A 72,089-nucleotide genomic window follows, 5' to 3' on the forward strand; every position below is an offset into this window, starting at 1 on the left:
AACCAGTGGTCCAGAATTGCGTCACTTTTGCATAAAAAGTCGGCCAAACAATGCGAAGCAAGATGGTGAGCAATAATTAGAACGGTTGGCAAAACTGTCACTAGTAACATAGGGGCTTACACACAGGTATTTACTGTAGATAGATGTGTGACCACAGTCTAAGTCACAGGTGAAGGCCACCAAATTTGTGCCAAGTTAATGGTCAAGGATGAAAATTTGCTACCCACAGTTGAATTTCTCAGTATAAATTCTATCATACATTGGAAAAGACTATTTTTAAACCAGGCGCACGCCCACAGCCGGCTGTGGGCGTGCGCCTGGTTTACTGAAATTGTTTTCGTAAAAGTGTGTGTGTGTACCTATCTATCTACCTATGTTTGTCCGTACGCACCCACATGAGCAAAATCATTTAATAACGGTAAAAGCAGCTTTTACATAAGAAGTAAAAGTGAAATGAAGTCTGTATTAAACTTCTGCACAGGTGAACTTTGCTCTGAGGTGGTTTCTTTTCGGCGGACTGAAATACGGGTGTGGTGACTTTCCTCAGACTACCTTCCCCTTGAGGTTTTCACATTTAGCAACTGAAAAACAACGGTGCAGGCCTCGTATACTGCCAGGAATAGCCTATCGCTTCGAGTTGAAAGGGGGCGTATCCCTTACGTACGCGAAAGAAAATGAAGAGCAGCTTTGAGGCTTTGTCGAGAGAATTCGTGGGAAAAAAATACGTTAGTCACACTATAAAACAGTTTAAAAGATAGTTTTGTGTGTAATATGTTGGTAAAAGCGGTTTATTTAACAAACGCTTCCTTAGCAGTGCATAGCAACGTAATTGAACGAATTACGAATATTTCATGAATTACGAAATACGAGAATTAGCTAATAATATTATTGCACAACCCAAAACTACCCTATTGTAAAGTAGTAATACATAGTTGGTTAATTCATAGTAGTATATACTGCCTATAGTTAATTCCAGATGAGTTAGCTAGCTGCATGGCGCCTGATTTTTAGAAGTAGCACAACATCAACTTGTTATTCAACATTTTGGTGAATGGTAGAGCATGTCCTGTTGTAGTTGGTTTTGGTTACAATAGGGTGTAGGGAGTTAGAGCATTTATAATTTTTGTAATGAGGGAAGTTTCCAGTGAGGTGGAATTTGAGTATGGGCAATTGTGCAAATTAGTGTTTCTGTATATTACACTGTGTTCTTGACAGGTATGAGTGGCTTGATCCCAGCATTAAAAAGGTGAGTACCAATAGTCATTATATGTACAGTATGCTACACAGTACACATCTCATAATTTAAACGCACACACACACACACACACACACACACACACACACACACACACACACACACACTGTATACCACACAAAGCTTTCTGTAAACACATATAATTGTAACCTATCACTTTTTATAGACTGAATGGAACAGAGAGGAAGAAGAGAAATTGCTTCACTTGGCCAAGTTGATGCCATGTATGTGGTGTACCATCGGACCAATTGATGGGAGAACTCCAGCCCAGTGTTTAGAACACTATGAATTCTTATTGTAAGTTAACTGTGTTATCTTGTTTATCCATATAGCAAAATAACTAGCATTAACAAGAATTTTTTTTGATGGTTTAAAAATTCTTGTATGATAATTTGTCAATCAAAAATTTACAAGGTACTGTTTAGTATTTCTCTGGTGTAGTGTATGTCATATTGTAAAGTATTGAGATTGGGAGAATAGGTTGTAAAGTGCTATTATCCTAAGACACAACTGTTAGGTGTCATACCGTCTGAGATCAAGGTTGGGTCATGGTAAATATGTACCCCATCATCTATAATATAAGTTTGGCTGGTATATTTAGTGATATGTACCAACTTAACTGGTCCATCCAAGCTGAATTACCATCCCAATCACTAACTGGCCATAGCTTGATACTATGAGTTAGTGGAAAGGAATAAATGGGAAGGGACATGGAGAGGGGATAAAATTATCCGGTGCTACACTCAGCTAGCTAGGTTGTGATCCTCAGACCCCAATCCTGTAATACTTAAATGTCAGCCTAAGTCCCAAAAGGATCCACGGTGCAATATTGTCATTGGCACCTTTAAGTATACACTTTAAACTTGTACTTTTGTGTATTTAAGGATAAAGCACAGCAGAAGGAAGAGGAGTCAGAGATTGATGATCCAAGGAAACTTCGTCCAGGAGAAATTGATCTCAATCCTGAAATGAAACCAGCCAGACCTGATCCTATTGATATGGATGAAGATGGTGAGATTTTAAGCATACTGTATTACTTGCACTGTCGTGTCAATTGGTTTGATCAGCCAGTTTAAAGTGACCTGTATGTTGCACTTTACAGTCATTATAGTCAGGATATACAGGGATGTGCCCAGGTTTAGAATAGTGGTGGCTACAAGAGATAGGGATGAGTCCAAAAATGTTGTGTGGGGCCTTAACTTGTGTATGGCGGAGGTGAATTTATAGTGATTGTTGAGTGGTAATGGTGGCTATTTCATTCGAGTGGTGGTCGGTACTGACCACTGCCGACCACTGTGGGCACATCCCTGGATATGTTCCCTAAAGGTGAGAGTGTTCACTGAATTGTGGTGGTGGTGTTGCACACTTTGTATTAACAAAATTTTTAAAATTCTTGAAAGCTGGCTGTTGTGCTCTCGTAATGCTAAGCTACTTTGAGGTACGACACGGCATATGTAGATCTGAAAACATAAAGAACGGCTATGTGCAAGACTCATTGGAGCTTTCTTTTTGAGTGGTTTTTTAAGTACAGTGAAACCTGTCTAATCAGGTCACTGCATAAAGAGGTCACCTGTCTAAACTGGCCATTATAAAAATCCCCCCCCCCCCATGTGCTACTGTACGCAAGGAAATTTTGACGCAAGAAAATTTTATGAATTCAGACTTCAGCAGATTCGACGAATAAAATGTTGACGAAAATCAAGAAATTGTATGCAAAACCTGTACTTTTAAGGGCTCTTATAAACATTTGATGAATTTAAATTAGACGAATTAAACCGATTTGTCAAATTTTTTTGACGTCAAAATTTCTTTGCGTACGGTATCTGTGTACAAAGTGACCTGCTTAATGCAGCCACCTCCTTAATAAGGTCAGAAAATTTTGTCCCTATGATGACCGGAATAGACAGGTTTCACTGTAATTTCTTGAACAGTCTGGACAAGCAAGTGCGTGAAAGTGGGATCCCTGGCGTGAGTGAGCCATGCATGCCAAGCCTCTTCCACTGGGGATTTGGATCTTTTGGTGTCACCCAGATGCTGTAAATAAAGCACCCCTACCTGTGTCAGGAATATTGGGAGCTTTGTATCCACTACTTCCATCTCCTATAGCCTCTGAGGTACTTAGTGGTGGCGGAGGTTCCTCTGGACTATACTATAATGGCCTAGTAAAACACTAAAGCTGTACCATTAACACATACCCCCAGTGTTGGAATTGTAATGCACAATGACTGACTCCAAAAATACTAGCTGGTCTTTTAAGCTTCAATACTACCAGCACATAGATAACTACTCTTTAAGAAATGTGATCTTTTCTGTGGCACTGAAATTTGGCCTGCTGCCAGATCGAGGTCAAACCCCAGTTGTTCCACGGTATGCCACTAGTCCACACTTGCTTGCTTGTTTGGCCTTTCCTCATCTTCAATCCCATCATAAAGGTACAGAAGGGCCTGGAGTCCCTGCGTTCGTCATTACTTAACAAAGTTTAGTGAATGCATAGCAGGCTGTAGGCCCTAGGTACCTGCAGGCTGACCTCACCATACTTCTGTCTTAACCTGCCAAGATAGATCATTACTACCCTAATTATTTGGTAATTACAGTCTTATTAGTTCCACAAGTATACGCTATGCATACAGTACACATATTATCCGTACCACTCTCGTACATTGTACTATTATTATGTTAAAGGACAGCGATGATTGGCTGGGCAGAACCCGAATGTGACCTACCTGGAAACAAGGTCCCAGTGGTCTACCTGTATTGGCCACCTCCCTAGGTGGTAGTAGCAAAGGCACTGGGGGAGGGGGACCCATACACATCTGAGTTCATTGTGTATGGTGGTGGTGTGATAGTGGCTCTGGTACATATGGCCTTTTACTGGGCGCCTGAAAGTTGATGTTGGCCTTCCTTATACTGATTCCTGCCGACTGGTCTGCATTTACCATCTTTTTCTGGCTTTCCTTACTTGACATCAAATCATTACGTGCGTACTGTATGCTGTAACTACACTCCAGCTGTTTTCTGACTTGGTTAGGCAGATATGCTTTTAACGTATAGCCAAAGCTTCTTCCAACTATTTTCTATGGAATCTTTGGTGCAATCTTGCTGAGTTGCTGTACAGCCACAGCAAGGTGGTCCTGCATATTTTCATTGAATGCATTTCATGATCCTTATGGCGGAACTCATAGGGCTGGTCACGCTTCACCTTGTGCAACATGCGTCCAGTAGTTTCAACCAGGTTCTCCTTCGTGGTGGCTACTTTCCCCTCTAACAGATACAGGTTTTTGTCGAGGTTCTTGCTAGCCACTTTCTGGACTCTTTCTTTTTTTCTCAGTAGTAGATATCGTGAATATACATACATGTATATAATTATTATTATTATTACTAGGACTGCGTCACATACAACCAAGTACATACACCAACATTGCAACTAGGGCTGAGCAATAGTATCGATAGTGCGATATATCGCGATAGTAAATCACTATCGTTATCGCGATAGTAGGGATATCACTATCGTGATAGTTATGATAAGCTCAGATCTGCATTAAAATTGTATCAACAACCCTTCTATACTGTTTTTACAGTTGGTATTACCAGCTTTCTTACAAATTAGTGGCCTGTAAAAGCTTTACCAAAAGTCCATATTCATTGGCCACCCACACAGTTAATTAACAAATGTCCTGTGCATGCAAAATAACTTTCTATATGACTGCAAATCATAGCTATACAACTAAGACTTTGTTAAGAGCAAAGTGTTTCATAAACTATCGGGATAGTATTCACTATCGTGATATTTAATGAGTAACTATCGTGATAGTAAATTTTTTACTATCGCTCAGCACTAATTGCAACCTACCCATTGGACAAGTATAAATTAACAGTGCCGTAGGCAGCACTCAGAGCAGTGTGTGTGTACCAGTGGAAATGATACACATGCATACATACACAGGCAAGGGAGTTTAACTGGCATCAGAAAACCACAATACTAAAACACAACGTACACAAAAACAAGTTAAGTTAGCTATATTGAAAGTAACTATATATTAGTGCTGAAAGGAATAGCAATATTTACTATTCGAATAGTTGTGAACAAAACAACCAAATATTCGATTATTCTTTGAGCTTATACTTCTATTGAATAAGCACTGAAACCTTTTGTTAGGGAGCAGGGTAAAGCCTAACAGCTATTTCTATCTTTCCTAAAATAGAATTTTTACAGTGTAGATACATCACAATCTTAAGTTTCAAGGCTGGCTTTTCCATCTGAATACAGTGTACAAAGTGCTAACGATTATTCGAATAGTGTGTTAACGAGCCGAATAGTGTCATACCGACCGATTAGTCAAATAACCGAATATTCGTTTCAGCACTACTATATATTGTAGGTGTGACTTGTCTTTGAAGATGACTCAGCAGTGAAGTGAGGCTATGCAGAACAAGGGACATGGTGAAGGCACAATTAGCAATTGATCTCAATCAAGCCAATATGGCACAACAGACTCTGTTGTAACTAGAGGCCACTGGTGATGTGCCAGTATATCAGTGGCATGGCATTGGCACAGTGATCACAGTCTATAATATTATGCATACAGCCATGCACAGCATACAGGAGATAGTTACACATTGTTGTATATGCAGCACTGCATCAGCTTCTTGATTAGTTATTATACAGACTCACAGTAGAGTAGTAGTTAAGCCAAAATAATTCTAGCTGCTAGCAAACCAGATGAAGGATGAAGATGTATAATACAACTATGGTACAAGTTTTACATTACTCATTACCTTGTTGTTCCAGCTGGTTGTTTACCAGTGCATCAGCTGGTATCCCAACTGGTCATCAGCTGGTATCCCAACTGGTCATCAGCTGGTAGTTCACTGCATGACGCCTGGAGCGCATAACCTGCATATAAAATACACAGTTACAAACATTTAAACACACTTTTAATGTTGTTGTTTATGTGTAAGGTGGCCTCTGGCTCTGTTGTAGTCACTCTACAGATATTTACCAATCTTCTCCTTTGAGCAATCTGTAATTAAACAAGGGTGTGGTGCTGGGCGTTATATAGAATAACACATACGGTAAAATCATCAGCATGAACAGGCGTACTTATTATACGGTTGTGTCTTCATTCACAGGCAAATCTATCCCCACATAGTTTATGTCTCTAGGCCTCGTAGTTTTCTCAAACATTATTTATTTATTCATTCATTCATTATTAATGGCATAATTTTAACTGCATTTCGTATTATCTTTAGTACTTGGTTGTATAACTAGGACTGCGTCACATACAACCAAGTACATACACCAACGTGACAGCCCCCTGGTGAGGCTATTAGGTGGTGAAGGTACGATCCCCAAATCAACTCAATATGTCACAGTAGTGACAGATGCAACACAATAGTGGCATCATAACTAAAGGCCACCAGTAGCTAAGTGCCAGTACATCATTGGTATGGTAATGGCACAGTGATGTGTACACAGTATATTTAATTATGTATACAAAATGTACAGGAGAGAACTATACATTATTGCAGTATTGTTACATTATAGACAACATCAACAGATAATAGTGGTGGATCTAGAAATTTTCAGAGAGGGTTTCATTTCAAAGGCTAAAGTATGAAGTTTTTCACCAGTACAGAGTCCTTCCATAACACACATAGCAATTTTATCACTCACACGACGACTCGTCAATAAATTTGGGGCGTGCACTATTTTCAGAGGGGGTTTCAGCTGAAACCATTGCAACCCCCCTGTATCCGCCACTGGATAAAAATTGTTAGCCAATATACAGTACAGTATCAACATCAACTAGAGTTAAATAAGGGTCATCAGTGGCTGTCTGTTAACAGAAACTTCACATTTTATCGTCCTGGGTAGAATACAGAATGAATAGACATCTCATTCCATACCTGGTCAACAACTTAATAACACCACAGCTGGTGGCCACGGCAAATCAGTTGTGAAGATTTAGTCAGTACGGATTTGTATTCCAATAAATTGTGGCAGATGTTAGACTTAGATGTGGCTCCTACTACTACTACAATGTTTGTGTGAATTGGTTGGTTTGAAAAAGTAATTATACAAAAGCTGTCTTAATTACATTACACAAGCTATGAATTAGCTGCTGCTCCCCTTCAGTCCATGAGTCCACGAGTCAATGAATCCAGGCCGCAGAATAGATTAGGCCCTTGAAATGGTCACTATAATGTGGTGGTCTTATTAATGTGGTCATGAAGTACACCTTAGCTATGTGGACTTACTTGACATGGTCACTGTAATGAGGTGGTTTAATTTTTCGTTACAGGGTCAAGAAGTACTACTGTAAAGGGAATCAACAAATAGATTATAATGCAGAGATCCCATTTGAGAAGAAGCCTGTTCCAGGGTTTGTGATACCTCTGAAGAAACTGTTAAAAATGAAGAGCCTAACTTCAAGAAGATGAAATGTTCAGATGTCGATGGTGTAAGAAGAAATGCTGAAGGGGAGGTGAATTTGTATGTGGGGTACAGGTATATTATGTTAGTCACGGGGTACTGATGTGTATTAGTCATGGGGTACTTGTGTTTTAGTCACAGGGTACTGGTGTTTTAGTCATGGGGTGCTAGAATATTATAGTGTACTATGTATGTTAGGGGTGGTCCACAATTTTCTGCTTTTTCGCGAGCGTACAAACTGTACGCTGGGGGGGGGGGGTAAAACTGCATGTACGCTTTTTTTAAATGTCGATCACGTGAGTTGGCGAGAAATCCGAATGTAGTGATAAGGCTCTAGTAGTAAATGTCTACTGCTACATATTCAGTGTCCAATTATAAACGGTGGACTGAAGCAAACTGATGCTGTTAATGCATGGGCCCAAGCCAACACATGATTGGATGAAATTGTGCTTCAGCGAACTCTGGAAAGCAGTAGTGTAGCTAAGGTTAGCTACCAATGAAAAGCTTTTTAAAGGAAAGGAAAGGAAAGATAAAGCTCATTGAATCTACAGGTAAGACGGTTATCAGCGTGATAACACACACTACAGGCTTTATATACTTTTATAACAGCACTTACTTTTCTTTCTCCTTAGTCTTAGCCTAGCAATTAACACTGATAAACAGTTACAACTGAATAGCTTGTACTACACTGCTTGTTGCTTTTGTTTTTTACCTGCAGAAAGTGTTGTTGTGGGTTTAGGAATACTGTTGGGTATGGGAGGCTGGATTATGTGGGTACTAATTTGTTTACACTACATAGTTGTGGTAGTTGTGGGTTGCCTATAGAGAAAACCTGTCTCTGCAAAGTATACCCACAACTCCTGACTCCAGTCCACCTTAGACTATGGTGAATACCCAACAAACTAGTACTACTGTTGCAACTGCCAGTTTTGGGATGGTTTTGTACCGTATGAACACGTTGAAGATAGTCAAGAACTGTTTCTATGATGTGTAGCTATGTACACATTTGCAAATGTGCATCAGGTACTAATGCCTACTGTGTGTAGGAATGTTTCTTCCAGGGTATATATCAGCATCAAAAGCATCAAAATGATAAGATGCCTAAAAGACAAAACAAATACCATACATGAATTTGCAATATTAAAAAAGTATCCATGTGTTTGTTCTGCTTTACAATACATCAATATGTCAACATTTATATAGTACGCTTTAGGCTGGGGGGGGGGGGTTAGAAAAAAGAGTACTCTTTTTGTATGCTCGCTAAAAAGCAGAAAATTGTGGACCACCCCTTAGTTATTGGGTACTAATAGAAACTTGTTTATTGTGCTGTCATCTGTACACTTTAGAAAGAACGTCAAAAAGACAAGTTGAAGCAGAAGAAAAGGAAAGAATCTGATTTACCTGCAGCAGTAATGCAAATGAACAAGTATGTAATGTGTGCATGTCTGTAGACTTGTGATACTTGTAAATTATCCTGTGTTTGCTTTATTTCTGTGGTGGTTTTGCATCCTTGATTGTCACTATTTTGTCAAAAACACAGTGGAATTAATTTTGTCATAGTCCAATTTAATTGCCATAAAACTGCATGAAATTGCTTGTCCAACCAAAATACATAAACACTTTTTGTGAAAATTCTTGAGGGGTATTCAAGGAATTGTCAAAAACTACTGATCGCTTTTAATGATGCTTACTGTTATACTGAAATTCTTGAGTACCCTGGTTAAAACCATTGCAGATATTGTCAGATTCTTGAGAGTGCATGCTTAGAAAAATAGTATTTTCTTGAGTCCCTAGTAAAATTGATTCAGAGTTAACCTAGATCCTTGTGAGCTATTCTGTCCAAAATACCTAAATGTTTTAGTCCCAAGTTGAACGGACTATAAATTTAAGTCCTTTGTTTCAACTCGGGACTCAAATTTGAGTCCTGTATTGAAACAAAGGACTCAAATTTGAGTCCCGTGTTGAAACAAAGGACTCAAATTTGAGTCCCTAGTTGAAACAAAGGACTCAAATTTGAGTCCCCAGTTGAAACAATACAACAGTACAGTTCCAATAAGCATATTTTGACAACTACGTACAGACAGCATGAAACAGAATCAGCGAACTACATACAGTAGTCTAACAACTAGGTACAGACAGCATGAAACAAAAACAGTGAAAAGTGCATAGCTTAATTGTCACTACGTAATTGTTGGTAAGCCAACTTCAATTTCTCTCTTGTAGCAGCTAGAAGTCTACTACTAGCACTAAGAACAATTGGAAATAGTATAGCACTTATGGGCACCCTCTCTTTCCAAGTTTCTCCTCTTCTTTGCTTCCACAATTTCCAGGGCTCATGGTAGGCACCTACCATCCACTCAACCTCTACCTCCTCAGAATTATTCCCTGGAGTAGTAGTTACTTTCCCAATTTGAGGTTCCTCTTCCTCATATTGTTGCAAGTAGCATGCAACAATGGCACCTGACTCTATAGCTGAAGCTGTCTCAACTGGTATAGGCACATCACTAGAAGAGACAGCATTGTCTGTGGTTGTCTCCGTATGTCTCACTGTTATCTAGAAAACATGTATACATATACCTATGTAAATACTTTTATAACACTTTCAGTCAGTAATACAATATGGTTCAAAAGCAGCCTAAAAATAAATTACTAAACCTTATGTTTAGACATTACAATTACAATTACTTGTTTGGGGGTAGCTGTTTCCTTTGCAACCAATGATGAAGTTTCACGGCTAACACCTTGTTCGCTGCTTTCTTGCTGCTGAGATGAGAGAACAGCAGTTCTGTGAAGAACAGGTAGCTCCCACTTCAATGAATTTGAGCTGGTTAACATCACAGGATTAGCTTCTTTAAAATGTTCCCAGTTTTCACGAGCAGACAATGATAAATATGGCATGTACTTGGGGAGATCTTGATAAAAACGATTAAGGTCAACCTTCTCACAGCTAGGCACAACCTGAGCTCCCTCGTTAGTAACATCAGGAGTACCCTGCAGTATATAACAAGTTGACTACATCTAAAAAACCAGGCTTACAGTTAATATAGTAACCACTAAACTACCTACTGCAATGCAACTGCGTAATTAGCATTTCATTAATTACAAAATTGTAATTCATTAATTACCGAGTTTGTTTAGCCTATTTTTAAATTGAAATTCTTAGTCCAAAACCCATAGGCTGCTCTTGCTTTCCGCTCTCGTATGAAGCGGACAGGTATGAAGCGGACAGGTATGAAGCGGACAGGTATGAAGCGGAAACGACAAGGGTGAACAGGATATGGTTAGGCTAACATCAACAAACATACTGTAATCAAGTGCTGCCCTGTACCATCTGGAAGCCATGAATCTGAAGAAAACTGCTTGTAATGCATTTCCACCTATAATTGTATTTAGTTATATACATGATGTAAACCTGAAGCAACAACTGCACAACATGTATACCTTAGACGACTTCTTTGTGAACCTGAAAGCATGATACTTTGAATGATGTTCTACTTTTCCTAGGAAAGGCTTCATCCATTCTTTGAAGTCCCACACACCTTCCAATATTTGAGCCTCAGGGTTGGACTTGTAGCTGGCATGAATTTTCTGCACAAGATCTATCAAAACCATAATAATGTGTATGTATATAGTACAAAAATTGAGCTTCTGCTAATACAGACCTGGCAAAGATTCACAACCACTTTGCCGAATGGCATCAGAGATTTTTGAAAACAACTGGTCAATGTCCTCATGCGTGTGACCCACTGGCAAAAAGTTGACTTGTACCTACAATTAGAAAGAATCAAAACACAGGTAATCATATGTATAACAAATTTTGGTCTAACAGAATCTTCCATGTTTGTTACTGTTTACACACATACAGTAGATATACAGTGTATTATTCACATGTACAATCCTATGTACCAACAGCTAACTAAAATGTGTAGCACATTATAATCAATTTAGGTCCATACCAGTGAGAAGTAAATACCTTGCGAAAGATCTCCAACTGAACAAGAATAGCACAAAATGTCAAGACATACTTATTCTTGTTTTCTCTGCACGTATTGTCCATTTGGATGTAAAACACCTTGGGTAAAGCATTAGTTGTTAGAAAATTTATCAAGGAATTCATGATGACTGTTATTGTCATGTTGCTATCATGGGGGTACTGAATGAGATCAATATAGCTATACACCAACTTCCCCGCTGGAGCTTTAGTGTGCAGAATCACTCCAGTGACATGGGTCCGAAGACGCCAAAGCGAAGATGTAGACTTTGAAATCAATTTAGTGTTTGGGAGGTTGGTTTTCGATTGGTCCATCCCATCCACTATGATTGTCAGGTACTTGTCGGGCGATGAACGTGACTTCTCTCGGTGGGAGTGGTACTTCTTACGTTCACATCTGCACATGAAGAAAGGAAACATCACTTAAGGTACACACCTAAACTCCAATATGTACAATCAGGAGCTTATAAGCGCCAAAGGCTTGACCTTATCAACACCAATCATCACCAACCAACAGTTCTCTATCATCAGTAGAGGATAAATTTGATCAAAAGTGAACTTGACACAGTGTACTTGTACAGGGTATACTAGAGTTGGACAATCTCTTCCTTTTCTAAATTATGAACTCTTGGTACAATTTAACCCATAAAACAGTGCAAGTTTTCACCCTTCAATGGCATACACTATAATAGAAGTTTGTTAAACCTCAGAAACATGTACAGTACATGTAAAAATGCACATATTGTGCCTGGACGTATTGTAAAAATCCATTCACTGGACTGGACTGGAACACTGGACTGGACTCAAATATTCTTAGTCCAAATATTTTTCCAAGTAAATTTGCTGATGGCTACCAAAGATTTGTGTCTCATCGAGTGATTTTCTTTTATTTAAATTAACTGAACATATTGATCATTTGCCAAGGGGCACATGCAAGTTAGCAACAAAGGGCTGTAGGGTAAAAATAATTTCCATGTCAATAAGAAAACCCACCATATATATATATATATAGTGAATTCATGCTATACCAGTGTACAGTGCAGATTTCACCAGGATATGTAGTATAGCTTGAGGACAAAATACAACAACTTAGGTACAGTGTATAAAAGAATTAAAGCCGCAAATGAAATAATTGCTGAATACTTAGCAGGAAGTATCCCTTTTTGACCCACGTATGTACGTGTATATTGCAACAAGGTACCCAAGACAGCTAGTGGTGGACAGCTAAATTATTGTTGTTGAGAAATTTCTAGGAACAAACACTAAGTAAGTGCATATATGGCAATGGCACTATGGAGAACAAAAGCAGTCGTGTGAACTGGAATTCTGATTATGTTCTGAGATTTTGTGTATAAACAAATGATAAATACTTGTTAGGACAAGCATGAGTAATTCTTGTTGCCTTCATCAATAGTGAGCAAAAATAGTCTGAGTCCAGTAGTCCAGGTGAATGGATACACGCAAAAATGATGACAATTGGGCTGATTGTGAAAGAAGGTATAATATATATTTACACACACATATTCTATCAACATAATATATATGCTTATGCACGTTCATCAATGTACTGTAAATACTCAGTTCAAGTGGAAATTATAACAATTTGATGTATACCGCTATGGATTCAAAAAAGGATGTTGCAAAGCATGGCTAGCTGTGATTCGTGTAAATGGATTCAAGTCCAGACACTTTTCTAACAAATCATAGGCTACAGCAGGAGCAAAGTCAGGAGTATGTTTGTATGATCCTTCGAATATTGATGGAGGAAACTGTTCTGCAAATTCAAGTAGCTGAGAATGGTCTGTAGCAAACTGAACTGCATTCAGTCTATCAGGAACATTTTCTACCTTACACTGTGTACCAGCATTTGTATCTTTGAGCAAAGCTGATCGACTCTGTCTTAAAGTTTCACAAAGGTGTGATAGATTTTGTGGATAGATAGTTGGTGAACATGTGAATTCTTTGTGCAAACACTTGGCAACACTCGTACTTTTTTCTGAGCCAAACAGAGTAGTAATTTCCATCATAGCTATGAGGTCACTGGGAGCCTTAAAAAATGGATATTTACAGCTCAAAAGACAAAGAAAAATTACTCCAGCAGACCAAATGTCTATAGCAGTTGTTTGCTGAGGATACTTCAACAGAACTTCAGGTGCCCTGAAGCCTGGTGTGCCACTTCTTGCTGATACTTGGGGTGGACGTTGACAACATGTGCGGCAGATTTCATTTGTGTGATGTTCACACCTATTATGTCTTACTGAAAGAGTCATCTTAGCATCAATCTGAGCAAGTCCAAAGTCTATCAATCTAAATTTCCTCTTCTTGCAGTTATATAGGCAGTTACTTGGTTTTATGTCACGATGTATGATTCCTAGTTCATGCACCGCAACCAAAGCTGTAAACAAGGCCTTCATATAATCTTGAATTTCATTTAGAGTGAGGGTGGAAACATAATTTCTGAAAGAATCGTGTTCAAAGAATGGCTTTACTAAAGCAACGTGACTGTTATAGCGCACAAAAGTTTCTAGTGAAACAACATTATTGCAATCATTTAAAAGTAAAAGGCACTTGATTTCTTTTTCTATTCTTTGAGGGGCACATGTAGGAAGGATATACTTCAATGCATACAGGGTGCTTGGACATTCTCGCAAGGAAGCTAGAAAAACACGACCGAATGTACCTTGTGCAATTTTGGATTTAATATTAAAAGTTGATTGAATTATTGGAATTTGATTAATGAGACTTTTGTTGCAACCACAAGAGAAGATTCCTTTTGTAGTGGCCACACAAGAACACTGATTATCTGATGGCATCACACAGGGCAAAACATTCTCACTACAATTAAAAACAAAACAGAAGGGTGTATGACGATGCACATACACTAACAAAATATAACTTACTCCACTCGGTCAGTGTGTTGTTTCAGCATCTCCTTAAGTTGTGCTTGCTTAGACTTGTCTAAACAATTTTTGCGCTCCAACTTGATCTTCACACATATGTCGCATTTGGCAAATCTATTTTGCTACATGAAGACACAAAACATAACTCAATTATGCAGGGACAAAAAGAAGATACAAGAACCTAGCACTTCAGATATTATGTGTCCACCAATGCATATACATACAAACACTCACTTCTGGTATCACCACATTAGAAAACTTGTCATTCCAAACTTTGTAAAACATGCTGATCCCAAGCACACCTTCCCGTAAACTTCCTCTGGACTCCATGTCACTGCAGTATCTGTGATAATTAAATGTCTTTCTGTGTTTCCCAGCAAGGGAGGTGTATCTGATTCTTATCTGGCATCCGGTCACCGATCACATTAAAGTACCTGTCCATCCACGCCACAGCTGCTTCAGTCTTTGTGTTCTGTCTCTTTTTGCCGGAGTTTCCGTGCTCTAAAGCCGTAGTCCTGTCATGAAATAAAATCTGACTTTGCATCCGTTGTATTTTACGATGGGAAACAGAAAAGAGTTTGCACCAAGCTCTTTGGCAAACTTCCCTTCCAGCAACAAAGAATTTGGTTGCAATCGCCCCCTTGGTGCTTTCAGAGCTATTCTCACGGAGCTTGTTGAATAGCCACTTCTTTCGGTCAGTGCTCCTTTTGCATTGGTCATACTCACTTTTATATGACATGACATTCTGTACTGTCAGGTGACGAAGACAGCAGTTGTCACAGCACGCGGATACCAACAGTTTTCCTATCTTTGCCAATTCCTCGTCTACATTATCCTCCCCACAACTCTCATCACTAAGCGAGCAATCGCTGAATGTTCTGTTATCATCGTTAGAGGGTTGGCACACAGATCGAAGGAGCCTCGCATATCTTCAGATGGGAAAAGGTATTCTCCTTCGCAGGCGTACTCACTAACAGTTTCATCTTCGCTAGGAAATATCCCATCCTGTCCGCTGGAATATCCATCTAATTCTTCTTCATCGCCAAGCGCATCTTCGCGACAACGTTTTCTTCGCGGTGATCCGCAGTCGGCCATTTCAACACGTGTTTCAGGTCAAGTTCGTTTGTGATCATGTGAAATTTCATGATCACGTGATATTTCAGAATGAACTCCACTGGACTCGGCTAGACTTGCTTCGCAATCGCCATGACTCGTCCGAAACGTTGGTTCCTCAAGAAAGATGGGGAAACGTCTGTGGTGATCAAGAACGTCGATGGTTTGATTAAAAAACCAAATGCAGCGCGACCACTTGGGAAGATTATTCAGGTACGTAACTAGCCACGTAGTTATGACATTTTCGTGTAATGCCATGTATTCAATACTTTATTTTGTCTGAAGCTGAAATATAGTCTTGGTGCACATTAATAAAATATTAACTCGTGTTTATTGGTGGATTAAAGTAACTTATTGTTTCAGGCAATGGCTGCAGCTCCTGGAAAGTATTCGGAAAACTCTATTGAGGTATAAAGTTGTTGTTTGTTTACCTTTGTATTATGTACACTTCATTTTCCCACTTTTAGTTCAAATGTGTCAATGGCCGCATTGTCTTGGCATTGAATTATCACCAGTGGAATACTTCCCTCATTGCAGAGATTATGCCCTTTGATGATTTCATTCATGAAGTCAATGGATTAGTTGGAGAAGTTATGGATGCCACTTTGACCACCCCCGTTATCACCGAAAGAAGTGAACAGCCTGGTACATCAACTTCTAGTGCATCTCCGAGAACCCCAACTATCCGGAAAAGAAGTCAGCAAGTGACATTGCAATCACCATCGAAGAGGTGCAAACACATCACGGACATCATCGATGAAGATATTGAAAGGCACAAGAAAGGTACCTTGTTATACTATTTTAAGGTGCATTCCAAAGGGACTACTTATTTTCAAGAGCTAAGAATGTAGATCATTAAATGTGACCAGATTTATAAAAAGGTACCGAATCTACACAAAAATCAAAATCGATTCAACTTTTCACTGCCAATCAATAGGTGTACTCTTAGGCTATTGATTTCGATTTCCACACCATTTCTACCCTACCCAGTCTGCTTTCTTGAGCCGTGTTTCTGGGCACTGTACAAATCAAGGGCTGTGCTCTGGCACCCTGGGACAGCACCGTCGTAGCTGGGGACTGTGTTAAAGGTGGGAAGAACCAAGAAGAGTTGGCTTGAAGCTTGCTAAGCTCATTTGAAGGTGTGTGAAGAGCTCCCACTGGACTCAATTTGTGCCAGTGACCTTTACTCGTCTTTTCCCTCCATTTATTGCTCCTATAAGTAGCTCACCCACCTCCCCTATTCTACCACTTGTAATATTATTACACCTCAAAAAAATCTCACCAGAAAGTTCAAATGTGCAGATTCGGTACCTTTTCGCTAATCGGGTCACAAATCTTGTTATTGTATATGTCACTTTTCAAGGCCTCTGTCGATAATCTATCATATATGCAATCAACCTTGTGCAACATGAAGCAGGATGTTTGTTATACACTCTATAATGTATGTAAATATGTTGGCCTTTTAATTCTGTTTATGGTGCTATGTATTACTCATCCAGGTCTGTTTAGGATTCCCGTATCTCAGCTTGTTGAACCTCCACGGGACTCACGATTACTCAGAGAGACTGACAAAGTTTTTGTCAAAAATTTGAAAACCAAGATGCTCTCCGACCCCTCAGCTCCAGGAGCTACCCCGATGGCTGTGTTATGTAAAGATGTGTCCTTCTCAGCTTTTAATGAAAAACACGTCAATGTTTACAAGTATGAAGTACTTGGTGGTATGCACAGCTTCCTGGCCAAGTATGACCTAATGAAGGATTACCCTGAAAATCCGTTCTTCAGTGAGGCTTTAGCTGAAGTATACATTGATTTATCCGATGAGCAAGCGTTAAGGCTGGCTCAACGTCACAATGCAAACTCTCACTATATCCACAAAATTACACACAGGGATTTGGTATGTACATATGTTTTGTGTTCTTATGTAGAGTACTATGTGCATGCATGTACGTATGTCATTCTTGTGTTTTAATTTAAACTTGCCTGGTTAAGTGAAGTTAGTTGCTTAAACTGTTTGTTTGCATGCAAGTCTGCCTATTGTTAGTATTGAATGCGTGTCGAGCCAGATTATACAGACTGTCATGACAAGAGAGTAGCGGTGAGACACCAGTGCCGACTGTTGAATGGAAAGAATCGTGTAAAAAGGCAATTATACCTGATGTAAGTAAACTGTCTTATCAAAAGCTATTCTTGAATATGATCTATTGTATAGGACATTTCAGCTACACACCGTGACGCCATCCTTCACCAGGCATCATTGTCTAAGGATGTTTGGACTTTGGCTACGGAAGTAATGAATGCTTTTGAAAAGGGAAAATTAAAGGATCAGAAATTAAAGACAGCTGGATTGGCCAAACCCGAATTTAAGCAACAGTACTTAGCTCCTATTAGATGCCTGGAAAATGCTGAACAGACACTACTTCTCACTCGGTGTAAGAACAAAGAGATTTCTTTGGCAGAACTAAAGAAAGAAGCAAACTCATTCAAACAACTGGCCACACTGAAGAAAAACTTTGTTAAGCTGACCAACTCGACAAGCTGGGATGATGCTGTAGCTAAATTTCCTCTTTTTGCATGTGAGGTGGAGCTAAGGAAATTTACTTTGTTGGACCTTAGCAAGGGGATTCCTTCTTCATTCGTTGACTTCTGTAAACGAGCCAAATTATCCAAAGATACTGCTGGCAGTGGTGTAAACCACCAGGCTTTTGTACAGCATGGCAAGGTGGTTGGATTCACTATTAAGGAGAAGCCTTCTGAGCTTTGTGGTGCTGTGATAACCAACAGCTTTGTAGGATTTCAAGGAGCAGACATGATTATTATACCCATTAAACCAGTAAGTGGTTGTTTCTTTAGTTACCTACCTTGTAACCTTTTATCTTTAAAGGGATCCAGCAGTGAAGAAATTGAAAGCATCTCTTATACTGCCAAAGAGATAAACACAGTGGCAGGGCTCTATACGTATATTGTATTGGGTATCTGCGAGCCAGAGGCATTTCCAATGATAAAGGCTGTCTGGGGAGGCATATTTTCATTTGTGGAAACCCTTTTCTTTGCTGAAGAGTCTACCAGCAGATCAGGTTACTTTGAAAATTTAGAGAGAATTTGTGTGTATTGAATTAGCTTATATCAGTTACCATTTTGCTTGTCAATTGTCAACTTATGGTGTATACTCTTTTCAAGGTAATTCACTTGAGCTTGACAAGTGTGTGTCAGTGGCTATGCTGGGATTTCAATCTGTTGATGATACTGCCAGGGCTAATCAGTTCATGTTCAAGGAAGGTGAAAGCAAGAAGAATTTTTACTGTGGGGACCATTCAGGACTGTGCGAATATCTATTGGAACATTTTTGTCCTCCTACTGGAACTGTATTAGATATGTCATGTGATCCAGCAGGTATGTATGTACTCATACAGCTATATCATATGCATTTGTTGTTAATACAGTGGAGCCTCTCTAAGATGGACATTATTAGAATTTATTGTTGTTCTTTGTAAAGTTGTGTCCTTACTTCAGGGGTTTATAAAGTATAGAGGCTGTCCTCAATTCAGGGGTGTCCTTTAAGAGGGTCCACTGTACACGTAATCTAAACCTTCATTGGTTGTATACAAAGGAATCTTATTATGTAGGTGTCATGGCGGTCACTGCACTTAAGATGGAGCGCAATACTGTTGCTATCTTAGAAAATGATGAATGTTGTGCTTCTGTCTTTGGGAAGCTAACACTTGTTGCAAGTTAACTGACTTAATCAACTTGATAACTAGCATACAATTTCTTTTTGGTGTCAATCGTGTGTTTTATTGTATGCTATTTAGGGTCTCAAATTTGAGTCCTCTGTTTAACTGAGGGTCTCAAATGTGAGTCCTCTGGTTCAACTGGAGTGTCCAATTTGAGTCCTGGTTCAACTAAGGTCTCAAATTTGAGTCCTCTGGTTCAACTAAGGTCTCAAATTTGAGTCCTCTGGTTCAACTAAGGTCTCAAATTTGAGTCCTCTGGTTCAACTAAGGTCTCAAATTTGAGTCCTCTAGTTCAACTAAGGTCTCAAATTTGAGTCCTCTGGTTTGTGTTCAGATTGTGGGATAGTAAATTGCGTTGAATTCTTGAGTCAGTGTCTGAATGCATTGACTGTTTTCTGGAGTCCCCGGTTCACAGGTAGAGGAACATGTGCATTTCTTTGAGATTAGCACTGATGGATTTTGCTATATTTTTGAGTACCCTGTTCTACCAATGTCTGTAATTAATGAATCTCTTGAGTCCTGCATTCAGCAACAGCTTTGACTTAAATGACTTTTAATGGTTGTCAGAAAGTTTCCTTGATTTCTTGAGAGAACACTACTTTGATTGTGCTTAATTCTTGAGTGATTTTCTCAATAAAATAGCCTTTTTTATTAAAAAAATAGATTGGACTATGACAAAATTAATTCCACTGTGTTCAAACCTCTCTGTAAACCATTACTTTGTGTTTGTTTGTAATAGTGACTGATAGTCTGATACTCTGTTGAAATGTAAAGGCTTTTCTATAGGCTGTTTCTGTAGTAGTTAACCTGAGAACATTGTTAAAGGAAGTATGATAGTTGCTTTCTCTTTTACTCTGTCTAGGGAGTATGCACATTGCCTGATGCATGTGAAATGACATCATACCTGCTCCTGTGACTGTTAGCCACATAACCAGTGTGGAGAAGAAAAGGTATACAGTAGGTCACCAGTAAAAGACAAAAATGTTTTATATACTACATCCTTTGTGAAATATTTCCAAACCTTGAATAGTACTGTATCATACAGTACGATAGTAACTGTATAGTAGGGACCACAAAGGAGTAGGCGTGGCCCACGGAATAATATCACCCAAAAATCAGCCTCAATTTTCCCTTACGACAATGAGGCAGTATTGGTGAGGTAAAACTAAGCCCAAACAAGCTTTCAGATCGACCCGAAACGCTTTCAACAAGTTGCTACGGAATTTTAATATTTTTTTATTCAACGGAATTTTCTACTGACTGACTGACTGATTGACTGACTGACTGACTGACTGACTGACTGACTGACTGATGCCTTCAGACAAGCGTAACTCGATAACAGCTAAGGCTACGGGCTTGATCTTTTCACTGTTCAACGTCGCTTCAGCTCGACAGGTGCCTTTTGGCATACCGCAGTATGTACAATGCATTCTTCATGGACTTACCAGTGTCCTCCTTTGTGTCCCATTCATCTTTGCTGACAGGGAAAGGTGTCGAGTTGGCGCAAGCACATGATGGCTTCCCTTCGAAACGGAAATCGTCCGTATTTTTCATCATGGCTATTTTGATATGCAGAGGTGGTTTTCAAACAGTTCTTGATTCGTACTGCCGTGTAATGGATTGAACATAGCCGACAGTGAAGCGTAATGGATACTTCACTTTTCAGACAATAATTAATATGATTGGGGGGGCACGGCACGATTTCTTTCTTTTGGTATGCGTGGATTGTGGAGGTACTTTTCGAAAAGTTCTTAATTCGAAATGCTGTGTAACGGGTTGAACATAGCTGACAACGAAGCGTAATGGATACTTCACTTTTCACACGATAATTGATATAGCTGGGGCGCGCGGTGCCTTTTCAGATGCGGTATGCATGGGTTCACCAGTCATAATAAAATTATTTACAAAAAAAGTTCACAAGCAAGTACACGAAAAAATTTGGAATTTTTAACTAGAGTAGGGACCATAGCACATCGATAAAAAGTACTGAAACAAGTTGGAGCAGTCCATGATATTAAATCACTAAAACAATAAGAAGTGTTATATCCCTACTGTGCATTTCCGTTATGGTATCTTGAGCACAGTAGGGATATAACGCTTCTTATTGTTTTACAGTGATTTAATATCATGGACTGCTCCAACTTGTTTCCGTACTTTTTATCGATGTGCTATGGTCCCTACTCTAGTTGAAAATTCCTATTTTTTTTGTGTACTTGTGTATATTAGATTATGGAGGTTTGGGCTTTCTCACTAAACTAGAATCAGTCTCACAACACCTTCATGGTGTCCCACCATTTGATGTCACTTCAGCTTGACAGGTGCCTTTTGGCATACCACAGTACATACAATGCATGCTTCATGGACTTACTTTTGTCCTCTTTTGTGTCCCTTTTATCTTTGCTTACAGTGCAAGGTGTCAATTTGTAATAGTGCCACATGATGGCTTCCCTATGTTTGTATCAGGTGTTGTCCGAGATTGGTGTTGTCCGAGATTGTTGTTGTGACTGGATTGATTGCAGAGGTCCTTCTCGTAGTGTTCTTCCTTCACTGTGTAACAGGCTGAACATAGTTGAAAACAAAATGTAAGGCCACTTCGCTATTTCAGTAATTGGTAGTTGGGGCGAGTGAGGTTTGATTAGGGATCAAAGAAATAAAAAGTAGTGATACTAGGGAGGCTGTCTACACCTACCTGAAGAAACGCTAGTGGACATTTAGGGATTTAATGTCCACTAGTATATCTTAGGTGTATGGGCAGCCTCCCTTGTTTCACTACTTTTCATTACTTTCTAATTGAGGTTAAAAACCCTAGTTCTTGTAATGATTAAGAAGTCTTGTAATGTTTGTAGGGCACATAACCTGGATGCTAAGAAGCATAGCAAGCTAGTTCTCCCAGCATCATAGATATCAGATTCAGAGCTAGAAGAGGTGGTCAAGTTGGGCATGACTAGTGAGAAGTCTAGACTACTAGCTGAAGACACAAGAGACAGTGAGATGGCTACACAAGATCTACTAGCTAGCTACTCAGTCACTCCACAAATCACTCCAGCCAGGACCCCCAGAACACCAGCAGCTCAAGATGTTATATTACAGGTATGCATTGTTTTTAAATGGTAATTCCATATGTGCATTTTGTACGAAGCACAAAATTTACTTGCACTACAAAATGTTGCAACATCATTGAAGGGAGAAGAGAACACACCACTACATGAAATGAGTTTTGAAGGAGCCATGCCAAAGAGGCAGGCAGTTCAAACCCCTAATGTTGTTATTGGAACTCTCTACAGAACACCTCAGGCTGAGGGTAAGCATAACGTTTGTGACCGTCTCAGCAAAAAACCGCTTATTTCACACAAGCATGTGCTTTGGTAATTTAAACTTAGTGAAATTATGCATGCTACAAAGGAAAAAGTATGTAACTTGAGCCATTACTCAGAGAGGGAAGACTCAAACCGATTAAAACTATACAGTATACGGTATTATTAGCCTGCTCATGGATAGTTTAAAAATCGTTATTGTAGCTCCAACAGTACACATGTCACATGTGTTTGTTTACAATATGATAGACATAAACAAGATTGTCGTCACAATACTGCCTTCATACCTAACACTAGACATCATACAGTACAATAGTAACTGTATAGTAGGGACCACAAAGGAGTAGGCATGGTCAACAAAATATTATCACCCAAAAAACAGCCTCTATTTCTATTTTCCCTGATGACGATGAGGCAGTACTGGTTAGGTAAAACTGAGCCCAAACAAGCTTTCAGATCAACCCGAAACACTTTCAACAAGTTGCTACAGAATTTTAAAAATAATTTATTTAATGGAATTTTCTAGTGACTGATTGACTGATGCCTTCACACAAGCGTAACTCGATAACGGCTAAGGCTACGAGCTTGATTTTTTCACTCTTCCACGTCGCTTCAGCCCGACAGGTGCCTTTTGGCATACCGCAGTACGTACAATGCATTCTTCATGGACTTACCAGTGTCCTCATTTGTGTCTCATTCATCTTTGCTGATAGCGAAAAGTGTTGATTTGGTGATAGCACGTGATGGCTTCCCTTCATAACGGAAATTGTCCGTATTTGTCATAGTAGCTATTTTGATAGCAGAGGTGCTTTTCGAACAGTTCTTGATTCAAAATGCTGCGTGACAGGTAGAACAAAGCTGACAATGAAGTGTAATGGACACTTCACTTTTCAGACGATAATTGAGGCACGCTGTGCCATTTCAGATGCAGTATACGTGGGTTCACCACCGAGTCATAATTATTTACAAAAAAAAGTTAACAAACAAGTATACGCAAAAATTGGAATTTTCAACTAGAGTAGGGACCATAGCACATTGATAAAAAGCACTGAAACAAGTTGGAGTAGTGCATGATATTAAATCACAGTAACATGAGCACAGTAGGGATATAACACTTCTTATTGTTTTACTGTGATTTAATATCGTGAACTACTCCAACTTGTTTCAGTGCTTTTTATCGATGTGCTATGGTCCCTACTGTAGTTGAAAATTCCAAAATTTTCTGTATACTTGTTAGGAAGAGCAAGGAAATCGATTTGTAGAGCAACTATTCTTGAATAAACTACAGGCTCTTACATTTGCAATCATAACTTCCATTTGTATTAATCTATAGCATTGGAATTGGCTTAAAATGTCACCATGGATTGGAAAATCAACCTTGTAGTCCTGTAGTCACTTGCACATGTATGATTCCAAAGCTATGTACCACAATAGGCTGAAACTATAGGTATGGTGATACATTCCTTGGACACTAGAAACAATGCTGAGAAAGGGAAGTTGTGGTGCAAACTAGGTGGGTTTTAGCTGAGACGGTCACGTTTGTTCATGTATCACACAGTTAATTGTTGTGAGCAAAATCAGTTAAAAGCAGTGTTTACATGTAAGAAGTAAAAGCAAAATGAAGTCTGTATTAACTTACATACTGGTAAACTTTGTGGTTTCTTTTCGGCAGTCTGAAATAAGGGTATGGCAACTCTCCTCAGACTTCGTGAATTACCTTCCCTTCGGTTTTTACAGGCATTTAACAATTGAGAAATAACAGTGCAGGCCTCATAGACTATCAAGAATAGCCTATCCCTTCAGTTGGAAAGGGGGCGTATCCCAAACATACGCAAATGAAGAACAGCTTCGAGGCTTTGTCAAGAGAATTTGTGGGGGAAAAAGCACAATAGTCAAACTATAAAACAGTTTAGAAGATACTTCTGTGCGTAATATGTTGTTAAAAGAGGTTTATTTAACAAGTGCTTCCTTAGCAGTGCATAGCAACGCAATTGAAAAATTACAAAATTTTCATGAATTATGAAATCCGAGAATTACAGTAAATTAATTATGCATTATTGCACAACGTAATAAATAATACATAGTTGGTTAATTCCAGATGAGTTAGCTGGCTGCATGGCACCTGGTTTATAGAAATAGCACAACATCAACTTGTTAAATCTTGACGTACAATGTGTATGCTGCACTCTCCCATCTCCCAAGTGTTTTGATCAGGGAGCATCAAGCTGCTGTTGTTGCTGTCCCTATCTGGAAACTATATTCCATATACCTCTGAGAGTCCATCCCCATTTTCCATATTGCAGCCACTAAGCACTCCCAGGTAAGCAAACTGTCCTTTGCAAACCGAAAGTAAATGGCCCCTTGTGGGGGGGCCTCTCTTCACCATGTATGCCAGGATTGCCATACAGGGCATAGGTGTCGTGCCCAAAAGCACTGTCACCCCTTTCCTGAAAGAGCCAGTCTTTGAAGCCTTAATCCTCACTGTGAGTCCATTGTGTTGTCAACCCTCACATCACCAGATGATAAATGAACTTCTGCATTATATTTACAATTCACTGGGACTACTGTTTTGCCTGAGCAGAGGAAACTGAAAACACACACACACACACACACACACACACACACACACACTGCTTCCCTTAGCATAACAGACCCTTTTCAATACATGTGAATTCTCTGGGATTATTGGTAGTCTTGCCCGACTCTGTCCGGTTGCTCTTTTGTTTTTTAAGTCTTTAATGACAAACTCTAGTTGCGATATTCCAGCAATTTTATAGTCCTCAAAACCCAAGGGTGTATCGTGCTGCTGACAGGTAGTTGTTGACAGTTCCTGCCGATAGCCCCTCGTAAAGAAGCACCACGAAATCTGCCAAATTGGATTCCACCATTAGGAAGAGACTTAAAACCAAACTTACAGCAAAAATCTAGATATCACTTACTCCCTGACTTTATATGTTCTTTCAGTAGATTTTGCTTTTCCTCCCAAAACACTTTCCTCTCGCTCGCAAGGGGAGTCACTGTAAATACTTGACCACCTACCCTGTAGCCAATGTTTGCTCCATACTGCCTGGTTACCGATGCATCCATCTAGATCTTGCAATTGACCTGCTATGGCTCGTATTCCCTCAGCATTGGCACTCCATTCCAAGACTGTATGTACATTGCCCACCACATTAGATCTAATTGCACTGGTACATTAAAGTGAATATGTCAGTACACAGCTAGTTTCTGATACAAGTGTCGTAAGAACGTCTTTCCTGATCTCACCACTTTACATGCATAAGCTAGCTTTCCCACTAAGGATTCCATAGCATGACTCTTTGCATTTCAGTCTGGGATTAAGTTCATTGTACTTCCATTGCTATTGAGTCCAATTCAAATCCCACAAATGTCAGACAGGATGTTGGACCCTCCAACATATTCATGGCTATCTGTAAATCTAGTTCATCAAAGGTGAGCTCCACAGGCTGAGTACTCAGTACTGCCCACTAGAAGAAAATTATCTAAGTGATGAATCACAAATTTTACTCCTTGCTGTCTTAATTAGCACCCACACCACTGCATCAGCAAGGGTGGTGAAAATCTTGGTGCCAAACAAAGTCCAAAGAGGCGTTGTCATGTCAATGAAACCTTAATAGCATTCCCAAAAGCTACCAGTCTTGTGGATGGATAGGGACATTTCTGTAAGTATGTTGGACATTTTGATCTTTGCATTATGACCTTGCCTTGCTACTTTTCAGGCTACATTGTCAACCTTGACATACTGGAGGAGCATATTTCAGAGTCTACTCCATCAAGGGAAGGACAAATCTACTATGAATCGCCATTTACCTGGTGTTCCCTTAGGATTCACCCTGAACCGGATTGAGCCCGATGGGGTGGACCAATGACCTTGCCTGTATTGCTGGCCTCATGTTCTTACTAGCTGCATGGCTTACAGTCATTCTTATAGTTGAACCCAATCTGAATCCCTCTCAAATATAGTCCCTGAACTGGTGGTCCGCATGACGCGTGAGTGCTTGCTCCCACATTTCTCGGTTATAACGCCTGTCATCCATGTGGATACCATCCTGTGTTCTTGTGGTTGACAAACATCTAGTTAACACAAGTCTCTGATGTCATCTGTAGCAATGATCATTAGCTGTTTTCATTGCCTATACTGTTATGTGTGCAAACTTTATTGTCAAATGGCCCCTTGTCCTTCTTACCGGAGTGCCAGCCCTTGCAATTCGTCCTACTCAATTTCCTTTTATTTACCCTACACTATTGTGATGTGTGCTATGATGCTGACCCCTGATACCCAACAGACATTCTCCAATTACCAATTATTCACAATTTTATTAACAGAAATTATGAAATTGGTTGCCCTAAATCATTTGTCACGTGATTTTTTTCTTTACGAGGGGCACACTGTTGCTGGTGATTTCCTCCACAACTATTGCATACATGGGTGTGGTGGCAATGTGGAGAACGGCACTGTTCTCATTCCAGGATCTGTCCACCTCTCCTGAGGGTGGTAATTGCCTAACTGCAATTCTTGGTTATGAGCCCTATACCTGTGTGCCTCTGTCCTCTGCCTCTTAAAGTGAGGCTACCTAACAATGAAGTTTTATACAGTACCTTGTAGCTGTAGTAGACAACTTGTGGTTCTCAGGATACCAAAGGTGGCAAATAAAAACATACAACTATTTGTAACTGCAGTCACTTTAAAATTGGAAGCAGTAATACACCCTGCTATATGTGTGAACCATAGTTGCTACATGATTGCCATCTTGTATTGGCTGTGCATATTAGTAATTGGATTTGGGATGACTTTTGGAGCTAATTCTTTGGCATAAGGTGGTACAAGCCTTAAAACAATCACATAGCTGGGTTTATTCTTGCAAAACATTTGGCTTCTTGCTCAGCTGCATGACCAGTGGTGATGGGTCTGGCTAATGATCATGTCTCACTGATAGTTTCATTGGTATCACAGGTTGTACTGGGCAGTTGTAGTGGTCTCACTGGTAATAATGTCATTGACATGTTTTATTGATATCAATCTGACTGATAGCTCTTCACCTGTAATCTCATTATTTTTAACTCAGCCATACTGGTACAATATGCAGCTAAAGTTTTCCCAGTTTTCTTGTCCCCAATACACTGCTTGTCTACACCACAGGAGCTACTAACAGAAGAACACCCTGATCAAGATGATGTGATCACTCCAGATGCTGCTGAACTGGATGAGGAGAACATCAGAAGACTACAAGAGAAAGGTAAATATTAGTGTCTGCAGTAATATGTAATACCTTTTATCTATTGCCTTACAGAGAAGCAAGACTTTTTACTGCGGTCTCAAGCAGTACAGAGATCATTACCTCATCCTAATGATGTCAACACTACCATATTACGAGGAGCTGTTCATCCTGATCAGAAGATAAAGTCACTGTATGAGGTATGTGTTTGTAGTGTGAGACCAGCCAATAAACGATGGGTGTCACTGGGGCTCAGTGGATATTTAGATAACACTTTAAAAGTGATGTACATTGTTTTGTAAGATTTCTTGGCGAAGTAGCAAAAAAAAAGGCTGTTACCTGCACTTATCAAGAGGCTGTTTCAAAATAATAAAGTACATTTTGCCGTGTAAATAAATTTTCGGTAAAGAAATGTGCAAACCCTTTACATATCTTTATAAAATGATCCATAACTTGATGGTGGTTGTTCCTATCACCTTACAACAAGTTCCGTTTGATCAGTGTGTAGTTGTAGGCTAAGTTACCCCACTTAGTGTCACCGTGTGTGCCCATATTGTGTAACCATGCATTTTTGCTAAAGTTCTTTGTTGGTGTAAGGGTTGAAGCTTACACAAAGTGCTATCTGAATACCCACTGAGCCCAAGTGAACCCCATGGTTTGCTGGTTTTGTACTTGTGATTATTGAGCCTACCAAATACAATTAAATCTGTGGTGTACAACACATGCCCCACCTCCTCTGTAACTAGTGTTCACTGATATCAGGCCTTAAATTAATGTGATATCAGGCGGACAACAGACAAAATCTGCACAAAATCCACACAAATAGCATGTCTGCACATAATTAGGTTTGGACAGACACACATGACCTTGCAAAACCAATAGTGGTACCATAAAAGCTGATGTGTACATGTTTGTTTGTAGTGCTAACAATAACTGCCACTTGGTTACTAGGAGATACTACATTTCCCAAACCAAGGATTTACCAATGCCACCTCCCCTGTGTGTACTGCTATCACCAACAGCTGTAATGACCACAGCCTGGTGATATATTGCAGCTATGTGGTTGTATTTAACCTCAAAACTTTCAACGGAAACTCCCTATTCCAATTCCAGCAGTGCATATACAATGCTCCTCTAGCTCATGTCTGTACAATTTGACTCTATGTCTGTACATTTGTGAATATGTAAGGACATTTATCCTCGACACCTTAAAAATTAAATTAAGGCCTGGATATGCATTTTTTTTACATTTGCCAATACCAATTATTTGCCTATTCCTGCAACCGATATGCCGATATTTACCGATATTCTTCAGAACAGAGGAGGAGGAGCAGAAGATCACCTAAAGTTTATGTGTATAAACTGCATTTGTAATGTTAATGTAATTAATTGCGTGGGCGGCCGACTTTTACAATGTTTTATACAGTTTTGCTACTATCTCCTTTCATGGAAAAGGAAGCCAAGTAGTTATAAAACAGCTAAGCCAGCTTATCAAACAGTGTTTTTAGTGGGACTACAGACCCTTTGTGAAGAGTGATCAACTATTGTGTGGGCAGCCAATAAGTATACACAGGCTATTATAGCCTTGTAACCGTACTTGTGCAAACAAACAAGCCAAAACAGTTACAGCAAACCACTTACTGCTACATTCACCACGTTCTTTACTTTCACCTGTTCATTGCCGTCAATTTAACAATTGATTGTGGGTTTCGGTTAATCGGCAAATTATTTCCGCTTCATAACCAATACCGATACTTGTAGAATTAGCTAACATCGGTTGTTACCGATAATTCAACCAATTATCGGTGCAACACTATCTGTAACATGTCTAGAACAGATGAGGTACCAGTGTACATAATATTGTGTACTTGTAGGCAGAGAAACTGATCAAAAAGGAGATGCTGCACATGTTACATTATGAACTGGCCAACTTCCCTACCCCACAAGCTGGTAGTACTGCCAAACACAAGGCTGCTATAGAGAAGGCCAAACAGGTACTAGATGAGAAGCCTTATGAAGTGATATCACTGGAGGATATGCAAACGGTAAAACACTACTGTATGGCTAGTACTTGGTTAGTGTAAATGATTTGATTGTATATTGAGTGTAAATAAAGATACATTGTCTATGGATGAACCCTTTATATTGCATCGTTAACAAGTATAAGGAATTTTAAATTCGATTAGGGATCATAGGGAAAAAGTAGGGAAACAAGGGAAGTCGCCTACACCTGCAGATATACTAGTAAACGTTTAATACCTACTTCCCAACGGCCATGACTTGAATTAGGATTAATTGTTCAGTAGTATATCAGCAGGTGTAGGCGACCTCCTTTTTTATCTATGATCCCTTAAAATTCCTAATTTTTCCTTATACTTGTTTGTTTACTTTTTTGTAGGTTGGTGAACTCATGCATACCGCATCAAAGAAAAGGATAGCACCAGAGTTAATGTTTTTGCCTGAACGCACTCTCCAACTATCAATTACTGCAGGCATTACTGACTTGAAAGTGAAGTGGTCATAATGTTTCGCTTTCAGCTATGTTCAGCCGATTACACAGTGCTACAAATGAATAACAGTAGAAGGAAGTGCCTCTGCAATCAATCCAGTCACCATGGAAAATATGGACGGTTCCCATTAACAAATAGGAAGCCATGCATTATGCTACTGCAAATCAACACCTTGTGCTGTCAGCGAAAAAGAAGTAGGACACAAAGGAGGACAAAGGTAAGTCCGTGATGCATGCATTTTATGTACTGTGGTATGCCAAAAGGCACATCTCCGGGACAAAGCGGGACCAAGTGGTGAAAATATAAAGCCCGTAGCCTTAGTCGTTATTGAGTTACACTTGTCTGAAGGCTGTAAATACTGCCAAGGTACCAGGATGGTATTATGAAGCTGATTTTTTTGGCCAGAAAAACCCTAACTTCCGTGATCCCTAATATACAGCACAACCGTAATAGGACCAAAACATGGCCATTATGATGAGGTGTCCTTATTGTGTTGACCATTAAGTGAAGTGTTACTATATTCCTACTACAGGCACACCAGTTACTAGAGGCAGAAATGGAGGTTGTAAAACATAGCATGAACCATGGTGAGATCTCACTGGACACATATAGCACTGTATGGGAGGAGTGATACAAGCAAGTACTGTTCATCCCTGGTGTTAACAAGTACACAAGAGCCTCCATGGCCAGTAATAAAGATCAGCTAGAGTCCTTGGAGAAGAAACTACAAGTAAGTAAAGGGCTAGATTAATGGTGACAGTTGATGTGTATGTGTTTAGGATAACAGGTCACTGATGACTAAGGAAGCTAAGAAGGCAGCAAAGTTGGAGAAGAAGCTCAAAATACTTACAGGTGGTTACCAGGTACGTATGTACAACATATTCATGCACAGTGCACATACGAATGCACAAAGTGTGGCTGAGACACTTTCGTACAGTGCACACTTGCAATGCCATGCATACATACAGTATATACACAAGTATGTGCATGCATACACACATCAAATATACACACACTTTGTATTACTTATTGGGTGTTTTTAGTCTCGTGCTGCCAGCATAAACAAACAGATATCAGATGTACATGAACAAGTGGAGCAGTGTTTTGTGGAACTGAACACTTTTGAAAGTCTGCAAAGTCAAGAACCACAAGCTATCCCACGAAGAATACAGGTAATAACTTGTGTATGATATGTAGTAAGACCTGCTCATTGTGTAATAAGGTCACCTGTATAACCAGCCAACCAGAACATCATTTTTTTGTGTAGAGCAACCCACCTAGTACTGCCACTAGCCATCCCTTTGATGTGACCTTATTGGACAAGTTTCAGTGATTTTACATACAGTATATACACACATTTTCTTGTTACAGCAATTGAAAGAAGAGGTTCAAAGACAGATGGATCAACAGAACCAATTACAAATGAAATATGTGACTGTCTCTGAGAAACCGGTCTTATCGCCCATTTAAAAGTATTGAGAAATGTCAGTTTTAAATATTCAGAGTGGCTACGTATACCTGCTGGCCAATGGTGGTAGCTACGCATACCAAATTTTCACACATTTTGCAACAATTTCTTACCTTCCTGATCATCCAGTGAAGAAGTAGTCACCAGCTAAGTTTCCCGCCATTTTAGATAGTTTTTAAACTGAGGTTGTCTGTATCAGGCAAGCTCCAGAAGGGTGGGAGGTGGGGGCCCTAGAAGGCAGGCAAGATGGTGTTCAAAAATTAAAAAGAAACATGTTGGGGTGAATTAGGCCAAGTTATGGGCCATTCAGGGCTTAGAACTGGCTAAAATGAAAGGAAATTTACAGCACAGGTCATTGTCCAGCACCACGGAGCTGTACAGCCACACACAGCCATCTCCTGGTTGGCCGTTGGCCAGGGCTCCATCAAGACTCCAGACCACTCGTACGGCTCGCCACTGTGCTTTAGAAAAGCAGACAGCAAAAGCAGATCACTTTACTCTGGTCGACTGTGGCAGTGAAACTTGATAGTGCATTCATTAAGCTTTGTGTTTGTGTGAAAAAATCAAACTTTCTGTCTTGGGCGATAAGAACGGTTTTCGTAGATCCAGTCACATATGCTAATCTCAGTATGGACAAACAACACTTGTTTATACAGGGACATATATCTTAGTGTAACTCAGTGTGTTTGTAACAGTGTATGTATGTGTATGTTTCGTATGATATTTCATCTTTGCTATGACACACCTGTTTCACATTGTATCTTGTGTATATTATGTAATACCACCCAAGTATTCTCTCTATGGTGGACACTAGGGATACTGTTTTTGCTGTCACAATCATCTTTCAAAAGGATTGTTGGTAAGTAAAATTTTTAAAACAACCTTAAAAATAAGTGCAATCACAATTTTAAGGGGAAGTCCCTCCCAACCACCCTTAGCGTAAACACTGACTGCTATCAATAATGGCTTTGGTGCCTGAAATGGTATCGACTGCTCTATCATCAAACTCTGTTCCTCCACTCTAGGCTTACATGAGTTAGTTAAAAGAAATGCTCCAGAGGAAGCACCCAATATTGTCAGTCTTGTACTGTTGTAATGGATCGCTCACCCACACGCTAATATGCCTAGATGCAGAGACAAGTAGTCTATTATGATGAGTATGCAGGTAACAGTCACTGGTTTGTGCTATGATTTGTGAGATGGCTAATAATAGATGATGCATGCACATTTTTTTGTGAGCCACACCCTTTTTTTGTCTTCCAAGAGAATTTAAAATGGCTTCCAGTGATGATTTTCAAGGTCTAGTTCTGAAAGGAGTTACCAAACTAGATCACAAGGAACTGGGACGATGGGGCTTATGGGAGGGTTTACCCTGTCAAATATTGTGCAATACGATAGTATTGGATCATGAAGGTTTGGGTTTTTATATGTACTAAGCCAAAATTATTACCCTTAAACCAGCCTCATAATACCTTCATGGTGCCTGGGCAGTATTAAGCTTGTGTCAATTATGCCGGAATAATTTTTGGAAGAACAGGGGATGAAAGTATAGAGCAAAATGCTGGCACAATGGAGCATAATTAGCAGCATAATGGGGATATTTCTGCCACAATACGAATAACAGTTGAGGGCTAATCTGTTTTGGATGGTGAAATGATTCATGACAATGAGTAGAAAGATGCACTACAGTCTTACTGCAAGTTTATGTTCGATGGAATGAATGCTTTTTATTGTGGGTTTGAGTTTTATAGGACACATTCAGTCATGTGCCAATTACAGTAGTACCAAAGCAGTTTCATCTAGCACATCTCATTGTCTGATTTTAAACAAAATATGATTTGATGATTGATTATTGGAAGACAATACAATGAATCTCTGATGATATTAAATAATTTAAAGTTAGCATTGAGTGAGGTGGCTGGTGAATACCTAAATTAGGTTCTTGGCATGGGGTGCTGCAAATGCAAGTTACAATTACCGAGCAGTTGCTATCCTAGCTTATTACTACAACTCAGTAGATGATAGTGCCGGGCAATATAATGAATATAATTATTTTGTATTGTGATATTTATTTATGTCATGATATGATAGCTAGAAATTATTATTGTGATAGAACTCAAGTGATCTACCCAGTACTATGTAAGCTTGTAAAATGGTGTCTCTAGTTTTTCCAAGCCTTGCACTGCACCCTCATTGAGAGTGTAGTTATACCATTAGATATTCTGGTAACATGTACACCCAATCTAGTATCCTTTCTACTATTTTAAAGGTGCTAGGTAAATAAACAGATATGTTTACAATGGTCAATACAATGCAGTGGGCAGTAAGAACAGTAGTTCAAAGAACCAATTCAATTACACTTGTAATAGATAAGGTGACAAAGGTATCGCAGATTCAACCTTAAGACTAATTAAATATTGTAACTTGTAAGCTATCAACCGTTATATTGTGATATAATTATACATTCATATCGTGAATAAATTTTGCCATGACATAAGAAAAATCTATATCACCCAGTACTAGTAGATGAATCCAAACTATTCAGAAAACATGCATAATATTTTATACATATACATTATTATGATTATTTTCATAAAAAACAATATAATTTATTAGACAATAAAATGTATATAGCTTCAGAATCTAAGGGATTACAAATATGGCCCCCAACCCCCCTGCTCTAATATGAATACTAACTCTGGAGGACATTCCCTTTTCAAGCTATTAGCGTTACATCGATATGAGATTTTGCCGATATTCTGATAACCGGTATTGAATAATGTTTTCAAGCTGATAAATGTAGCAGATCAGATATAGCACATCATATCTATTTTGTAGCAATTTTTACTAGAAATTAGATTGTGAAGGGCCAATCTAGCTTGTTTTTATTGATAACCAATCTGATTATTGGTGCAACACTACAAGCTATTGCTATAATTTGTATGTTGCAGATGAAGTCAGTTTACAGTTTATTTGGCCACGAAAAGTTAATTATATGTTTCTGGTTCCCTTCCTGATAATTTTTTTGCTGAATGAATTGCAGGGGCGGATCCAGACTTATAGAAAGGGGGAGTTAAAAATGAACTGAGGCACTACATTGTCTCTGGTTTGATAAGGTGACACCAAAAAAGAAAGAAAGAAGAAAGGTCACAGCCAGCTGACAATAGCTGCCCACCTCACCAACCACGCATTTATAGCTGATAAAGTACATAAAAATCCTTAAATAGCTCACTACACACTATTCTAATACTGTGACTGCTTTATTAGAGTGACTGCTCTATTAAAGTATCTCGATCTTGGTATACTAAAAATTTTTGTAGGGGGTCAAGAGCTCCCTTTGACCCCCCCCCGTATCCGCCCCTGATGAATTGTGCAATCAGCATAGAAATATTATCTCCGTTAAAAGGTTTTTATGTCCTGTAAACACTCTTTCCTTATAAAGATGCACTAACTTTATACAGTAACTTTGTTTTTCCCTATAATTCCATGTACGGCTATGTCAAATGTAGTGTACCATATCCAACATTTGCCTGGTCACCTGGTCAATTTTGGGGAATTGGTAGGATCAGAAACATAAATTAACTTTGCACGGCCTTATACGAAGAATTTCTCTGCACAAAGATAAAACTCACAAAATAAAAAGCATACTGTATATATATTTTTCTGAAATGCATAAAAGCAAGCATAATCAATAGGCAGAAAATTGGGGAAATTCCAAAACTAAAAGTGTACAAATTGAGCTGGATCCTGAAAAACAGCTAAAAATGAAAAGTGAATTTTGTCAAGAGAATTAACATTTCAGCCAACCAGGTGGTGACAGTAAAAGTGTTATCAATAGACTATTATTTATTACTGTCCAGCAACCAAAAGATTATAACGAATTGGTGTACGTGATCATAAAATTACTTAAGTTATTACTAAACTCATTAGGGGTAGAGGAATTAATTACACCAGCAGGGAGTTGGTTCCATAATTTGATGGATGATGGGGAAAAGGAAAATTTGTATGCATCAATTAGAGTCATTGGTTGGTGATAGTAGCCACTCCTTGAGACACGTATGGTTTGGCTCCATTACAAGTTGGGAAAGTATTGTAATGAATACTACACTTTTAATATAATAGGTGAATTTTGGAGCATAATAGACTGCTCAAACCTACGGGCAGTATTGGTGAGGTATCACCACACTCAAAAGTACCTTCAGCATGACCTGAAATATTTCCAAAATGCTGCTATGAAATTTTATCAGTTGAATTTTTACTGACTGACTGGTGTCTTTAGCTGAAAAGTTAGTTTTAAATTGGCTTTAAGCAACCTAACTTATAGAACACTTTGTAAACTTCTATATGCTTAATAGTTGAATCTTTAAAATACTTACGATTTCAAAGGAGTAGCAAGCTTTCAGTGCTGATGACTTAGCTAGTCTATATACTGTACCTAATCTATGACAGCTATTATAATAGTCAATCAAATTCGCAGGCTGTCAATGCAGATCCTTGAATGGATAGTTAGCTACTATATAGTAAAACATTGATGACTGCTCTATTAGAGTATCTATGCCAAAAAAGCCAAGCTGTGAAAAAATGCTGCAGCCCTAAAAAGACCATGGGTGATAAAAATTGCAAAATCAAAAGTGGGGGCATGATGCTTATGCCAATGATCATGCCATCATGATTGAAATTAGCATCATTGCAGCCATTTCATGGCCGCCATTTTATTTGGAGGGTGTTACTCTTTTTCACATCTTGACTACTTTGGTGTAGATATCTTCTTTTTGTAATTGCAAGCCCCAAAGCTGGCTTATGAGGTTTGTAGAGTTCAACTACATAACAAGTCATCCTAGGGAGTTCAGCTAACAAGTCACCCTGTAGAGAGTTGTCAGCCACAAATAAGTCACCAACTACAGTAGATAGAGTTTAGCTATGTTAGATGTCACCCATAGAGAGATCAACTACAATCAAGTCACAATACAACGTTTAGCCACGAACAAGCCAGTAGAGAGTTTTCCACACCTTGTAGAGAGTTCAACTACAAAAAGTCACCCTGTACAGTTCAACCAATGGCAGCTCTAGAAATTTTGATGATTGGTATCCATATATAAGAACACATGCACAGCACCCTGCATGTGAAGCATAGCAGTTTTAGGGGTTCTACATGGGTGGCTTCACAGGAAAATTTTGAAAATGTAAGCTCTCAGATTGCATTTACTATTTTCATACACTTCAAACACTCATTAAAATTTCAAGAGAAAGGACCATCAGTTATCAGTGAGATTGTTGTTTAATTTGATTGTGCAGGTGTGTTTAATAGCAAACTCTACAATTATCTATATATGTGGTATGTATCTACTGGCATGTCTCTATTAATATGCATTAGTGCATGCCAAAACTGGTAAATCTACTACAGTACTTTCCACTGTATTTCATGTTTGACGTTGCCTTATAAAGTAGAATATTTGGTTCCACTTGGGTACTTAGAGATAATAAGTCACTCTCTAGGGTTCCTATGGATACAAATACATGAAAATAGTAAGAAGAAAATATCCTGACCGCCTGGCAGACTCCTGTAAGCGTTCGAGCGTTAATCGGATGGCTGCAGGTTCAAGGCTGCCCAGATCCAGTCATGGATTTTTTCTACTTTCTCCTACTTTTCAAACATACTTATTGAAGTTAATATAAACATCTTAGGCCTTTGAAAGGCCTTCTGGTATACAGGCTGTACCTTTACCAAGTACTTTAATCAGAATCATAATATGTTTGTTTTGCTTCAAAAAGTAGTGAGCCAGAATTGTTATAATAATTATAATAAATGTTTGGGCAAATCAGGGTAGCAGTGGTTAATGTAATGTTAGCTTTAATCATGTTCAAGTATTCTTTCAAAGCTGATAGAACTCTGACTGATCTTTCTACATGCATTTTACTACACCACTGTAATTCTGATTCAACACCATGCATGGCAACAGAGAACCTAGGAACCTCATCAGAGTAAAATTTTCCTGAAATGTTCTTCCAGCTTGGGTTACAGGGTTAGTAATAACATGCATAGTTCTTTTTATTGCAGTATCTTGACCAACAGAAAATCTCTATTGTAAACTTGTAATAATATTATATACTGTAGGAATGGAATAGTTATGTACAATAACCTGAAAGTAACTCATGACCATCCGTGTGGTGTTTCACCTGCAGTGGTTCACAAAACATTTCAGCAATGTGATTTTGTCTCAACTACACTTGCTTGCTTAGTGGCTTGTTTGTGGAAATCGTAGTGAAAATTTGAAACATTTGGCGTCTTCAAGAGTTTTAATTGCCAACTGAACTTGGATATTAACTTTGACCAGATCAATTCTTCTTTTCTGTAGAAATATTGTCATTACAGTTATATAAACAATTACCTTATGTGCTGTCACTATGTTGATGATGAATTCAAATCAATCCTCTTCATGAGTGACGATGCCTGAATGACACTTTCTCTATTCCAGAATTTTCTTCAATGTGACAAAATGTTTCAAAACAGCTTCCAATGGATCTATATCTATCTAGCAATACGTACTTTCAAAGCATTTATTCCTTCTACCCAATGTGTTCTACATAAGAGTAACAGCAGATTTTACAACATCTCGATGCTTTAATACAAACTCTTCTAGTGTACATTGATGTTTGGGCAAGCAATTAAAATAATTTGCAAAAGAACTATATAGCTACACTTATTAGTAGGCCTGTGTAAAATATTTCAGCATAATAAAAAGCATAATTATTGTGGCTGGAGTACTATGCTGTTAGTATATTACATAGGTGGATATTTCAAACTATGGAGTTAATTCCACAAAAATAGACTGATACTCCCTGATAGAGCAGTCAGTGGAAACTGCAATAGAGCACTCAAATGCATTATACACGGTTCCTTAGATTGATACTCTCTGTAACAGGCTGGGATTCCCCCATTATGGGACAAGGACTGGTCTACAAGGTGAGTCTATTATTCTTATTAAATACATCTCTCAATATACTGTATGCATGTGTACACACACAGTTAAACATAATAATTATAACCAAGTCCATAGCTCTGATACATCTCTAATAGAACAGTCACTTTGTAGTGAAATACTCTAATAGAGCATTCACTGACTACAAGATAATTGGCAAGAAATGTTGCTAACCTAGGAGCATAATGCAAGCATAATGGGAATGGGCAAAATTTTGAGCATATTTGACTCACGCTTACTTGCTAGTTTAAACAGTTTGGCAACACACAAGTTTAGTTTATGTGATGTAAGGCAGCAAACTATTTTCTTATATTGCAGCAAGCAATTGCAACCAACAACCTGGGTTAGCTGTTCACTCTTAATTATGATTTCTAGATTCTAGAAGTGATGGAACCTACAGCATATTTCTCATACTCCGTACCGTATCTCTTGAGCCTGAATAGAGATTTGTGTACGAAAATTTCAAGTGTAGGCTTTAAAGCATTATTTTGGCATGCTCTATTGTGTCCCTCAGGGGCTAATTAAAATAGGGCTAGCTATTTGCTTAAGGAGATATTTTTAAATATTCAAATTTCTTGAAGGATCATTCCCCCCCAGACTCCTTCACTGGAACATGCAACAGTATATGCTCATGCTGAGTGTCTGGTGAGAACATATGATTACATATATGTGACTGGATTTGCAAAAAGGGGTCTTCCGCACACATCCAATTCTATGAATTTGGAAGACCATAACTTTGTGTCCAAGTAATATATAAGCCTGAAAGTTCTCCATCCATTAAGCTATGTTGATACGCACTGCTGACCAAATTTAAAGCCATTATCTTTTTCCAATCTGAAGTTACGGATAAGCAAAGTTGGTAAGTTGGATGTGTGTGGAAGACCCCTTTTCACAAATCCGGTCACATATATGCACAAAGGATTTTGATTTTTAAAAGCCAGTGTATTTTTATTGGGGGTAATTTAGCCTCTTCTCCTCCTCTCCTGGTGCATCATGTTACTGGCAATGCTTCTTCATCACTATAATTATTTCTAAAGCTATTAAGTAATAGTGTAGTTTGGTTATATGCAAATAATGTCAAGTGGTGCATGTACAACAATTATTAATTTCTACTGGATTTATGCATGATAATTGCCTGACAATTTTTTGGCCACTATAGAGCATTTCTTGCTGCAAATAGTACATGAGCTAACACAAAATTTGAAAACATGAAGCATGTTAGAATATTTCCCTGCAAATGTGTAGAGCAGTGCATAGAGACTACCACTAAAAGCTGGTAATCTAGAGTTACAGTTGGCAAACTATATAGTAGAAAAAATAGTGTATATGTGAGACTAATCTTCTTGCAATATAACAGACAGTCAGTATAGTATAGGCTATACTCTAATAAACTAGAACAGCAGAAGCATTATTAATGAAATTAGTAACTAGTTCATAGAATAATGGCATAGCACAAATGCCCATCTGCAATTGTGTATAAATATTCAGTTAAGATTTCTGCTGTTGTCCACCTGTGTGCATGGCCATGGTTAGTGCTGCACTCTTATCACCTCTACCTGCAGTACATAAGGATCAATTATTTATAAAATCTGTTTTAAGACTACAATATGTTTGCATATGTATCAGTGTACCTGCGGCAATTGTATTGTAACATAATATGGTTCCATACAACAATAACTATGTATACAGTATATTATTCATGGGAATCATAGACAGGTAATGATTAGATAATCAAATGTTGTGGTTCTGTACGCTTTTGTTCTAACAAGTATAAGAATGGTGCCACATGACTATGTAATAAATAAGTTCAGTTAATTTTAGCCTATTGCAATTTATAGCTCTTAACTTGAAAAAGGGAGGATTTGGTACAACACTGAACACACGTGGCCTCCATCTTAGTAGGTGGGACATGACACTTCAAAGGCTATTGTTGGGTAAAGCAATTACAAAGTATCACAATCTGCTTTATCTATTGTTATTAATGTTAGACTGCACACAACTTATTATTGTGACTGCTCTATTAGAGTACAGCATCTCCGTTTGTTTGCACAAGCCGAATATAATGTACATATATCTACAGCTTATAATTAAACACCACCTTTAGGATCAAATGTTGTTTAGTTTCAAGTGTTTGATCATGTTTTGATGTGTTCATGTGTTACTTGAGAAGACAAGAAGTGTGCTGCCCTGGTACTTGTTGTTGTTTTGTTTGGGAATGATGAAGCCTTTGCTTATTTCAATATAATTATATTCCACTGGGAGTAGTTAAGAAATAGAAAAATCCTCAAAGAATTGTGTTCCTGTAGGTACAGTTAAAGGCACAAATTGGGCAGTTTGTACATTTCAGCAATAATAATTATAGCTAAGTTATTCAGAGAAACAAGAGTGTACCACTAGCCTGTGAAACATGGTCCAGGGGAAGCACCCACCTTCTCCACAAGGACATTCCACTTCAAATTTGAACCCGTTTCCTGGCTATTCCCCTGACATTGCTATTTTTCTACACACGTACAAGCTCAATATTAGATACACCTGCAGATCCAGGCCCTTGCTTGTCACAACTATTGCTAATTGGGCAATATTGCTCTCATGAAGGTGCAACGTTATGTTCTTGTGTTGTGACATACTGTGCCATTCCCATGTATTCCTTTACCCTTGCTTTATTTCATGTGACATACTTGCTGGATCAATTCCTTACAATTTAGGTGTAATCTATTTCTTGTTCCTCATCTTTTTCTTCTATTCATCAGGTAACAAGCAAAGATCATCAAACCTACAGAAAAGTATTATTAAATTTTAGTAGGAGGCCAAGTTACATGAGAATGTGATTTAAGCATGCAGTGTACTGTAGGTACATCCTCAAGTCTGGAAAAATTGTGACTTCATGACAGACATCTGCTTTTATTGATTATGGGTTTCAATTTTACACTGTTTGGGCTCGTGTTTCAGACTATTGGCCATTTAAGTCTGATCAAGGTCACAGATTAACCTACAATGCCCTTGCTAAGTGCCCGTGTAGCACTATTTCCTGTCATAAAAAAATACATGTGACCTAGCACCTTTCCCACGTTGCCTGGTGTATCGAAAGTGCACACATCCTCGTACACATCTTTATTAAAACTTTACAGCACAAGTACATCTGACGCTATAATACCTGCACTTGATCCTTGATCTTCTCGACATCCGCTAAATCATTGGGAACTTCGACCAACTTTCATCACCGGCAAATATCGCACATTGTAACATCACGTGACCATAAAGGATACGCACGCCCAGTAGCCTATGAGGTATGAGGCACCGGTGGTAATATTATTATTATTATTGGTAATACTGTGCAGACCTCTATTAGAGTATAGTGCACAGGTCACAACATACATACAAGTATATAAATTAAATAATTGCTAGTTTTTGTTTGAACTGATCAATATCATTGGAGTCAATCACATTTTGGGGTAGATCATTCCAGATTTTGATTGCTGAAGGGAAAAAGGAATACATATAAGAATCAGTCCGTGTCATTGGTTGCATAAATCTCATATTATGACCTCTGGTACTATGTACAGTGGATATGGGTGTCAGAAACGGATTTACTGGGATGTCAACAAAGTGGTTAATTATTTTAAACAGGTCGTACCCATCTTGATGTAAAAAGACACTTAATCCCATGGAGTTCCCATGGGAAGATTTAACGTGAGCAGTCCCATGGGTCACTCATGGAAAGGAATAACGTCACTATACCCTTGGGTCACTCATGGGAAGATTTTACGTACTTTACACTCACGTAAAATGCTGGTAGAAGGTAGGAAATCCACTTGAGAGCCTTACTCCTGGGAAGAGTTTACGTAACTTCGTAAATCTAACACCACGTCATGCAAAGTAATCACATGAGCATTGTTAAAGGAAATTCCATGTTGCAACTCACTTCATACAAAGGTCACGTGATGCAAACTAATCACGTGAACATTGTTAAATGAGGTTCCTTGTTAAACAGTAGTATTGTGTGTGTGTGTGTGTGTGTGTGTGTGTGTGTGTGTGTGTGTGTGTGTGTTGTGTGTGTGTGTGTGTGTGTGTGTGTGTGTGTGTGTGTGTGTGTGTGTGTGTGTGTGTGTGTGTGTGTGTGTGTGTGTGTGTGTGTGTGTGTGTGTGTGTGATCACAAGGATTTTACTACCCTGGTACTTGCTCTGCGTTGGAAATCCTCGTGGTCATGTGATGCAACATGATCACATGTGGATGAGCTGCACTATATTGAAATTAGTTTGAAAATATAAACATTGCATGCATGCAGCTATATTAATGATGTCTATGTCAGTATCATCAAGTATATAACATGAAAACAGTCTGTTTGTCACAGTATACACTAGTGACTATACAGTACTTCCCCACTTCTGGCTTAGTTACTGCAATCTATGTCAGGATCATCAGGTAAAATAAAACAGTCTGTTTGTCATGAGGAAGTATACACCGTACTTCCCACTTCTTCCATCATATGAAGGTACTGTCCCTTTGTACCACTTTTCCACTCCTACTTTTATAGAGAACTTCATTTTAATGGTTTTCCCCATCAAACCCAAGTCAGGTGGGTTGTAGATGACACCAACATCATTCTGTGAGCTATATACAAATATATGCATGTAAATAATATAAATGCATCATATAAAATATTGAGAATTATGCCATAATTATGTGACTGGATCTGGGCTGAAGCCCTTTCTCTGGAATGCCTACTGGTGTAAATTTAAAAGGACAGCCCGTGAGTCCACGGATAAGCCACCTGCCACAATGCACTGCTATGTTTCATATGAAACTTGCATGTACGTAACTAGTGATATGCATAAGACATAACTAAGTTGCACAAAACAAACAGATATTCCCTACACAGCCTTACAGATACAAGAAACATCTTTGTAGTAAGTCTGGCCACTACGGAAAATACAGACTATTTTGTTCAATCAGCATACTAGTGTTGCTCCAATTCTCAGTACTGGAACTAAAATAATTACAGTTCCAGCCCTTTTTTCCAGTTCCAGTTCTATGGAACTGAAACAATAATTTTGCTTTCCTTAAGACTGGAACTGGAACTAGAACTATAATTTTGCTTTCCTCAAATCTGTAACTAGAACTAGAACTATAAAGAAATTTTGTCAAGTACTGGAACTAATACTGGAACTGGAATAGGTCATATAACCATACAGTTTTTTTCCAATTAGATTTTATGCTCTATACAAGACCAGATTTTTTCTGATAAAAACACAATGTAGACTAGTATATAACTTTATGAAAAGCTGTGTGTATTACAACCATGTAGGCATGTGCTAAAATACTACTTGAAACAACTGATTAGCTAGAGAATGCCAAATGCAATGATGGCTCAGTCACATTGTTATGTCTGGTTCAGTGTTTGATAATTAGCTATACAGGTCACTCTTTTTGTACCATGCCACCATTCAGACTCATTAGTTACCTCAAAGGACTTGAAATAATGGTGCTATATAGTTGTTTGTCTAATAATTAGCTACATACATGAAACGATTAAATCTGGCAAGACTAGCATATAACTTATTAATGAGTGTTTGTGTGCATATTTCATTATGGGTTTTTGGTAGCTAGTACTTAAGTTAAAATAAATTAATGTTGTTATAGAAATTGAAGAATGATTCGAAATGTCATGGTTCCAGAACTGGAACTAGAACAACTGGAACTGTAATTGTAAAGATTATTGTTCTAAAACTGGAACTAGAACTGTAACAACTAGCTGATACTGGAACAACACTACAGCATACATAGAAGAAATTGTATATGCTACAAACTGACATTTTGCACTGTCAGTGAAAACAAATGGGACACAATCCATGATGTGTGCATACATTGTAGTTACTGTGGTATGCCAAAAAGCACCACAGTACAAGCTTGTAGCCTTAACTGTTATCAAGTTACTTGATTGAAGGCATCAGTCTGAAAAAAAATCATAGCAAACTAGCGTACATAAGTCATCGATTATTGGCAGGTACCAATTATTGGCTCTTGTAAATTATACAAACCATGGAATATATGAAGATACATAAAATAATTTTGTATTGGAAACCAGTATGCTTTTGCATCTTAACTGAATATCTCTCGAACAGCTGGAAAACTTGTCTGAAACAGAGTTATTTAAGGACTGTATATTCCACAAAACTTTCACAATGAACCAACAAGGCACCAGAGAGCTACTGATGAATTCGCAAAATCTGCTGATAATTGGTCAATCACTGAAGTACAGAGTGCCAATAATATGTACCTCATGCCGATAATTGGGGCATGATACGCTTTGCAAATTCACTCACAACACAATGATTACCAACATGTAGCTAGGGACCCGCCGATTATGCTGGCAGAATTATGAGCATAATAGGTGCCTGAAAGCGTTGAGCATAATGCTAGCATAATAGGTAGAATATTTGTGTAATAGTATGAATTCTTGCTTATTAAAATAGCTATCACAGAGAGATCGATATACTCTAATAGAACTGTCAGTAACTCTAATAGAACAATCACATAGCTGACTGTTCTATTAGAGTATATCGATCTTTTCTGTGATATGCATTCTGACAAGTAAGTTTGTGCTTCAGCCACTTATTATTTATCCATAAACTGGAAAATATTAGTAGAGTATGAGAACTGAGACATAAATAATTGGGCATAATTTGAGCATAATAGGTAAGTATTGAGCATAAATTTAAGCATAATAGGTAAATTTTTGAGCAGTGCAGCATAGCATAATAGGTAAAATTATGAGCATAATCGGCGGGTCCCTACCAACATGACATATTAAAATTTGGTGTGCTAACAGACTAAGACTGCTCTATTGAATAGTGCAAACTGGAAGTTCATATAATACCTCATTCCAAAAATAAATTACAATTTTTGGACGAAATGGTGCCGATAAGTTGGTGGATTACACTATTGAAATTGTTTCAGGTCACACTGAAGTCTTTTAGACTTGACTATACATAACCAATACTGCCAAGGCACCATGAAGGTATTGTGAGGCTGGTTTTTGGGTGATGCTTTTGGCCAGAAAATTTCAAAACCTCCATAAGTTTGAATAATAATAGCCATGCATGCAACTACTGTAAAGTATTTTGCATGGGAGGATCACTGAGGTTTATTTTCCACAAAATACAGCATTCTTTTGAAAGACATTATGTATAAACCCAACATTTTAACACTTTGAAGAACAAAACTAAATCTTTTATTCCTTTACGCTATTTAACGTGCTTGCCTTTACCTTTTTACATTGAAGAGATCATATATAAAAAATACTATTATACCATGTGCCATTTAGTGATACTGTACAAAAGATACTGTAGAGTATTCATGGTTGAGACCTTAGCTTTTCCTGTGCAGCATTATACCCTCTTGATCTCACTACTCAAGCTATATTCCAATACAACTGATGTAATTATGTAAATGATACACGTCAAACTAAATTTAATGTATGTATATTGAACACTATAAGCCCATGAATGACGTATACATGCATAAATGGTCTACTGAAAACCAAAGATTTACATCTGTATATACAGTATTAGATAAATAACAATAATAATATGCAACTCAATGCAAGTATAATATATCAAGTAACACAGCATATCAAGACACATTGAGTCATCAGGCCAAGGACTGAGACACACTCAAAAACAAAAGCAGCTACTACCTAAAGTATATTATAACAATGAAATACCCGTAAAAGTATAAATTGGCCCACTTCCGAAGCTATTACAGATACCTTTTCTTAGTTATGGTAAAGTCATCTTGCTTATCTGGTGGACCGGTGCATTCTGCTTCTTGCTGATGTTGGCATTTTCTTTGCTGTTTCATTTGGCTGCAGTCTCTTGCTTTTTAGCCTCACTTAAACACTTTGGTCATTGTAGAACACTGAATGTCCTTGCTTTGCAACAACATATTTAGCACAAATGGCTTTGTCCATGTTGTAGGAAGTAATGATTGTGGAGTAGCAGTTTGCAATCTCTATTCTTCCATTCAACAGCATTGGTTGATGATGGACATCTCTTCCAAGTATCAATATATTAATACCCATGTCAGCATGATCTTTATGTAGCATTTTTAAGTGTTGGGGCCTGATCCACCATTCAGCCCTTTTCTTAGCAGCAGTCCAATTGCAGTTTTGTCCAGAATTTCCACCTCTTCCAATAGTGACAAATCTTTTATAACACTAAGTAGAATTTTTGCAGAATATTGTGAACACAATACTTTAAAGTATTCCAGTGCACTAGGGCCATCACAGTGCATAATAGCTGTAGCAATTTTGTTGAATATTTGCTTTTATTTTGCATACTATGAACAACTCTATCACGTACATGGTGCTAGGATTTAATCCAATGTACCTTGCAACCTTTCAGTAACTGCATGGCTGAATCTTCTCTAATACTTCTTTTTAATCCATTTATTCCAGCATCTGACCAATCTGGCACTATTCCCAAAGGATTTTAGTTGGCTGGAAATGGGGATGATCCACTTTGCATTTTTAAAATATTTTAGTGAAAGCAAGTGCATGCACATCACTATTTTGATGGGAAAGATGTACCCTAGCCACCACTTCCCATTCCATCAAGTGATAGTCAAATGCTACAGCATTAAAAAAGTATGTAAATTCTGTACTTATGTAATTACATTGTATGTTATATATATATCTGTTTGTATAAACTCACAGACATTGATAGCAATTAGGTATGGTCTTGATAGTTTTTTAACCACATATCCTTGAGTAGTGTCACCTAGCTGTTTAATCTCTTCTGGATTAATTTTATTAAGATTCTGTTCCAACTGTAAAATGTCAAATGTTTTCTCGGCAGATGACGTCAGCTTGGCCTTTCTTACTTCAGTCCTTATTTGGCCCAAATGTGTACTAGCCTTATCAACTACACGTGGTACAAATTCTAATCTCTTTCCTTGACTTATATCAATAGGTGTTAAGTGTTGAATTAAGTGATACAGCTCTAGAAATATTTCCCTGTATGCACTTGGCAATTTTAGTTGGCCCATGAAGTGCATGACTATGCAAATTAATCATCAGTTCTTTTTGATTTCTGACAAGTGCAAATATCCAACGATGGTTGTCATTTGAGTTTTCTGGAAACAAATATGCAAACTCTACTGGACAGTCATTCACATGGTTTAGTGGTGCAGATGGATGCAGTTTGCATCGTCTTTTTTTCTCACACTGCAGAAACATAGTTGTATGAAGGCTCACTGCATACTTTCACTCCCCCACAGGGTGCCGATTGATAGTAAATATGTTCTTTTTTACCACCTACATCCATTTCCAACAGCCTATCTTTGTTTTTGTCTTTCCTTTAGACAACTGGATATCATTCCAAATAAAATGTGGATCATTTTCCACTGATTGTTCTAATGCTTTGTAATCATCTATATGATAAACACACTGAAGCCGGGCAGTTTTATACAACCAGGATACTGATATTCACTTTTATTTGTCAATGTTTTCCAATTTTCTTTCTCACTCATCATTTACCTAGCTATCATTAGTGGTGGTGTTCCTTTACCAATTCTTACTTTTATAGGGTTACCTGAGGAGGTTGAAAGTAGTGCACTATTCTTTGTTTCTGGTTGGCACTGTTTCACTAACTCTAAAGGTATTGTAATCTTATTGTCTTCTGTAGCAGTGAATTTATGACCTTTAGTTGTGATTTGGTATACACCCAGAATTGCATAGTGGCCATTTTTTAATCAGTGATTTCAGTTTCTCTTTGTATAAAGCCATAGGAATAGCAATTTTTATGAATAGTTGCCACCATATTTCAGATTAAAATTTCCATGTGATGGTGCAAGTTTGTCATACTCCTGTGTCCAAGCTGCATTTGATCCTCTGATCCACTGAGAAACCTTAAGCTCGCTTTTTTACCCTTACTGTATCTATAGCGTTCGCCATGTTTCTATCAGGTGCAGGGTGGTGGAGCAGGCCAAAAAGTGAGGGGGCAGCTGTAAGTTGAAAACCAAAAAAAAGAGGTCACAGCCTGCTGACAATAGCTGCTCTCCACCAATTAGCTATATCTACTTATTTATAACTACACATACGTAGCTAAGTAACTTGCTACGCTGCTTCTCTGAATACTGTGACTACTCTATTAGAGTATCCAGATCCTGACTGTTCTATTAGAGTATCTCGATCTTTTCTTGCAAACAGTGTCCCCCTAGCCGTCTCCACCACCTGTGATCAGGCAGAAAGTAGTGTACAATCTAAAAATAGCTAGCTGTAGTTGCATTGAAGTAATACAATAGTAGCTAGCTTACCCTCGCACGACTAAGGTAGGGTCCGCAAACCGAAAAATCCGCGATATCTTCAAATCGACTTACAAACTACAGTCATGTGTAGGGGTAGGTCTAATCAAGAAAATACTAGAGTGGCAGCAAATTTCGTCCATCTCTTCTAGTGAAAATAACGCGAAATACCTTGAACTCGATCGATTTTTCACCGTCGTAATTTGCAATGTTATTTCTTTGGGGCAAAACTCTCTCTCAAGCTTTAAGAGGTTGTCCACTCTTACTATGGAGTATAGGTAGATTAAAATAATTAATAAATATTTGGTGGTGGTGTCGCGCACATAGCCGATCGGCGAAGAAAAAGACGTTTCGTGATCTGGAGCACAGCAGACTTGCAGGAAATACTGCAACATTTACTGCAGTGATCACCTCCAAGTCAAGTACCTGTGTGCAGAATATGGTGTGGATTGAAGTTTGTTGACCATCTGGCTGAGACCAGCCTCACCCGATTTAGCGAAAAATTCCTCCACGATCCAACAAATACTGCAGTCTTGTGCAAATTAACACCTTTAGGTGTGCTGGAGTATGGAAATGATTGCTCAGAGCAAGTATAAACTTACATCAATGGCTTGATTACTGACGGTAAATTTTACAGTTAGCTGATAACGCAATTTATTGTGCAAAACTAAAACTCTTGTAATGAAAGTTTTACGGCACTCAGCATAATATTGCTGACTTGATATGATTATAAATCACTGTGAGTACAATAAGAAGATAATTTCTGTAGCAAGGATGAAGTCCAGAGGTCTTGAGTGCAAGCCCAAATCTATATAGCTAGCTATGTACATGCTGGCAGGTCATGCAGCATAGTTATAATTATGCACACCTTTTTAATAGTTAAATTAGAGCTTATGATTATCTGATCATCTATTTTCATGTGATACTCAAATGCAGTAGCATGCAAGGTCAGATGGTATACTCCCCAGACAAGTTTTTACATGCCTAGATATCACATCTGCATGAAAAACTATATTATACAAAGCCCATGATAGTTCCTGGTAGCTAATTTTGTACTAAAGTACCAACTTATTCAGTCTCAATCATGTATAGTAGCTATTATCATATCCTGTGCAAGGCATTAAAAATATAGTATTACTTCCATGCATGACACAAAATCTCTAAAACTGAAGTTTAGTTATTTGTGATTTGGAAGAAATTTGATTTTAATTGCTATAATGAGATGCCAATCAGATGATTTGCTGGAACTTGAAAATTGACATAGTTATAATGGATTAGATTAAACATTGATTAAGAGCAGTAGTGACATGTCACTGAATTTAGAGTAATTATCACGATGACTTTGTTGTGTTAATATATTAAGATCTTTTCACAAAATTCAAATAGTTCTATGGAATTGGAGCAAACCCTTGGTTTCTGCTTTTGATAGCTACTATAATTATTGCCAATACTGCCCCCATGCATAAGTGGGCTCAGTATATACATACCAAATAGTGGTACATTGCATATCAAAATGAAAATGCAGATGTTATGTCTAGACTATATACCTTTTAGCCCTGTTGAGTATGAGGAAGAAGATATTTTTTCAGAAAAAGTCACAATGGTTTTATTATATATATAGCAAGCAATATGCCAGCATTAAATTATATAGGTCAATACATACCAATACAACATAGCTATACTATGCATAACTTGAAGGAAACTCTCCAATAGAGCAGTCAGATATTCTTATAGAACAGTCAGAAATTGATTTTTCGTACATAATGTCACTTAAATTGATCAACAACCACAAAAATTATTATTTAAGGTTACGGGATACTGTAAATCCCACATGTACACTATCAATCATTTTTCAAGATTAGGGGTTTGATTTTTCTTAATACATTGTTATCAAATATTTATGCATTCTTAACTTCTCATTAATCGACATGAAAATCAAATGTTGTTATGGAAACATGAGTTGTCCCCATGCCAATTAGTGAAAGCTATGAACCAAAAATCAGACCAACGAAGAGCCATGAGAACTTACTAACAATTCTAAGATTTGAAGAACATCACTTGTGAGGGACTGACAAGAGGATTTGTGAATAATGCATATAGTTGCTGAAATATGACTACAATATTACCTAAAGCAAGGCACTGTGGTCACAAAATTAATTTTTAAATTGATATCACAAGCACTAGAAACATTATTTCTAACGAATGGCTCCGTCAGGACCTAGACAAGAAGCCAAACTAGTAGTCTGTTTATACAAAATGATAACAACTAGTTTGACAGTCCTGATTTTGGTTCAGGAAAATATCGCCATTAGTCAGCAAAACTACGCATGCGCTTACAGGTGCGCCAGTCGCTAAGTGTGTTGTTTCTATGTTATCTTGTACTGTTACGTGTGTTTTCTTGTACCTTGTACCTGTCCACTCAGCACGCTATGATTCTCCCAACAATTTAAGCCTGTTACCAGCTGATACACAACAGAACAACACCAAGCCCGCCTTAATTACGTAATAAAAATTTTGTTTGACAGTCGCTCAGTATCCCGTAACCTTAACTGCACTCAGAGTAGTTGTCAAGTATTTTACACAATATTTTTGTAAAATTATATAATAGCTACGAGAGGCTTGGTGTTATACAATAAATCGCGTTTCGCATGCCATAATTGATTAAAGTGTTCGTAATCTAGCCTTCGCTGGAAGTTTGTACTTGTGTTGAGTAATCAATTCCATAATTCAACACATTTAAAGGTGCTTATGTGCACGAGACGGCAGTATTTGCTGAATCGCGGAGGAATTTTCGCTAAATCTGGCGAGACTGCTCTCAGCCAGATGGTCAACAAACTTCAATCCACACCATATTCTGCACACAGGTACTTGACTTGGAGGTGATCACTGCAGTAGATGTTGCAGTATTTCCTGCAAGTATGCTGTGCTCCAGATCACGAAACGTATTTTTTTCGCCGATCGGCGATGCGCGCGACGCCACTACCAAATATTGATTAATTATATTAAACTACCTATACTCCATAGTAAGAGTGGACAATCTCTCAAAGCTTGAGAGAGAGTTTTGGCCCAAAAAATAACATTGCAAATTACGACATCGAAAAATCGATCAAATTCAAGGTATTTCGCGTTATTTTCACTAGAAGAGATAGAGGAAATTTGCTGCCACTCGAGCGTTTTCTTGCTACCCCTACACATGGCTATAGTTTGTAAGTCGATTTGAAGATATCGATTTTTCGGTTTGCGGACCCTAACCAAGGGAATTGTATGTAAGTAGCCATACTGCAGCCACTATAGTAACTAGAAGGGCTGTTCCGATAATGACACTAGCAGCCAATGGCTCAGAATCCACAGAGCTACTGGGTTGTGCGAAGCAAAGAGGATTTCCAAAGCAGAGCAGTAGTAAAATCAATGTAGACCTTGATCTCCACAGAGAACACATCTCAACACTATTGTTTAACAAGGAATCTCGTTTAACAATGCTCACGTGATTAGCTTAACAGTCGATACACAGTAAAAACAAACTAGTGAACGTCACTACTAAATGTAGTGAACGTCACTACTAATGTCTGCCACAATACTCACTATTTTTGTGTAGTGACGTTCACTACTAATTTTGTAGTGAACGTCACTACATTGATCACCAAGTAGTGACGTTCACTGCAAAAAGTAGTGACGTTCACTACAAAACGTCACTACTTAAAAGTAGTGAGTATTGTGGCAGAGCAATTCACTACAAATTTTTTAGTGTAGGAATCTCGTTTAACAATGCTCACGTGATTAGATTGCATCACGTGACATTTGTATCAAGTGATCTACAAAGTTACGTAAAATCTTCCCAGGAGTAAGGCTCTCAAGTGGATCTCCAACCTTCTACCAGCATTTTGCGTGAGTGTAAAGCACGTAAAATCTTCCCATGAGTGACCCAAGGGCATAGTGACGTTATTCTTTCCCATGAGTGATCCATGGGACTGCTCACGTTAAATCTTCCCATGGGTGCCCCATGGGATTAAGTGCCTTTTTACGTCAAGATGTAAACGACCATTTTAAACATCATTATGGCTTTCAGTTCATCTCTGCATCGCGCAAGTGTAGGCCAATTAAGGTCTGTAAGCATTTGCGTGACACTAGCGTAACGGGAGTAACAGAACTTTGTTGACTCTCAGAACAACCGGTATACCGGTGGACATAGACACTCCGTTTATTTAATCGATAAACGCCGGGCGGAGAGTTGATTCTGGCCACGCGAGACTAACCCGCTGCTGCATGGAAATCCATATAGCTATTTCATCCCGCAGCTTAACTAAACTGGAACGCATAAAATTTGGTGTTTAATTTTTAGTTCCAATTCCGGACAGCGGCAGCGACAGGCTTAAGGCTGTAGCTGTCACGTGTAGTTAGTGAGTTCAATGTTGCTAGCTCTAGTTACATGTGACTTATAGTTGTAAGTTGTATAGTCTTCTACTTGTTTGTCGTCTTGTCTAAAACTATCCTACATGAAGAGGTTTTTACATGGAACGGACACTGATAATTTGACTTAATCACAGAACACTGTAATTTTCGCAAACTAACCTGCAGAACTAATTCACAGTGCTTTTGTTTCATTGTAACACTAATGAAGTGAAGGTTAATGGCTGTCAAGACATCGAAATCAGGGGCGTAGCCAGGATTATTTTGAAGGGGGTTTGGATTTAAAGTGGCGGGAATATCTTAAGGGGAAGGCCTGGGTGCTTCCCCTAGACCATGTTTGAACGAAAATGATGCATACACAAAATGTGCCCTTAGGCAGTAACATTAAAAGGTGTTTGTGCATCTAACCATAGATAATACACGTAATAAAGGATTGGCAACGCGCATAGCAACTATTAGACAATCCTCGTTACGGTCGCGTGACCTATTATGTAACTTCTGCGCGTCTATCGTCATAGATACGGCTACCCCACAGAATGAATGCTCCGTTTTATCGTTCCCAGTGCTGTTATTTCGCTATCCAGTAGTAGAGAGGAGCTACTCATGTAACCCAAGATGCAACCAGTATCGATTGTAGTGAGCTATCAACTAGCGGATTTTGGGCGCTGGCAGCAACTTGGTGAGTCGTGGGGTTGGAGTCTTATTTACCGTGGCACAGGAATATCGAATCCTATGAAAAATTCGATGCGCTCCTGGTAGCCAGCTGCAGTAGGTCATAATAAGGATGGGCTATGTAAACCAGGGTTTAAGCCGATTGGCTGTTCGTAATAGGGCTTCAGCAGCATACTACCTTATGTATCCAGTGGCAATGTGTTTTTTTTAAATGGACCAGCGGCGGAGGAAGTAGTTGATATGAGGGGGGGCTCCGCTGGGCTGACCCAGACTTATTTCTAAAGTTTGGTAAGGTGAGACCAAAAAAAAAAAAGGTCACAACCAACTGACAAGAGCTTTCCACCTCACCAGCTACCATTTCTAGCTGATAAACTACATAAAAATCCTTACATAGCTCGCTACACACTGACTGCTTCATTAGAGTGACTGCTCTATTAGAGTATCTCGATCTTTATCACGGTTTTCAGCCCCACTCCAAGAAAGATAATTTCGGTGTGATATCGTTCTGAGGGGGGATTCAGCCCCCTAGCCCCCCCTTTCCGCCGCCTATGAAATGGACTGATGGATATTGTGTGTATATTGAGCATTTGTTTCCCCAGTAAACACCAGGTACCCATTGATGGTGCTGTGACAGCTCACCAGGTCCCCAACTGTATACAGCTTGAGCAATATTAGTAAAGTTTGTTGCTCAAGGAATCACCAGATTGGCATAACTGGGAATCAAACCTGGAACCTTTCAATTACCAGGCCAGTGCTCTAGCCACTTGGCTATGTTGCCTCACTGTCCTTGTCTCAACTTTGTGGTCATTGTGTGACTTTGGGTTCTGCTACTTCTCCCTGTGAGATCTAGACCTGGACAGTCCTGTGGATTACTAGACCTGTCCCAGGAGGATTCTGCACAAGATTCTAGTGCCTGAGTGGTACACAGGCATCCCAGTGTTGGTTTGCTGGGTGGCAATAATTGTTTCACACAACTTCCGGCTTAAGCTCTGGGTGTGTGAGTGCGTGTGTGGAGGACAAGAGTTCAACACTCCATTCTATTTTCGTCATGTTGTTCACATGTGATGAGTTGTTTCATTAGGCCATGGTATGTGTTGTATTGTGTGGGAATTCCAGGGGTTGGTCACTCAGAAAATCCTTGAAATTTGGCTATCAAAATTGCAGCAAGTTTCAATGGTGATATTTCAGAAAATAAATCTCCTTTTATACCTGGGGCTAATTGTTTGTAGGAAACCATACCAAGGGGCCATATTTACTCCAGAAACCATGGTAGATCTTGCAATGGCTGTTGTTTTAGGTATGTGGAAAGTATTTGAAAAAAAATAATTTACAAATTTCTGAACTTTGATCAATATTTCACTGAGTAAGAGACCTCTCGACCAACATCCCTAAATTGTGTAATGTTTTAGGGATTTCAAGTATTTGATTAGAATTTCAATAATATAAATCTTTATCTAGGTGTTTACTAGGATCATTTCACTGCTACTATTGCACGAAAATGAGTAACTGACAGGACCTCAGGAACCTCAATGGAGATGCAGGTGTGCTTTGCACAAATCAATTAATGGAGCATCCATCAGTCAATTATCTAACTAACTCTAAGCCATCCTGGAAACCTCAAAGGATGTGTCTGTCACATATGGTTCTTATAATCAAGACAGAAGCAAAAATAACTGATTTTATATAGTTCAGAATTTTAAGATTTTCTTTCTGAGATTGTGTGTGAGAGTCCTATGTCATTTGTGACTCCTAGAGTTGTGATTTTTATCTGATCTGAATATTTGAATTCATTGAATGCTTTATTAGAGTAGCGAGTGTTCTATTAGAGAAGTTAAATAATGTTTTACAAATGTGTTTAAGAGATTTTGTACAAAACTTCATTTATCGAACTGCAGGTGGTCCCTAGGAGTTCAGATGTGTTTCCATTGTTTATATATATCAATTATTATAATATAGCAGAGTCTAGCTAGACGTTAGTCCACAACATCAGTTTCCAGCACTGACGAACACAAGGACGTCACTTGATATCCACTGGATGGCATTTGCTGTGAGCTGCTTACATTTCCAAAAACGTTCATTATTCCCTGTCTAAGCTTGAAGTCATGGTACAATATTTTACCACCAACAGCTCCTTCATGTTGATAATATGCTCCATTCCACTACACCTTTTATACTCCATTTTCACATACTTTGATGGCTAATGCCACATCTGAATTTGAGCTCGTACATATTTGCGTTCCACCACCATAACATTGAGCTCTCTTGTGCTGAATAGTAACTTGATGTTTCTCCACATAGTACCACGATAAAACTCCAAAACCCAGCACAACGAAACAGCTTCAAACCATAGTTTGGTAAGTGGTACGCCTACACAAAACAAAGCATTCCACTCTATTAACGGTTACAATTAATTCTTTATACATTGTTCGGAAAAAAGCACTTTAGTTTCCTTGTTAAAACTCCAAAACTGAGAAAAGCCATGAAGCAGTGGGCCTTATCTTGCGTTGGGTTAAAAATGACAGTGTGTTTCACTATTATATTACATCAGATACTAACCTTAGTAGTTGTACGTTCATTTGAACTAAGCTTTACGTATTTACTGAGTAGTACTTTGCTACGGCACAAGGAACGAAGCGGCCTAGTGCGTTTAGTAACGGGTGAGAGGGCGCGTTAACTGGATGACGTACCGTAACGAGGATTGTACGTGACGTCACTACAGGTTTAATAGGCACGTTGCCAATCCTTTATTACGTGTATTATCTATGATCTAACTAGCCAAAACCTACACACTGCTGTTTATGCAGCTTATATAGAAACTATAAACCTATCGTAAAACTAACTAATCTTCACTTCCAGACAGCATACTGACAGCCAACTTCAATTTCCTAGCACACGTAAGCCCTCCACACTCGAGTCCCTTAGTTGGCAATACTTTTTTCCAGCTATATACATTATTCTCGGCCGGTCCTCCTGTTGATGGTCAATAACTCCAGACTAACACTTGGCTTGTACTCCAATATGTTCGAGACATCACGTGACACAACATGTAATAAATAAACAATTCATCAGGTAAATATACATCAACAATTCACAGTTCGTGCTAACCTGACACATGTATAACACGACCACTCAACTTAAGAATTTAGCAGCTGCTGCCTTAAGCTTGTAATATGTCTACTGAACAGTCCCTCGCCATTTCACCCGCGCCATTCATCACGTGCGCAATTGATCACGTGATGCAATAGATATGATTTGCAGGGTTCAGCATTAATGTGATGTGACCCTCAAGAGTAGTACAGAGGAGCGCCAGTCGGAAAGTAGATACCGGAGAGCTCCAGGGTTGTAAGATTTGGTGTGATTTTTAATTTTTTTAAATTCTGCTTCTGAAAGGGGGTTCGTCCGAACCATCCGAACCCCCCTGCCTACGCCCTTGGAAATACCTCGTAGCGTTCCCTTCCAAATATCCTCCATTCAATTCGCCATAGAAAAAGTAAGTGATTTTCAACCTTAAAATGCCGCGCTTACATTTCCTCTGATTTCCTTCTGCTATAGCTCATCTTAATCGCTATTCACTGCTCTTTCCAAATCTGGTTCGGAATCCGAGGTATCTATCACGTGTCGCGGGTTATTACGCCTTTTATTGCAGGCCCCGAAACGCCCAATACAAAATGTATGGGGAAATTTGCTACACCCAATCGGTTTAGGCCATTTTGACGCGCCTAAATTTCCGTGAATTTGACTTCTTTTGATATCATTGTACTAGCAGAGAGTTTCTCTACATGTATCAAATTCGGAAAGTTGCTAAACAGACTCGATGTAGGCGGTACACGATAATTAATTTAATTTTTAATGGTTTTTCAATCAAAATGTATTGGACATGCCTGTTCCAACTGGCATTTTTGCCATGGACAAAAGTATAGTAAATGTCCGCAAACTTCTTCATATAAAACGTAGTTCTAAAGAACGGAAGGAGTTTGGGGAGGAGGAGGATGGGAGGGAAGTTAAGCTGAAGAGAACTAGCCTAACTACATATGATTGATAGCTACACGAATTCTATTTTGCGTTTTTAAGTGTTTTGTGGTCTATATATAGCGAGCTAGTCCCATGCATGATTGTAATATATAATTATGTTAAACTGTAGTGAAGAGAAGGCATGCGTGATAAAAGTGTCAGTGAAAGTAGCATGCAGGTTCTTCTCACCAGTGTGTGAAGCACCCAGCTAGGTTATGGCCATAACGAAAATTAAGATATGTAGCTATATATCATACATGGAATTGAATTCAAATCTGTAAGTAAATATTGGACAGATAAAAGAGAAATACACAATTAGCTATACTGTATGTATATGATTGCATGAACAGTGTGGGGAACAATGTAAACAGGTCATAGTAGGGGTTTCAATCAATAGAAGAGTGTTCTGTTTTTATTATGGCTATAAGGATCAATATCTTAATTGTGACTAGATGGCATCCCTCATAGATATATCAGTGTATGTGTTGTTTAATATAATTATCAGCATCATAGGTTGGTGTAGCTAGTATTTGACCAAATATAAATGGGAGTATAATGCAACAGAAAACTGGTAGTTCTCATTAGAGATGAGATACACCTGCCATAGAGCTGGAATTTTGAGTATGATATAGAAATTGACATACTATCCTTATCATCTTGATAATGAAAAGTCAGCAATTTCTTTTAAAAGCATGTAGCTTTAAATTTTATATGAATTATTAAATGCACCTTGTACTAGTACCATCAATGCTCTTGGAGCACAGAGATTTGTTTTTTTTAGTCAGGTAGTTTTCACAGTATGATTCTCTGTGTGGTACTTGTATCCATTAAATATTTGTATAACCAGAATTTGTTCTGATTCTAAATGATTAAAATGGCTTAAATAAGAAGAGCTAATAATGCAATGGAACACATGCAACCCTATAGAGGGCTAAGAGATTCAAGTGGATCTTTGAATCCTGGTTCAGTATTGTAGATAGCTAAGTTAATAATAATTGCACCATTCCAAGACCTTTTAATAATTACGTAGCTATGAAATAAAAGCCACAATGGACACAATGTACATACTTCCTTGTAGCCATTTGTTCAATTGTGTAGTACTATAAGGTTATCTGTGCAAATAGAAACCATGATATTGATACCATTAATTTCACTGTTTGAAGTATCTTAGTTTACTACAGTGGTATATCCCCAGTATATGGAACAGTTAATTGTTTGTTATTTTAGTAGTTTTTCAGTAAACCCGCATTCACTGATGTTTTACTGAGAGTTTAAAACTTAGTAAAATAATTATGTTCCATATACTTAAGTTTACTGACACTTTACTATCAGTATAACTACAGTAAGGCATCTTAACAAATTAGTAAACTAAGAACCTTCAAGCAGTGTTTGCTCAAATTAAAAGGGGATTTATTTCTATCTAAAGCTTCTGTTAACACAAGTAATGGTATGGAGTGTACACACACTTGTACGCTATATATAGTAATATTGTCTATAGCACTAGCTAAAAATTATATTAGGTAGGTATATAACTGTGGTAAAAGAGTCACAGTACTGTGTAGATATAGCATTTTCCAAGTTATACATTAATATGTAAATTGCCGGTTCCCTTCTATTCATTGCTCGTAGTGCAACAGAGCAAAGCGTACGACTCAAGAATGAGATGGAATTCCACTTGGTAGTAGCATCTTGAATAACACATTCATAGTCTTTTCCTTGGGCCTGTATCTATTGGGCTTGTGCAGATGTCATGGCAAGTTCCTGTAGTATATAAGTGAATCACCTACATGTGCAGACATATTTCCCAAATGTATTCCATGTGAATTTAGGATAAACATTATGGGATATCAACAACTGCTTTAAGGGTTTGAACATATAGGGATAATGACACAAGTTAAGCATATGACAAGGTTGATTAGCACTATGTAGCTAGTATTAAAACAATCTTATCAACTTGCATTCCAATCAGTGCATTGTGCAAAAGTGTGTTCATTTGCTAACTGTACTCACAATCACTATTAATTTGTGAATACACTTATGGCTCAATCCATTAGTCAAACCATGTTATGTGATGTCGAGCCAGGTGTCTGATTAATATCAGAACAGTAACATAAAACTAACCTGCAATTATCATTTTTTGTTTAAGGCTTTGATGAAGAAAAGAAAAATTAATTCTTGTGAGGTGTGACTATATTACTGAGAGACATAGCAAAAAAAAGAAAAGTACATCAAGGTAATCTGATAACTAATATCAGCATTATCAAAATATTGCACAGTTGAGGTACGTACTTGTATTCGCACAATGCCATTTCAAAAACTAGTTGAATGTGTGATATATACACTGGCTTTTTTGTTCTTTACACTAAAGTGTGAAAGTGATACATTTAAAGTAATTGGATACTGTTTGCGTAATGCATCTAAAAGTGGAGGGTTATCAGCAAAGTAGCTCGTACTCCTCAGGAGTGCTCCGATGTACAAAATGCATTTGAAATTACAAAGAAAGCTGAAATAAGCAAATACAATTTCATCAACAAAACCACTCATAAAGTTTATAGGAAAATATGGTAGTGTATATATTCATGGCATAGTATAGAGCACACTGTGAACAATTTTAATTTTCAACCAGTCAAAAATAATATCCTGTGTGTTACACCAACACTGAGTGATCATGCATATCCGGGATATTGCCATTGCCCAATGCTCCATGATAGCTATAGCAAAAAGTAAGCAAACTAGTGTATTTAAAATTATCAAATGTCATGTTACGTTTGGATCCACAAGAGAAGAGTATAGTGAAACAAGAAGTATGAGTATGATTGTGTACCAAAATGTTTATGTGAGAAACCCATACATAGTTTGGCATACAGTAGCTACTTAGAACAACTTATAACTACAAGATTTATATGAATCATGCCGCTTGTTTTTACATGGATCCTTACCTGATTATTTTATAAATACACTCACTAGTAGTGTATTGCTTGAGATGGGTATTGTGTTGCTAATGGACTATATAGGTATGTGGGTATTTCCTGTAGTGATTCAGTTTATTCACTGATGGAAGACATCCAAGACTTGAGAGGTGAGGCAAAACAATATACAAGCCCTGCAATAAAATGGCATAAACAATAACTGAGATTTTTATCCTTAAAAATTTATTTTACATAGATCACGATTATCCAACTCAAAAACAGCTTCGTGCCATTTTGAAACCTGAAGTCAGTGGGGTAGCAGCACAGTGGTATGATCTAGGTGTACAGTTACTGGACAATGCCACTGGCGTACTGGATGTGATCAAAGCTGATCATCCTAATGATGCTAGCAAGTGCTGTACTATCATGCATGTTCGAAAAGTGGCTGATGATGAAGCCTGATGCTAGTTGGAGTCAGTTAGTCACTGCACTGACCACTGTTGGATTGAATTCATTGGCAGTAAATGTGAAGATTCAGTTGCAAACAGGTACAGGGCATGTAATTGTAAAATAGCACATAAAGCAATTACTGCTTTCCATATTGTTATTATTCACTCTGTATAGCTGCATCACTTACCGTGAACAGGCTGGGAATTATTCACACTATATTAAAGTACTGACAGCCAATGAGTAAATAGAAGACAAAGTTATAAATGCATGTATAAACTAAATGCTATATGAAGAAATTCTGGCAAATAAGTTTGCATTTTGTGCCACGATCAAGATACTGTGTTCTAATAGAGCAGTCACTACTCTAATAGAACAGTCACTATTCTAATTGAATTATACCACACTAGCTCATTAAATGTACCAAGTGATCAAGCAGATTCTATCTCAGAAAGATACTTTTAAGTTAACACATGCTTTTTGAACTGTACACTTAGTTCAATAACTGTCAAAAAGTGCTCTCAGATTCAAACTAGAAAGTCTAATTTAAACAAAATTCTCAGAAGACACACAAATAGGCTTTTAGAATGTAAGTGTTCTTCATTCATCAAGCCATGCCAACCAAAGTTATGTGAAAGAATATAGCGATAAGCATGTGCCAAATCTAGTTTGGTGAATTCTTGACCACCTGAAAGGGAAGAAAGAAGTCCAGCTACATAGGTTGCCACTGATGCTCTATGTACAGTATAAAAATGAGAATGAAACTTGAATTGCTGTACTGTAACAGACAGTTTTGGCTGATAGTGTTCAGACATCAGTTTCATCAAATCAGACAGAGAGGTGTCTTTTGGATTATTAGGAGCTGATAGAGAGCAAATTAGTCTGTAAGCGCATGCACCACATGCACTTAGCAATATAGCTTGCTGTTTAGCTTTATTCGTAACACTAGCAGCCATGAAATATTGTTGCAAGCATTCAGTATAGGATTGCCGGTCCTCAACTTGGCTGTAAAGTTCATCAATAGCAGCAGGAATTGGAGCAGCCACTTGGGTCGTCATTGTCAATATGTAGTAACCCACTTAGATAGCAGCTAATGGCAAAGAATATAATGAAACACAAAATTACAAGACAACTACGACAACTGAATACCATACAAAAAGTAAGACCTATGTACAATTAACCACAATACAAGTAATGCCCTAGTGGCTTACACCAAAAAATGCAATTACAAGAAATAATGTGTATGTATGAAAGCCCAATAAGAATAATTACCACAATTCCTGATAGAGTTATATTTTCTCCTCCTAGTAAAATAAACAATGTTTCACCATAAAGTTTCTTGCCCCTTTCCCATGCCCTCCCCCTAACAGTGTCTCCTAGATCCATCTATGAATATGTAGCCGGTTTTTACATTCATGTGTACAATATTCTGTATGTATCTATGCATTTATTCACAGACAATTGCAAGGTAAATGCTGATAAATTGAAAAGCAAGTGCAATACTTCTCCAGCATCAGCACTGATCACCACACCACATCAAGCAAGTGGTGAATTTGGAATTCTTATATCAAATATCATTAGAGAATTAAAGCTGAACGAACATGAGGATCTAGAGGTCATAAAGAACGTATGCTCTTATCTGACTATCAAGGATGATTCAAGTGTGCTCTTATTTAATGAAGATCAACTCAAAGAAATAGAAGCCTGCAAATGTATTAGAATAATGTTCATTAAAAATCTACGTGGATGTTGGCGATGGGATGATTTTGCTTTGCTCAAAATTCTAATACAATCACTGGAATCTGCTGATCGCTGTGAGCAAATGCTAACACAATATGAGCAAAAACTAAACAGTCAAATGAAATTGCAAGAAATTTACAACTACTGTATGTCTGAAAAGCAAAAGGTTCCTAAGGGTTATGATAAAATGGTAGCAATTGTAAGCAATAAAATATTCTATCGTATTACCAAAAAGGAATACGATGAACTCAAACAGTTTGTTGGCCGATACTGTGGAGTTAAGCCTTTTGTGATTCCTCCATTTTGCAAAGCAGCTGTGTCTTCTTTACTGCTGGAATTTATCATTCCTAAGACAGCTGTTTCATACATGGCAGAAACAGCTACTAGAAACATTACTGAGTTTATCAAAAAAAGTTTTGTGTACTTGAAAATCTCTTCAACAGTTGTGCTTGATGCAAGAAATGATGTGAGTTTCCTATGTTCAAGTTTATAATATTATTATAATTACTTCCTAAATTTGCAGATTAGCATTTTTGGTTACATTGACATTGGTGTGGTGACATGTAAACACTACATGTTACCAATTATCACATTGTGAAAGATGTGTATATTGTGTTATGTATGTAGCAAAGAAGAAAACTTGTAGTTGTGTGATAAGCAAGTGCAGAAAGCCATTTGCATATAAAACCATGGTTGTACTACTTGGAGGATTTATAGCTATGTATTTACCTTGTGGAATAAGCATATTATCAATAATATAGTAGCATTTAATCAGGATCAACTGAGTCCATATACTTTAGGGTGACTAAATTTAGCTATATACTAAATTTAGCGATTTTAGCGACTTTGGTTTCTTTTTGCTAAATTTAGCATTGCATGGCCTCATAAGTCGATTCGTGAGAAGAGGCGGAGCCAAGTAATTTTAAATGATTAAGCATATTATCAATAACATAGTAGCATTTAATCAGGATCAACTGAGTCCATATACTTTAGAGTGACTAAATTTAGCTATATACTAAATTTAGCGATTTTAGCGACTTTGGTTTCTTTTTGCTAAATTTAGCATTGCATGGCCGCATAAGTCGATTCGTGAGAAGAGGCGGAGCCAAGTAATTTTAAATGATTATTTGGGATTTGTCAGGTCCTTATGGTCTTTATGGATAGGGGTTATACCCGCTACATTTCTCTCATTGAGAGGTTCGGAGTGGAGAGTTAAATCTTTCTATGAAGGTGGATTTAATAGTAATTAGAAGTTTCCAGTTCTAATGAATAAAAAGCATGTTCGTACAAATTGCCCATCAACCCCGAAAACTCGGGGTAAGTCGTAACACAGTAAGGGTATTGGAAAATGTCCTTGGATTAAATAATATAAAATAACAAAATAGATTGAATTCTGTATTCTGAATCATAAATGGCAAACTAATAGTGGGCCATTTATGATTCAATGAATACAAAATGGACAATCAAAGATTATCCATTTTGTATTCTGAAGGGCCAATGTATATTTATAATATCCATTTGCCATTCAATGAATACAAAAATTGACACTTTGTATCAATTTTTGTATTCTGAATCCACAAATTGATAATTTAAATTAGCAATTTGTGGATTCAATGAATACAAAATGGATAATCTTTTTAGTATACACTAAACCTGCAAAATGTGTGGTTAGTTAATTGCACCAATTCACAAATTCATAAAATTGCTAAATTTTGTATGCGCTAATGCACTTGTCAATTTCATGTCCCACCCCCATAGTAGGGGATTTGGCAACACCTCAAGGATTACTAAGCGCATATTTCATGCATGCGACTAGTAATAAACCTGCCCTGTAGCTAGTAAAATTATAGCAAGTGCAATTTTATTGTTTAGAAATGCAAATACAGAAAATCGGTCAGTGAATTGGACAACGGTCAATTGCCCCAGGGGTGGGGACAAGAAGTAATGTCAAATCCCCACCTGGGGTGTGGGGACGCTCGGGGGGGGGGGGGGGGGGGGGGCAGCCTCCCCCATAAATCTACCCCTGGAAGGGTGCAATATAGTTTAAGTTATGTAGTTTGACATTTCACACTATGCTTACAGCAATCAGACAATTTCAAATATTTCCAAATAAGGCTCATAGGTAGTCCAACTTCCAGCAGCTGTCACGGGTTCCCCTAGGGGAGTTGTGTTTAAATCTTTTGAGGAGGGTTAGTAGACACCTTTAAAAACACATTGGTTAAAAAAATTTCTTGGTAAGGAATTTATTCCCAGATCATATTAAAATTCCCTGACTAAAAGTACATCTCCTTATAGACCATGTGAAGCACAAGCACTGTCTAAGCAAGTACAGTACAAGGAAAAATTAAGAAGTTTAAGGGATCTTCGACAAAAAAATTTATGAAACAAGGAAGAGTGCCTACAATGGCAGATATACTCTCACCGCCACAACCGCCATATGGCGGTTTCAAATATAAATGCCCATAAGACCATATTCTAAGCGCTCTGTAACTTCAGTCGAATGTTTTAGTAGCTCCTGCGCCTATCCTGTAGTGTACACACCTTTAAGTGAACGGAAACAGGGATAACTGGTCTCTCGCACACTATCGCGTAGTTAGATGATGTAATCACCTACTTTTGGGTTGTTGATAACAAGCATTGTAGACGATTCTTCTAAGTGAGAATGGCACTACTAATGAAGAGAAACAGTAAGGAGAGGGACTGTATAGGTTAGAGTGGTGTGCTGCTACTTTTTTACGTCTTGAGTCAGTGACCTCATGCGTATAATTATACGCATGCGCACTTGCTCAAATGTCTGAAAACCAGACTTAGACATAATCACTTCAACTTTCAACAGGTTAGTGATGCTTATTGTGTTACTATATACGGTACTAGACTAATAAGTTGTAAGATTTGATGTGTGGTTTCACGTAGGCCGATTTTTGCACTTTAGAGTTATATAATGGCTTTTTGTTTGCTGTTGTGTAAACAGCAACTCGATAATCCAATTCCCTGTTCAGTAGTGAGTAATTTGATAATAGTTTTATAAAATTATCCTTGTATGCTTTGTAAGTTATAGCAGTTTAGAAGCAGTAGATTGGAGCCTCTACAAATTTGACGGTGAGGGGGTTAATCTCTACCTCATTCTATACTCACTTGACTGAATCAGGGAATGAAGGCCCATCAGTATATCTGCAGTTGTAGGTGACCTTCTTTGTTTCACTATTCTTTTGTCGATGATCCCTAATCAAACTTAAAAATCCCTAATATTTCCTTGTGTTTGTTTGTTTACTTTTTGTAACATTGTTATGACTGATGAACCTGTGTAACCACATCTAAAGAAAGAATGGCACTGGACTTATCTGAACACACATACCAAAATTGATTATTGGCTGAAAAGTTACATGGCCTGTGTAATTCATTTCCAACTACTGTATTTTTTTTTATTGCACAATGTTACAAATGAAGAACAGTTAATCCTCTGCAATTGGTCTAGGAACTATGGAAAGAGCAAGTAGGGAAGCCATTATGTGCTGACACAAATTGACACTTTGGTGAGCTCTCAGTGAAGAGAAATGGGACAAAAAGGAGGTCCATGATGCTTGCACTGTATGTACAGTGGAACCTCAGTTATCCGGACCCCACTTATCTGGATTGTCAGTTAGCCGAGCTACAGAAGTGACTGCTCTATTAGAGTAGTGACTGTTCTATTAGGGTAGTTGATAATACTGAAATTTTCAAAAATGTTTTTTATACTATTTTTAAGGTTATTTATACACTGTTTCAGAGATACAGATTTTTCAGACTTGTGGACCATTCCTGGTCCCAAGGGGTTCAGATAACTGAGGTTCCACTGAACTGAGTTATGCCAAAAGGCACCTGTAGGGTTGAAGCAACATATTTAATAGTGAAAAATCAAGCCCATAACCCTAGCAATTATTTTGTCTGAAGACATTAGTAAGTTAGTCAGTAAGTAGAAAATTCCACTACTGTAAACTACTGTAAATGAAAAAAATAATTTATTTTGGATCTGAAGGCTCTTTTGAGCTTGTAACTAATACTACCAAAGTGCATCACGAGGTCCGCCTATTTCTGGTCAGTATTTTTTGTAAGAATGTAAACCTCTAATATACAGTACTACGTGTGGAACACCATGAACCCCATGGTTGCTAAGTGTTATCATAGATAATATGTGCAATAATGGATGGGAAATGCCCATTATCTATCTAGTTAATTTTTGTGGCATCTGCAAATTTATTGAAATGTACTGACTGGTGGTTTGGCTTTCTCTTGCTTGTTTGAATGCCAGTTTGAAGGCATGGACATTTTTTCACATTGTTTATTATGTTGCATTGTGTACTGGACAAGGACACAGTGTGTCTGTGGATATTGAGAGAAATGTTGCCTGTGACAGGTAACAATGGCAGGTACGCATCAACTATAATTTCAGCAGCAATACTATTAGTAAGCAGTCCAGCCCGATTTTTATATTTTGGAAAAAAAAAGTTTTTTTTTTAATATGATCAATAGATAGAGTTTTGATTGTCGATCTCAGAAATAATGGAATTAGCTACTTTGACATGCACAGTGCTTAAAAAACTGAAAAAGTACATGTTTTCTCCAGGGCTCCCGTACATTTTAAAGGTAAAAATGGCACAATTGAATCAGGAAGCCATCTAGCAATCTGGACTGTCTTGAAACTACAGTTGTTTCTAGCTGCACGTTTGTACATGTAATGAGAGTAACTTCAGATCTTATCGGATCCAGAGATCTTTGTATGCTTTGTAGTGAGCAAATATGTTTCAGCTACTGCACACTTCTCAATACAATGGAGTATACCCGTAGGCAAGCGGCTATCTCAAGAAAATAAAAACATCAAGTTAACAACTTATACTAGTCTAGTTAAAGCACCACCGCGAGTGCAATATGGAAAATTAGAATGATGGCGCAATTGAGGGACTAATATTTTGTCTCGGGTTGTAATAGGCTCGAGACCACGCCCTAGTGCTATTTTTGTCATAGTGCACGAGTGAATGTGGTGCTTTAACTGGTTCATTGTACTGGGTAAACTGGTTGGACCGGTGTAACTATTCACTTGTTTACGGCGTGAACGAAAGGAAATGGCAAGAAGTTGTAGTGATCTGTCTGTTGTTAGCCCTTCACTTTTCAAACGGAAACCCGGTGTTTATTGAACGGTTTGATCTAGGAATTAGCGAAGAGTGGCTGCAACATTTGGGGTCACTAAAAGGGGGGAACTAGTAACAAACTGGGTGATATGACTAGTGATGTGACGGAGTGATTATCAAGTTTACCAGACATGCAATCTGAGTATGGTAACACTTCTCAGGCTATGTTGAGCGGTGAGTGCAATGCTGAGCATAGTTCAGTAACCAAGAAAGTGCAGTTATTGCTTTGAACAAAGAGGAAGCAAGAGAGGAAGGCAACTGAGAAGAAAACAGCTACAGCACCTATGAAAGATTGTACTAATAGTGTTAATTGTAGTTGTTTCATTGCTCCAGTGAGTTCTCCTAATGTGAAAAGGCTACCAAAGGAGTAATTCCTACTAATACTCGGGAAAATTCTAATTTGGCTATTAAAATTTTTAAGGAATGGGCATCATCCATCAGTGAATATACCTGATGATCCTGTACCAGCTGAGATACTAGAAAGTCAAGATCCTGAGCTACTGTGAAAGTGATTATGCTGATATTTGATGGAGATGGACTGATGGATCACAATATTCTCTTGCAACTTTGAGGTCATTGTTGAGCTCATTCCAGCTCTACTCAGTCTAGGAGTGGTACTACTCAGCCAAACCTCTCTCGGAACATTTAGCAACTGTACTATCAATCTTTGTTTTAAATAGACAGCTAGTGATTGTACCTTCATGATTTTTACAGGTTTTGTACTATATACCCTGTTGTTGACTTAGGAAGGAAAGGGTAGTTTTGTAGCTCCATATTGTCTTTTTGTACTCTTGGTTTAGAAAAAGGAATGGTATCGTAGCTTACTACATATTGTGGGTACATTGTTTACTGTTTGGGACTGTGATGTAGACTGTGCTGTATTAGATCAAAGGGAAAATACAGCACTCTTGGACAAATACAGCACTGTTAGAAATACAGCACAGCTGTGGCCTTTGAAAGGTGTACAATATGTAAATAAAAGCATAGTTTTCACTTTCATCTTTTCACTCAAAGTGCAATAAATAAAGGTAAACAACTACATAGGAGGTGCCACAATGATACAACAATACCTAAGGTGGAGTTGTGGTTTCAACTACAGCATTGTTATACTGACTTTGAGGTGGTTTATACTTTTACAGCCATCAGAAAATTGCTCTGGAGTTGAAAATCACTAACTCAAGTGAAATAACTATACACTTTAAAGTAAGCACCAGTGCTTACCTTCCACCTGACAGTACATTTGTAAAAGTTTTTAAAGTATTCTACATACATTATGAGACTTGAAAAGATCATAAAACAATGCAAAACTTACTTATATGTAATGCACACAATAAAACTAAGATTTCCATGATGATCAATGTGTGGACAAACCCCATTGTGATTTTCATCCTCATTGGAATTCGGATAATGGAGCAATCCCAAGTTAAACTTGAGTAGTTATTTTGTACCTGAATAATTTGTTAATTAAAAAATCTTGGATACTGGAATGCCTACTATTAGCCAACTTCTTGTTACTTCATTTACACAACCAAGCAATGTGTGATACATTGAAATATATTTTATGCCACAGTACCAGAGCTTATGATAACGTCCGGACACCGGACAAAATCCGGTCAAATTGCATAGATGTCTGACCATAATGCAATTTGTCCGGACACAGTGTCCCATCAAAGCATAAAGAAGGAGCCTAAGGGCTGAGCTGGCATGCTATCAACAATAACATTCATTTGGTTGCCAGGAGATAGTATACATTCTTCCAACCCAAGGGAGTGACCATAAATGTACCATTGCCAACCCACTGGTGTACTTCAACCACATAACAGCTGCAGTAAGGCATGTGATGTCTTACCACTATAATGTTTATTTGCTATGCTACAGTAGACATGTTGGGCATTCATCTCATGTCCAGTCAATTTTGGCAATTGTCCGGCCGATTTTGGTTTGTCAGGACATTGTGGCAGGACAACAGAGAATTCTTATCATAAGCTCTGCAGTACTGCTCAACTTGAGCTAAATAATTGCTCAAAGTAGTGCCTGTTTTCTGACGTTTTATCAAAACAGTGGAAACGCAACAAAGCAGTGAATATTTAGCTAGCCTATTACACTCTACCTGCTACAAGTGGTGTAAACAGCAGCAAAGAAACAACACTGAATTTTCTGTTTCTTCAGGAATTTTGCATAATCATTTTGAAACACCATATTTCACCTTTATCTTATGCTGTTATTTACTACTCGCCAGTGTCCCTACCCAGTCAAGCCTCCAGTTAGTGTAGGTGGTAACTAACCAGCTGTAAACAACAAACACTAATTGGTAGGTTCAAGAATAGTGAAATATTCCACCTGTAGAGGCCATAATTTTTTTCCGCACCAAAACAAGGATGGCCCATGACGTCACTATGTAAACAATATGAGTGTTTCCAATCATGTTGTATATTATCTATGGTAATATTGAGACTAATGTGAATACCAAATGATGTTTAGTGCATATGTCCTACCTCCTCTGATTTTATGTAAATTTTGTAAGTGACCTTTACTACATATCCTGTAGTAGGGAAGTTTGATAGTTGTTTTACCAAACTGAAATCTTCTAACATCTTCCATCAGTGTAAATCTGTTAGGTAGTGATGAGTTTGCTATTTTGTTTTGGCATGATGTGTTTTGCAGACTGGACTTATGAACTGAGCTGGTAACAGTGTTAATAATCCAGGTATTATCTAGCTCCTGTAATCCTGAAGACACCATTATCAAGCTACAACTGCTGGTACTGCTATTCCTTAGGGTTACTATGTAGTTTTGTAATTGGCACCTATGTAGTTTTCAATGAAACACTATAATGTTGCTTTTCAGTTGCTCTGTACAGATTTTGTGTGTGAGCTCATGTGAGTGTGTCGTACCTCCTCTGATTTGCAGGTGTACAATCATATTACAATAATTAAAACTATAGGAATAGCGAGTACTGACACATTTTGTATGTGTTCTAATTAATTAGTGCATGCATGACCTTTGTTACTTATAAGGAAGAGCAGTACCAGTAGTTGTAACTGGGTAATGGTGTCTTCAGCATTACAAGAGTTAGATAATGTCTAGAATATTGTTTAAGAGACTGTTTCTAGCTAATTCCATGAGACCAGTACACACAATGAATTATGCCAAATATTTTAAACCAGATGTTCTCCCATAGCTGCATGGTTGTAGGCATTTATTCTGTGTAACCACATGTGTGTGCCTATCTGTACCTACCTACCTACCTACCCACCTTGTCAAAGCCCCTCTCTCATATGAGCAAACCATTCAATGGTAAAAGTGGTCAGCACATGAGAAAGAAAACTTTCATGCAGCAAGCTTTGCTTTGAAGTGGCTGGGTTTTTTGCTGTTTTGAAATTACAGGTACATGTAGCAGCTCTCAACGGACTTTGTGAACATCTTTCCCCCGTAGCCACATAGCAGTACTTGTAGGCTACCAGCAATAGTATATCACTAACAAATAGATGAATAAATAAATA

The 72,089-nt window shown here is 38.1% G+C and overlaps 2 protein-coding genes across 7 annotated transcripts; one reads left to right on the forward strand and one right to left on the reverse strand.

Moving 5' to 3' along the window:
- Positions 1–9,019: 9,019 nt before the first annotated feature.
- Positions 9,020–31,924, forward strand: LOC136259116 (cell division cycle 5-like protein). 6 transcript variants are annotated; one of them, XM_066052548.1, is made up of 10 exons: positions 9,020–9,114; positions 22,270–22,513; positions 27,899–27,995; positions 28,050–28,174; positions 29,849–30,019; positions 30,373–30,701; positions 31,017–31,214; positions 31,264–31,347; positions 31,528–31,656; positions 31,752–31,924. In XM_066052548.1, exons 2-6 carry the CDS (start codon positions 22,364–22,366, stop codon positions 30,496–30,498), a joined length of 669 nt encoding a protein of 222 aa, XP_065908620.1. In that variant the 5' UTR covers positions 9,020–9,114; positions 22,270–22,363; the 3' UTR covers positions 30,499–30,701; positions 31,017–31,214; positions 31,264–31,347; positions 31,528–31,656; positions 31,752–31,924. The 6 variants fall into 6 exon arrangements, with proteins under 6 accessions (XP_065908620.1, XP_065908618.1, XP_065908621.1 ...); XM_066052546.1 differs by having other exon boundaries at positions 31,856–31,924; XM_066052547.1 differs by lacking the exon at positions 9,020–9,114 and adding an exon at positions 20,286–20,373 and having other exon boundaries at positions 31,856–31,924.
- On the reverse strand, positions 13,296–14,909 carry LOC136259322 (cell division cycle 7-related protein kinase-like). Its single transcript, XM_066052816.1, has 3 exons — positions 14,814–14,909; positions 14,580–14,701; positions 13,296–14,514 (listed from the first exon to the last, which is right to left on the reverse strand). The coding sequence occupies exons 1-3, from the start codon at positions 14,907–14,909 to the stop codon at positions 13,296–13,298; spliced, it is 1,437 nt and encodes a 478-aa protein (XP_065908888.1).
- Positions 31,925–72,089: the final 40,165 nt, after the last annotated feature.

The sequence above is a fragment of the Dysidea avara genome, chromosome 6, assembly GCF_963678975.1.
Source record: "Dysidea avara chromosome 6, odDysAvar1.4, whole genome shotgun sequence".
In the NCBI taxonomy this organism is placed as follows: Eukaryota; Metazoa; Porifera; class Demospongiae; order Dictyoceratida; family Dysideidae; genus Dysidea; species Dysidea avara.

What these genes read in the sequence shown, in the direction of transcription:
- LOC136259116 (XM_066052548.1), top strand. Translation starts at nt 22,364, where the DNA reads ATGACTAGTGAGAAGTCTAGACTACTAGCTGAAGACACAAGAGACAGT. An exon ending in CTCAAGATGTTATATTACAG is followed by an intron (nt 22,514 to 27,898) that starts GTATGCATTGTT and finishes TCTACACCACAG; the next exon opens with GAGCTACTAACAGAAGAACA. An exon ending in CACTGGAGGATATGCAAACG is followed by an intron (nt 30,020 to 30,372) that starts GTAAAACACTAC and finishes ACTTTTTTGTAG; the next exon opens with GTTGGTGAACTCATGCATAC.
- LOC136259322 (XM_066052816.1), bottom strand. Translation starts at nt 14,909, where the DNA reads ATGGAGTCCAGAGGAAGTTTACGGGAAGGTGTGCTTGGGATCAGCATG. An exon ending in CTAATGTGGTGATACCAGAA is followed by an intron (nt 14,702 to 14,813) that starts GTGAGTGTTTGT and finishes GTCTTCATGTAG; the next exon opens with CAAAATAGATTTGCCAAATG. An exon ending in CAACACACTGACCGAGTGGA is followed by an intron (nt 14,515 to 14,579) that starts GTAAGTTATATT and finishes TTTTAATTGTAG; the next exon opens with TGAGAATGTTTTGCCCTGTG.